The 72089-nt window shown below is 42.5% G+C and overlaps 1 protein-coding gene across 2 annotated transcripts; it reads left to right on the forward strand.

Moving 5' to 3' along the window:
- The first annotated feature begins 10344 nt into the window (after positions 1 to 10344).
- On the forward strand, positions 10345 to 48535 carry LOC308291913 (dystroglycan 1-like). Of its 2 annotated transcripts, none has more exons than XM_080734058.1 (12): positions 10345 to 10485; positions 23856 to 24037; positions 27589 to 27820; positions 29182 to 29469; positions 35601 to 35895; positions 36963 to 37126; positions 38151 to 38528; positions 38998 to 39372; positions 40071 to 40295; positions 42993 to 43265; positions 46379 to 46681; positions 48170 to 48535. In XM_080734058.1, exons 3-12 carry the CDS (start codon positions 27641 to 27643, stop codon positions 48506 to 48508), a joined length of 2820 nt encoding a protein of 939 aa, XP_080590184.1. In that variant the 5' UTR covers positions 10345 to 10485; positions 23856 to 24037; positions 27589 to 27640; the 3' UTR covers positions 48509 to 48535. The 2 variants fall into 2 exon arrangements, with proteins under 2 accessions (XP_080590184.1, XP_080590185.1); XM_080734059.1 differs by having other exon boundaries at positions 23856 to 24029.
- The last annotated feature ends 23554 nt before the right edge of the window (positions 48536 to 72089 follow it).

Genomic DNA, 72089 nt, shown 5'->3' on the forward strand with positions numbered 1-72089 from the left:
CATACGACTTCCTTTCATTCCAGATTAAAATACTGTGTGATGTCTGGTGGTGTAAATACATGTGTTGGGATGGGAGTTTTGTCTGGCATATTGTACAATAATTCTACCTGTATGGTTAAGTGGACTGAGGCGTTTTTTTTTTTGTTCTTGTAAGTGTCCTGTGTTTCATTTGGGGGGGGAGAAATACATAAGTAAGATGTATATTGTGATATGAGGCATTACAAGAATATTGTGTGTGGCTCCCATTATTGCTTTAAAAGGAAAAAATGTATATATATATTCTTGACTTATTTGCACTGACTTTGGTCACTTTTTTGCTGGCCCTGCACTATTGGGTTGTGTTAGTTGTACTGTGTATTATTGCGGTGTTGATATGGCGGTGTGATACTTGTGTTGCATGATTGCATTGACTAGCAGTGACTGTTATGTGCACTCTTTTGTTTGGCACTGTTTGTTAAGTTATGCTTGAGTATAGCTTTTTTGTGTGTGTGACGTGTCACTTATGAGCGTTGAATGTTTCGTGGTCACTTTATGTATATATTCTTCTTTTTTTTTTGCAATAGCTTTCGACACTTTATGTTTTATTTATCTTTTTTTGTGCTTGCTCTTTGGACTGTATACTACAGTATTCTTTTTCTTTTTCTTACTTCCCTGTAACTTGTAACCTTAACTGATGTGCTGCCTCTGGGCAACTGAATTTCCCCCGTGGGATAATAAAGGTATCTATCTATCTACATACAATGAATGCCCGTATCCCTTTATTGCCAGTGATGGTCAATAAGTGGCTGTTGCCAACTTCGTTGAAGACCTGGGAGCGAATCCTATCATACAACAACAACACAACGCACAAACGCAGGCAAAGTTCACACCGCTACAATTGGTGTGCTGTGACCCGGATCAGGTTTCTGTGGGAGGAGGTCAAAAGGGGTTGTGAGTGTAGCAGAGTGACTCACTGCCTCAACCTGATGGCCTCAAAACATTAGTATCTCCCCCACCCCAGCCTATAGGGATGACTGTTTGGTCTAGTATAGGGGTCTTCAACATTTTCAGGCCAAGGACCCCTTAGTTGAGAAAGAGATGAAGCAGGGACCCCCCACAACCTGTTCATAGATTCCATATAGTTTCATCGTTTGACAGCACAATCATCAGTGTATTTTGGATTCAAGTAAATGTGTGTTTTCAGATATTTAACCAGTTGAAGCGTCAATACTTGAATAAACTTGACCTTTCACTCTGTACTTAGAATACTGTATACTACAGTATTCTTTTTCTTTTTCTTACTTCCCTGTAACTTGTAACCTTAACTGATGTGCTGCCTCTGGGCAACTGAATTTCCCCTGTGGGATAATAAAGGTATCTATCTATCTACATACAATGAATGCCCGTATCCCTTTATTGCCAGTGATGGTCAATAAGTGGCTGTTGCCAACTTCGTTGAAGACCTGGGAGCGAATCCTATCATACAACAACAACACAACGCACAAACGCAGGCAAAGTTCACACCGCTACAATTGGTGTGCTGTGACCCGGATCAGGTTTCTGTGGGAGGAGGTCAAAAGGGGTTGTGAGTGTAGCAGAGTGACTCACTGCCTCAACCTGATGGCCTCAAAACATTAGTATCTCCCCCACCCCAGCCTATAGGGATGACTGTTTGGTCTAGTATAGGGGTCTTCAACATTTTCAGGCCAAGGACCCCTTAGTTGAGAAAGAGATGAAGCAGGGACCCCCCACAACCTGTTCATAGATTCCATATAGTTTCATCGTTTGACAGCACAATCATCAGTGTATTTTGGATTCAAGTAAATGTGTGTTTTCAGATATTTAACCAGTTGAAGCGTCAATACTTGAATAAACTTGACCTTTCACTCTGTACTTAGTCTGCTCTTTTCCCCCCTCTACACCAAACCTCTTTGCCAAAAATAGCCGATCTAGAAGCTCTGCGAGGCGTTGTGAGCCTGTAGATCTGCTATTTTTGGTAAAAAATTAAGATACTTTCCCGCGGGAAGAAGCACAAGAATCACTAATTCTTTAATCATAAATCAATACACAGATAATGCGTCCTCGGTCCAAACAGTGCTTGTCTACTGCTTACAGTAACTAGTTAGGTTTGCTCTACATGGGCTATTTACTGCTTGTACACATGGAGTATGGTCCAGGAAGTTAGGATTTGTTCAGAATTTATTGAGAGGATCGCCCCTGAGATGCAGCATCTCATTTTAGAGGGGGTCCTAGACACATAAGTGAACACATATATACAGTACAAAAGCACATAAGTGAACACATATATACAGTACAAAATCACATAAGTGAACACATATGTACAGTACAAAAGCACATAAGTGAACACATTTGTACAGTACAAAAGCACATAAGTGAACACATGTACAGTACAAAAACACATAAGTGAACACATGTACAGTACAAAAACACATAAGTGAACACATATGTACAGTACAAAAGCACATAAGTGAACACATGTACAGTACAAAAACACATAAGTGAACACATATGTACAGTACAAAAGCACATAAGTGAACACATGTACAGTACAAAATCACATAAGTGAACACATATGTACAGTACAAAAGCACATAAGTGAACACATTTGTACAGTACAAAAGCACATAAGTGAACACATGTACAGTACAAAAACACATAAGTGAACACATGTACAGTACAAAAACACATAAGTGAACACATATGTACAGTACAAAAACACATAAGTGAACACATGTACAGTACAAAATCACATAAGTGAACACATATGTACAGTACAAAAACACATAAGTGAACACATGTACAGTACAAAAACACATAAGTGAACACATATGTACAGTACAAAAACACATAAGTGAACACATGTACAGTACAAAAACACATAAGTGAACACATATATACAGTACAAAAACACATAAGTGAACACATATGTACAGTACAAAAGCACATAAGTGAACACATGTACAGTACAAAATCACATAAGTGAACACATATGTACAGTACAAAAACACATAAGTGAACACATATGTACAGTACAAAAACACATAAGTGAACACATATGTACAGTACAAAAACACATAAGTGAACACATATGTACAGTACAAAAACACAAGAGTAGGACATCTTTACTACCATATGAAGAACGACCAAAACCAATTCCAGCGTCCTATTCCAGCACAACCATATGGCAGGCAACCGCACATTATGCAGAAATACATAGTGCATGCTATGCTGAACGTAATCCACTTAGTGTCATCTTTTCAAAATGCATATTTACCGTACAGTTTGTGTTTATATGCTTATTTCGCAATACCTATTGCGCAATCCTCTGTAGAGCAATTTGTCATTATCATCACCAGAGTCTCAGGTTACAAGAGGGAAGGGGTGGGGGGTCAGCTGCACAGGGGGGAGAGAGAGAGAGAGAGAGAGAGAGAGAGAGAGAGAGAGAGAGAGAGAGAGAGATACAGTAGAGTAGAGTAGAGTAGAGTAGAGTAGAGTAGAGTAGAGTACAGTAAGATACAGTAGAGTACAGTACAGTAAGATACAGTAGAGTACAGTACAGTAAGATACAGTACAGTACAGTAAGATACAGTACAGCAAGGTACAGCAAGGTACAGCAAAGTACAGTACAATACGGTACAGTCAGTACAGTAAGATACAGTAGAGTACAGTACAGTAAGATACAGTAGATTTACAGTACAGTAAGATACAGTACAGCAAGGTACAGTAGAGTACAGCAAAGTACAGTACAATACAGTACAGTCAGGTACAGTAGAGTACAACAAAGTACAGTACAATACGGTACAGACAGGTACAGTAGAGTACAGCAAAGTACAGTAAGGTAAAGTAGAGTACAGTAGAGTACATTAAAGTACAGTACAGTAAGGTTTAGTAAGGTACAGTAGAGTACATTAAAGTACAGTACAGTAAGGTATAGTAAGGTACAGTAGAGTACATTAAAGTACAGTACAGTAAGGTATAGTCAGGTACTGTAGAGTACATTAAAGTACAGTACAGTAAGGTACAGTAGAGTACATTAAAGTACAGTACAGTAAGGTACAGTAGAGTACAGTAAAGTACAGTACAGTAAGTGGATGGATGGATGGATGGATGGATGGATGGATGGATGGATGGATGGATGTGGATGGATGCATGGATGGATGGATGGATGCATGGATGCATGGATGTGGATGGATGGATGGATGGATGGATGTGAATGGATGGATGGATGTGAATGGATGGATGGATGGATGGATGTGGATGGATGGATGGATGGATGGATGGATGTGTGGATGGATGTGGATGGATGGATGGATGTGGATGGATGGATATGGATGGATGGATGTGGATGGATGGATGGATGTGGATGGATGTGGATGGATGGATGTGGATGGATGGATGGATGTGGATGGATGGATGGATGTGGATGGATGGATGGATGGATGTGGATAGATGCATGTATGTGGATGGATGGATGGATGTGGATGGATGGATGGATGGATGTGGATGGATGCATGTATGTGGATGGATGCATGGATGGATGGATGGATGGATGTGGATGGATGGATGGATGTGGATGGATGGATGGATGGATGGATGGATGGATGGATGGATGGATGTGGATGGATGGATGGATGGATGGATGGATGGATGTATGTGGATGGATGGATGTGGATGGACGGATGTGGATGGATGGATGGATGCGTGGATGGATGGATGTGGATGGATGGATGGATGTGGATGGATGGATGCGTGGATGGATGGATGTGGATGGATGGATGGATGGATGGATGGATGGATGGATGGATGTGGATGGATGGATGGATGGATGGATGTGGATGGATGGATGGATGGATGTGGGTGGATCGCTGCTGCAACGTAGCTGTGAGCGCCTGCAAAGCAGGCGCGATCTCTAGATGTGAGCGAACCTCTAGTTACATACAATGCAGACACACTTGCTCACCATCTCCCAGTCCCACCCATACCCCAACCCCCAACTCATTTGCACAAAAAATAAAACTACACAAATAATGGAGAATACAGCACTTTAACTTGAATAGAAAAAAATAAAATAAAGTAAAAAATAGACTAGAAATACAGTAAATAGTAAATACAATCAGTATTGGAAGCATGAACAGGTTCTTTCAAGATGTGAGTACAAAGAAGTCCTGAAGCGGCCAAAGGATGTAATAGATCTGAGTGAAAGAGGAGATTGTTCCAGTCAGATGTAGCTTTGTAGTGGAATGCTCTGCGTCCACATTCAGTAGTTTACCTTTTAACCTTTTAAGCAGTATTTGAGATCTACATGTATACCTTGGACCCCGTTTTGATCAATAGGTCTTTAAGTGATACATGTTTCTGAGTGACTAGATAATAGCATAGTGGGTTGTAGAGAGGTCGTCTGACAACCAGGAGGTCACCGGTTCGCCTCCTGACCCTGGGCTATGGGTCAAAGTGTTTCTGAGCAGGACACTTAAGTTGACATAACCCTGACTGCTCCTTCCAAGCACTCAGCTCATTATAGCCAGCAGCTGGATGAAGCTGAAACAGAATTTCGCCCGCAGGATAACAAAATAACCCAAATAAAGTAGCCTATACAGAAAATATATATGTCGTTGTTGAGGGGAAACCCTGTATGGCCAAACCTGTTCGTTTTGTGTTATCATTTTAAAAATGATTTAAAATAGTGAAAATAGCTGATCTGCAAGCATGTGGGCTTATAGATCAGCTATTTTCTCTGGTTTTGTGCGGCAATCTTGTATGATGAAGCAGGGCTTTAAAACTGTGAAACTTGGAGATACGAGGTTTCCGCCCTACGAGACGATAATATTGTAGCCTATATTATGTGAAGCATGTGTCATACTTTTCTGCAAAGACTCTGCAACGTCTGCTTTTTCTAAAGTTAGATTTTAACCTGATTAGCAGGAAAAAATCAATACTATAATGGGAAAGCAAAAGCGTCTGGCAACGAAAGGGGCACATGGCGCAGTCGGTAGCACTGTCTCCTCACAGCTAGAAGGTCCTGGGTTTGATTCCCGCCGGGGGGGCGCTGTGGGTACTCGGAGCGTGTTCTCTCCTCCGCGTCATCATGTGGAGTTTGCATGTTCTCCCTGTATCCCCTAGGGTAGGTACCCTTGCAAAAACATGCAGTAATCCTGGTCTCTATGCCAGCCGGGGCGCCTGATGGAGGGGAAAGAGACTGGTTGGAATAACGCGTGCCTTCCACGCGCTACGTCCAACCGGGGAAGCTCCCCCTGTCAGGTGATAAGAAGCGGTGTGCTCATTCGTCATGCACTGAAGGAATTAGAGTTTACAGCTATTTGGCACTAGTTAAAAATGGGTTAGACAATTGTGGGATTCAAAATAAATAAAAATAAATAAGTGTCTGGCAATGCCAATAATCGTATTTATTCACAGATAACAACGGTCTGTTGAAGAAATTCTTGGGCCAGTGCACACTTTTTCTAAACGTGCCATTCTGACCTACCGTCTTTGCATAAAGAATCGCATTCCTGTGACAAATCTTTCAACCCAATAATCAAATACAACCTTTGGACTTGACGGTCATGAACTTACCTATAGACTGAACTGTCTTCAATCAAGCTATAGTATTATGAGCAGCTATCAACTCATTGACCTGTAACTAACTGTTATTAGACTAATATAAAACATTGTGCACTTTCACCACAATATAACTTTAAGATCAAAATATGTCAGGGGCAGTGCTGTAAATAAAGTAACTAACTACATTTGCTCAAGTGTACTTGCCTGAGTATATCCATGTATTGATACTTTACACTAGCTCCACTACATCTCAGAGGCAGATACTCCATTACATTTGTTTGACATCTTTAGTTGGCCTACTAGTTACTTTGCAGATTTAGATAATAAACAAATCAAATTATTAATCAAAGATCTTGATCTATAAGCTGGCAATGCATTGTGATACTTACAAAGCATTGCGAGCTTGTGTTGCTATTTTCACATAATGGAGTATAAAATGGGGCTTAAACGGTTAATGATCAATAGTCTACACAGAAATATCCTGATAGATATGATTCTAAAACGGGCATTCTGGTTATTGCGTTGTGAGATTGTGGATCTGCTATTTTTGATGTTTCCACCAGAGTGTATGGATGCTGAATCTTGAATATCAGGATCTTTACTTGTAACAATAAGTTTACACTGTGGTATTGCAACTTAAACTTAAGTTCAAAATCTGACCAAATCTTCCACCGCTGCTGTTATTAAAGAAATACTTCTTACACTGTTCAATATACTGTAATTTTGAGCCATTAATATCAAGAATGTGTCAGAGGGGGAACCAAACCAGTTTCACCAGGGGAATTTCTTATGACTGTGTACTTGTGTACAATGGAAGTGAAATAATTGTGTGTGTTTGTGTGTGTGTGCGTGTGTGTGAGGGAGTGTGTGTGTGTGTGTGTGTGTGTGTGTGTGTGTGTGTGTGTGTGTGTGTGTGTGTGTGTGTGTGTGTGTGTGCATGTGCGCGCTGAATCCATCCCTGCGGCGATGTTGGAGTACTGTATCAAGAGGACAGCCACTCGAGACTGCACTCTGAGCATGTTATTTCTACGTTAATTAAGAACATCCAGACTCCAGGAAGGAGTGAGCATGCTAAGCAGCATGATGCCGTAATTATAACATTATTATATGCTGTAATACCATCAGCAAGTTGTTTGAACAGCTGCCTACTGGGGTGACAGTACTAGAGCTTAAAAAAAAAGATATTTTTTGAAAATCTGTGGTTATTAATGCATTATGTCCCAGTCTTAAAATGCTGTAATGATGACCTCTTCTCTTACTTCCATGTACCTTGTTCTCTCATTGACATATATGCACTTTCTTTCATATTAAATCGTTTGCCTCTTGCTTTGCTTATTTCAATTCCTACTCATGGTTCTAAACCTTTTGAATTTTAGGGGTCCAAATCTCAGGCCACAGACCTCCGTTTGATACAATTGTGAAATCCTCATGTCATGTGCTAATTTAACTCTGAGACTGTACAAACATTTCGTACATTCTCAGTTACAGAGCCGTAAGGGTCCATCATGCATTTGTACATTCTTTAAGTTAAATCAAAGCTGAAATCGGTTAAACCATTATGTTAACAAATCCAATGTATTTCGAATGTATCTTGATTTGTACTTAACTTATTTAACCTTTATGTACAGTATACAGGTAATCTCATTGAGACCTGAGGTCCTGACCTGATAAGCACTTGGAATTGTAGGCGTTAGGCCTACACGTTCCGCAGTTCCACAGGTAAATATTGTGAAATAGCTTGTAAATCGGCTATTTTCACAATGATTGCCTCTTTCTTTCATAATGTAAGGCTGTAAGTCATTCAATGGTAACTTGAGGTATGTTGGTCTGTTTACTGTTGAGTGAGCAAACAATGTTGCACATTAAGCTAATCAACTGGGGACCCCCAAAATAATTTTGGGGACCCCCAGTTTGGAAACCACTGTGGTATAACCTACTGGTTGACAGGTAGTTCTGCCTGAATCTCACAAGCACAATGTCTCGATTGTCTCCACTGGATAGCTATGGGGTTTCCCAATCCCTCTTGCGTGAGCGGTAAAGCTTTGGTCTCCTATTATGGGAAGTTACTGGGTTCAAATCCCAAAGGGGACATGCTACGTTTAACATGGAGGCTTGAGTACTGTGTGCTTTAGGTTCTCACATTGGGGTCTGGCCGCCCGGGGACCCCCCAGGGGTCTTGAGGGGGTTTCCAGGTGGTCCCTGGCAAAATGAGGAACATGTTCAACCACTTTAACCCTATTTTTGAAGCGGTGAAAACCGCTTCCAATGAGTGGCTTTGTGTGTCCCACGCCCATATATGGTCATTTCAGTCCAGAATGAACAGGTTTTTTCAAAAACAAAATGTGTGTTTAATGTCCATATATGGTCATCTCAGTCCAGAATGAACAGGCTTTTTCAAAAACACAATGTATGTCACCTCATGTCCATATATGGTCACTCCAGTCCAGAATGAACAGGTTTTTTCTGTCCCGTACATCCAGAATATCAGTCCAGAATGAATAGACTTTTTCAAAAAGCAAAATGTGTGTTCCATGTCCATATATGGCCATTTCAGTTCAGAATGAATAGGTTTTATCTGTCCTGTACGTCCAGAATATGTGTGTAGTGTCCCTCCCGGTCTGATGAATGGATACTTTGAGGATTGGTCAAGCTTCACATGATAATTTGGCCCTCCATTCTTTATATTTATTCAGAATATAAAGAATATTATATAAAGAATGAATAGATCACAGAGTCCATAACTGTATAGATGTATAGATCACAGAGTTCATAACTCTAGAACACATAGAATAAAAGTTCACCGATTCACTTCGAACCGAGGTTTGATTTTTACACTTCGGCTAGTTGATAATTCTAAACAAAATAAAATAAAATCTTGAAATATTTAGACATATTTTGAATTATTTTCCAATGGCACAACACCTTTTCAGGTGGCAGGTCCGCAGTCAAATACATAAACATTTGTGGGCCCTTGACATGAACATGTAATGTTTGAGAACCTGGCTGTATGCATGCACTATATCAAGGGTCTTCAACAGGGGGTCCAGGACCCCTAGGGGGTCCTCAGAGTTACTACAGGAGGTCCTCCGAAACTTTGTGTGATAGAAACTTTTTTTCTCCTTTTTTTTATGAACCACTTGAACCATAGCGTCCATATCCATATTCTGAGAACTTTTGCCAAAAATAGCAGATCTAGATTGGCTATTTTTGGCAGAGGTTTGGTGTAGAGGGTAAAAAGAGCAGACTAAGTACAGTGAGTGAAAGCTCATGTTTATTATGTATTGACGGTTCAAGTGGTTAAATATCTGAAAACACAAACTGACATGAATCCAAAATACAGGGATGATGACTGTGCTGTCAAACAATGAAACTATATGGAATCTATGAACAGGTCGTGTGGGGGTCCCTGCTTCATCTCTCTCTCAACTAAGGGGTCCTCCTTGGCCTGAAAACGTTGAAGCCCCCTGCACTATGACAACAAGCTGTTCATGTCACCTGCATATTATGTTTCCAGAGATGGGGGAGGAGCCTCAACCTGTAGACCTGTGCAGGGAAGCAGTCAGAGCAGACAGACAGAGAGAGGGAGAGGAGGGAGGAGTAGGAGAGAGAGATATTCTAATCACAGCACAAGAAGAGCTAACACATCTAACCAAATAAAAAAAGGACTGGAGTCTGTTTGAATGGACTCAACAACATTGGCCCGATAGATTCACCCCCTGCTGGGTGAGTGCTATAGCTGGTGGGCGTTGGGACGGGAGGGAGAGGCTCATTCATGGTGAATGGGATTCAAGGAGAGGAAGGAGAAGGAGTCATCATCGCTGCTTTCTTCTTTTCTTCGTGGGGAGAGAGGAGACTCAGGAGGAGACATTAGGAGGGCTGCTGTGCGGGGGAGCTAGCCTGATACAAGCTACAACAGCTAACAAGGTCAGTTTGAGTTTGTTTTCTCCGCGTCTTCTTGGATTTGCAGGCTTTGGTTTTTAAACGGCGACCCGTGGAAACTCGGATCATTCGGCTTTTTAACGGTCAAAGCTGGGGTCAATAATATGGCTCCTTTGGACAGGTAAACCCACATTATTATAGGCTAAAAATACATCATCTTTTTTGTCGGTCAGTTTGCTTTATTAGCGTTATAACGCAGGGTGGCTCGATCTCTCTCAGATGATGTCCGATCGAGAGGTTTTCGTGTTCGACATTTTGAGCTATAATGGGATTTCTTTTTTTAGGAGACGTTTATTGTTGTCCAGGGATTTTATGATGATGATGATCTAGAAATATTGGCCATCAATCGTCATTTAGTTGTTTTTTTCTCAGTCTAAAAAGCCATCCCTGTCGGAGGAGCTAACCTAACTGTTTACCCAGAGCTATGCAGTTGTTAGGCAGCGTCAAGGCAGCTGAAATGAGCTGACACGAGGTACAGTTAGACCGGGGATGGACAGATTCTGCTTTCACAATAAAGTGTGGCATTTTTCACTGCCTCGTTCTGATGACAGGACTGGTTTTTAATTAACCTCTTAAGATAATTTATGCACATTGACTTTTATACAGTGGTGGTTAATTAAAGTAATTAAGTGCAAGTCAAGTACTGTACTTTAGTACCATTTTGATGTAGACTACTTTTAGTTACCTTTGTTCAGCGCTTTATACTTCTATGTTGCTACATCTCGAAGGCAACTGTTGTACTTTTTACTCCACTACAATTATTGGAAATCTTTTAATTACAATTAACTTTGCAGATCATTTAGATTATTGTTACAACACATTCATTTGCATTAAGCCCTGATGTATACGTTGGCTGTACGAAAAAGGTTTGGACAATCTTAGTAGACTAATATTGCCATGCCAATACTTTTACTTACTTACTATTGAATATAGGCTTTAGTTTTGTCGTATTGCTATACTTTTACTTTATATACAAAAAAGGGGAAAAAAGATAATAAAAAAACATGTAACCAACGTGTGTCTACTTTTAGAGCCGAGTTTAATTCATTTCGGCTCTTTCTAAACTACAATATGACGCTATTGATTGAAGTATTTATTATAAGTTTGCCTAGGGAAAAGTACAATTTCACAACAGTACAGTTCACTGGTACAATGTCAACTAAAAGGAAACTCGGGTAAGCCAAGCTGGTTTATTCAGAGGTTACTTCGTGGGGACGGGTACCGTCATTAAAGCCGGCTGTTCAGTGCTGCCGAGATTTGTGTGAAGGCCTGTCCATAGTATCTCCGAAATGTTCGGTGCGTTGGACTTTCCGACATACACATTTCCGAACTCTCATTCGGTCTAATGCTTTTTCAGAAGTCGCGAGTGACGTCATTTTGTAGTCGAACCGTACCTTTTGATCGAAAGGGCGGTTTCGGTCTAAGTATGGACAGGCCTCGACTCCCCGAACCGAAACGAAATAAATTCGGCTCTAAAAGTGTAGTATAATGCAATGTCCCTTTACTTTGAAGTCCGCCTAGCGGAAGTCACGGCCATATTAGGTGCATATTGACGCATGCCCAGGCAGCAGCAGCAGCCTTGCAGCCTGTAGTGTGTGTGTGTGTGTGTGTGTGTGTGTGGTGCTACTAGAAATAGAACAGGTGCATCTCTATAGCTGCCTACATGGATGCACTGTCCTCCCGACGCAACGACGGTCTGTTTATTTGGCCTTTTTTTCTTTACACTTGCATGCATTGTATCTTAGCTTAGGCTTCGAACAGCAGGCCCTTTGGGGATTCCGAATTTAACATGAAAACGGAGGGGGCTTAATGTGTGTGTCAAACGGGTTTTGTTAAGAGAAAGTATTCGTTTTGTAAAGGCCTCGGGCCCTGACTGAGCAGTGCTATGGTTTAGTTAGCTAGCTAAAGGGATAAGTGGCTGCTGCTGGCTGGGGGTTTAGTTTAGTGTGCAGCCCGGCCACCATCATCGCGGGGCTGCTGTGGAATGTCTTGAAAATGTAAATTTCGCCGACTGTTGTTTTCTCCTCGTATTGATTTGTTGTCACCCTCGGGGGTGGGGGTTCGTCATTGTTAAACGCTCTGTAATTGATGGAGCTTTTTGGCTGGCTAACAACACACTGTTAATGTAACGTTATTCCTCCCCCCCCCCCCCCAACAGCAGAGCAAGCAGCAAGCCCCAATCCCAATGCAATGCAGCTCTGATTGTGGAATAATAACTTACTAGTTTTTGGTGGTTTTATTGTCAATGCTTTGTGAAGTGTCTGGGACACATACAGTGGGACTATACATAGAATATAGTATGATGTAGAGGGAGCTATATATGTGTAATAAGACATTAAGAAAGTAAATATAGTTCAGATGACTGACCCATATAGCAAAGGCATGCTGGCTTTTCTTCTAAATTCTATGCTTATTTAATTTTGGGAGTATACAAATGGAATCTTATTATTGTGGGTCCATGTGGTTACATTTGAAGCTATTCTCTCAGTCACACATGGATACTCAAGATTTTACTTTGCAGTTGCTTTGGCATATTTTCCACATACAGCAACGTTAATTTCACCAGAGATCCACATAAAGTTGAATGCAGGCAAGGAAGGCTGGTACATAAATCAATTTGTCTTTCTCCCCTCCTCAACATGTTTTGCTATTACCTTTTTTTTCCCTTACTCCTCCTCCTTTTCATGGCACAATGTTTTGGGAACATCCAATTCTCAAGGCAAAGCTTGTGGGATAGTGGATAATGTTTGTTATTCAGCTCATGTGCTTATCCAGACTAGAGACTGCTGCTGCTGGAGTGTGTGGTATATACCGGTGTGTATATATACGTCAGTTCAATTGGCCCGGAATACCACTGTTCTTTTGAGTCCTAATTATTTTCGATGCTTTTCCGACATTGTTTTTCTTCTCTCTCCTCCCCTCGTTTAAAAGTGCAGACACATACATTGTTACAGGCAGGGGCGTCACACCAAATTCTGGGCCCTGGGTACAAGGATTCACTGCGGGCCCCCCATGAATGTTAACTATTGAAAAATAGCAGATATACAAGCTCACATCGCGGCACCGAGTGCCGCGCTGCGAGCTTGTATATCTGCTATTTTTGAAAAATCGTGAAATTGTGTGCAAGAAACCCATGTCAAGGACCCCCAAGATGATATGTATTTGGCCACGGACCACGATCTCAAAATATTTAGTTCCAGGGACCGCCAGAAGCAAAATTTGAGTTAGAAATGTTCGCTTAAAAAATACATAATATATTCAAAGATTTTCACACATTTTCAAAACTTTTCAAAAATAGCAGATCTACAAGCTCGCAGCGCGGCACTCGGTGCCGCGCTGTGAGCTTGTATATCTGCTATTTTTCAATAGATAAAGTTGTTAGGGCCCCTCCACCTTGGGCCCCAGCCGCGCTGTGAGCTTGTATATCTGCTATTTTCCAATAGATAAAGTTGTTAGGGCCCCTCCACCTTGGGCCCCAGCCGCGCTGTGAGCTTGTATATCTGCTATTTTTCAATAGATAAAGTTGTTAGGGCCCCTCCACCTTGGGCCCCAGCCGCGCTGTGAGCTTGTATATCTGCTATTTTTCAATAGATAAAGTTGTTAGGGCCCCTCCACCTTGGGCCCCAGCCGCGCTGTGAGCTTGTATATCTGCTATTTTTCAATAGATAAAGTTGTTAGGGCCCCTCCACCTTGGGCCCCAGCCGCGCTGTGAGCTTGTATATCTGCTATTTTTCAATAGATAAAGTTGTTAGGGCCCCTCCACCTTGGGCCCCAGCCGCGCTGTGAGCTTGTATATCTGCTATTTTTCAATAGATAAAGTTGTTAGGGCCCCTCCACCTTGGGCCCCAGCCGCGCTGTGAGCTTATATATCTGCTATTTTTCAATAGATAAAGTTGTTAGGGCCCCTCCACCTTGGGCCCCAGCCGCGCTGTGAGCTTGTATATCTGCTATTTTTCAATAGATAAAGTTGTTAGGGCCCCTCCACCTTGGGCCCCAGTAACTCAGTCCCACTTTCCTACCCCTTGTGACGCCCCTGGTTACAGGACCTCAGCGGCTACGTGTGAACACCCTCCACCTCCTCCGGTAGGGTGAGATGGGGTGGGCGAGCAGCAGAAACAAAGTCACGCTCTGCTGCTGTGGAGCTGTTGTGTTTACCCCCTCACAACACTGGTTATCATACAAACAGAACAGTGAAGGTGTTATTGTCCACAGCACTACACTGTTAACCCGTTAAGGCTAAGCCCTGGGGCCCCATTCTACAAATACCTTCTAATTAATTAATCAGTAGTTCTCTCAAACTCTCAATTGTCAAGAAGAATAGCAGATGTACACAGGGGTGTCGCACCACGTTCTGGGTCCTGGGTACAAGGATTCACTGCGGGCCCCCATGAATGTTCTTCGTAGGAGGGGGGGGTTAACCCATTTAGACTGGGAATGCGTTATTTTGTGTCTTTAACTCTTGAAAAATAGCAGATATACAAGCTTGTAGATCTGCTATTCTTTTTTCTTTTTTTTATCGTGAACATTTTTGCAAGTCTTTGAATATTTCAAATCCTTCGAAGGTTTTTTCGAAAAACCTATGTTTCTATGTCAGTGGTTCTCAAGCCTTTTCATGTCGAGGACCCCCTAGAATTATATGTATTTGACCACGGACCCCCATCTGAAAAAAAGTTTGTTCCAGGGACAAAGAGAAAGGAGGATTTGATTCAAATGTCTGCTTTAAAAAACATATACCTGTATATATTCAAAGATTTGCAAACATTTTCACAATTTTCGGTGCCGCGCTGTGAGCATGTATATCTGCTATTCTTTTTTTTTTTAAATCTGCTATTGTTGAATAGCCAAGGGTAAAATCTAAAATGATACAGATGCCTACTGTACCTGGTTTTAACAGGGTTAGAATGTTAAAGCCAGCAACACAATGCAGTATTCACATCACCAATAAGGCTGTTACCTTTTATAATTTTAGTGGTCCAGTCTAAAATAAATGGCATATAAAAATGCTCTTGGCGGTAGAAATAACACTGTACATAATAGCGCTGGGGTTACAAGTAGCAAGGCTCACTGCTTTGTGAAAGGTGATCGAGACTGTTTTGCTTTTCACAATATAAACACTTACAGCATGCTGCCATAGTTTTGCCAAAACTAATTTTCGGCAACGCTGTGCATGCCGAAAATCTTTTGGCCGCCGAAAGTCTTTACTTTCACGCGGAGAAGACAAAATACAACCGTGACGATCCGTGAGTACGTTATGGTCCATAGTCCATTGACCAAACAGGCGATATGGGAAAAGATATATCCATGTTTCTGCAGCCAGGATGTATACAATTCAGTGGCTATAGTATTCTATAGTATTCCACGAGGAATCATGGGAAAGTGTTTTTTTTCCGCTCACTCCCGGCATTGGTTACCATGGTAACGAGTTAACACATCCTTGGACGTGATAACGGGCCGGGCCGCGGCACTCCACGCCACAGGGGGGAATCATTATCACGCGTGTGGACGTGGATTTTATGCTTGCCCCAAAACACACTTGTCTTGCACCCATTTTCTTTCCTGCAGATTCTTTTCAGGTTAGGTTTGGGCTTAGCTTTACGGAGAGGTTTACGAATGCTGGTGGCAAGCGTTCCGTGGGCGCAGGATTTGACTTGTGTTACTGTTTTGGGGCGAGAGTTCTTGTATTCATTGACACACAGCTCTAGTAAGTGAAGTAACTATCATGCCTTTGTTATTTTGCCTGTGCCCAAGACTTTAAAAAATGTTTATCATTCATTTTAGGATATTATTCTTTGAAATAGAATTTCTGCTTGTAGTTTTTAAGACTATGTCATTGTGGAATCTTGGCTACATGGGGGGGAAAGCTTTTGAAGCACCAAACCTCTTGTTTTTCGAGGTTTTTAATGTACCGTAGTCTTCTGTTTTAATTGAATCATGCTTATGAGCTAACAGGCTGCCTTGAGTTTTACATTTTAAAACCTAGTACACACACACAGATATGGGTGGATTTTTGCCAGTTGAGTCTTTTGTTTGCCCGTCTTATTCATCAGCAAACATATTATTTGTGAGGTCTCTCAAGTCCCTTGCATGGCCTTGTGCCTCGGAAAACAGGCAACTTTTAGAGAAATGTGACGGTGCAGTGGATTCCATTCACACAATCATCTTGCGTCAGAGGAGCGCTGTACGGAGCGGGAGGGAGGGAGTCAGGGGTGTCACAAGGGGTAGGAAAGTGGGACTGAGTTACCAGGGCCCAAGGTGGTGGAGGGGTCCTAGTAACTTTATCTATTGAAAAATAGCAGATCTACAAGCTCACAGCGCGGCACCGAGTGCCGCGCTGCGAGCTTGTAGATCTGCTATTTTTGAAAAGTCGTGAAAATATGTGCAAATCTTTGAATAATGTATTTTTTAAGCGAACATTTTGTAACTCAAATTTAGCTTCTTGGGGGGGTCCCTGGAACTAAATATTTTGAGATGGGGGGGTCCGTGGCCAAATTCATATCATTTTGGGGGTCCTTCACATGAAAAAGTTTGAGCATCACTGACATGGAAACATGGGTTTCTTGCACACATTTTCACAATTTCACAAAAATAGCAGATCTACAAGCTCACAGCGCGGCACTCGGTGCCGCGCTGTGAGCTTGTACATCTGCTATTTTTCAATAGTTAACATTCATGGGGGGCCCGCAGTGAATCCTTGTACCCAGGGGCCCAGAACTTGGTGTGACGCCCCTGGAGGGAGGGGAAACTTGAGAATGTGGCCCACAGAATGCCTTTGTCTGTTTATGCCTGAGATCTCAGATGCTTGCTGCATGTCTCGACATGGTTACTGGCGCACAACGTCATTCCATTCAGGGATCCTGTATGTAGGTGGATGCATGGAGAGGGCTGGGGGCTGGCGGGCGATGGCTGATTCATAAAAAACACATTGCCGTTGGCAGGCAGGCAGGCAGGCAGGCAGGCAGGTTGACCCAAAAGGATGTAGTGAAATTGCACTGATTTTTAAATGCTGTTCCAGTGCTTTTTACGATGACAAAGTTACGTGTTTCCAAACTAGCCACGTGACCGTTCTCGGTTCTCACAGCTGCTCTAGTACAGTGGTTTTCAACCGTTTCAGGCAGCGACCCCCAAAATAATCATATTTTAACTGGGGACCCCCCACCCTGACGAGCACTAAGAACCCTGACGAGCACTAAGAGTTGAGGCATTACATTTTGTATTGTGCGGTTCTATTGTTGCGAGGCATTGTGAGCATGTAGATCGGCTATTTTCACAATTTCTGGCTCTAATGTTTGACAGTTTGGCCTATGTTTAATTTGTCATTTTAGATGTATTAAAAAGTCCTCAAATTGTCACTTTAGAAATGTGCTGATACCCTCTATACACTTAAACGTTATGTTGGTTGTTTGGGGACTCCCAAACATAATTTGGGGACCCGACCCACAGGTTGAGAACCACTGCTCTTGTACAGGGGTTCCCAATTATTTTGTATGACAGTGTAGTGAATATTTAAGGACTTTTAACTAAGACCTTTTTGAATACGCAAAAAATAAAGAAAGAAAAGAAAAAAAGACCACTACTGCATCAAAAGTCAAAGTATACCAAATTGTCAAATAATATAAGAAAGAGGCATACATACATACACTGTGAAAATACCCGATCTACAAGCGCACAACACCTCACATTGCAAGGTGTTTGTGAGCTTGTAGATCTGCTATTTTCACAATATATATCTGGTGTACAAAGTCAAACGAAATGTAATGCCTCAACCCTACAATTCCAAGCGCTTATCAGGTTTGGGTTCAAACATGATTATTTTGGGTGGTCGCTGCCTGAAAAGGTTGAGAACCACTGCTCTAGTACACTGGTATAAATGCCTTGCGTTTGAAATGAGCTATGCATACATTTAGCGTTGCTTAGCGTGGCTTAACTGAACATTTCATTTTGCCCGGCTAGTGACGTGGTTCTTCACTGCAATCCAAGTTAGAAATGTCACTTCACTTTTGGCAATGAGTCATTTCCGTTTATCTCGTCATTTCCCCCGGTAAGTGGTGGCTATATGTATACCTGCTGTTTGAATAATAATCACAAAGGTTTGATTCACATGGGTCATTTTATTTATTTCAAGGAAATATCACCTGTCCTCAGAGAACACACTGGATTACTCTATAGCATGGCTTTGGCTACTCAACTTAAGATGGCTCAGGGGCCACTCTCAGCTCAGGGGCCACTCTCAGCCAAATACAAAAAGTCCAAGGGCCGCAAGCTAAAAATGACAGTCCTATTTTGGACTTTAACATAATGATTTTGTAACACACTACACGCGTAGCCTAAAAAATAAGGAAACACACAGAAAACAGACACATTTCCATCTGTAAGGCCAAACCTCATTGAACAAAAAGATTCTCATGGAATCATTAGTGATGAAAAGGCAATGTTTCTTCTTTTGGAACAAACAAAATGGCCAAAACATCAGAAACGAGACAAACTAGTTTCCTAGTGATCTTTAAGAGAAACTGAAATATGACATTAGAAATTGTTTATCCAGGCTGAAAGTAGACACAATGTTTGTATTGGTACAACCATGACTGGCCGCACAGACATGCCGCAGGGGCCGCATGCGGCCCACAGGCTGCAGGTTGAATAGCGCTGCTCTATAGATTGTTTGATGTATTTCTAAGCCTTTATTTGATAGTGATGGTGATGGTGATGGTGATAGTGGAGAGAGACAGGAAATGGCAGGAGAGCAGACATGGGGGACGGACGCGCAGCAAAAAGGACATCGGGTCGGATTCGAACCCGGTTTGGCTGTGCTGAGGACTGAGCCTTAAGGCCACTTTTAACCAAACAGATTCGTGGCCGAATCGGCGGTGGATAGCGGCGGAAAGCGTCTGTTGCCGAACGGGAGCTCATCGGTAGGTTTTCGGCAGCGGGTCGGGAACGCTATCGACCAGTATCGACGGAAAACTGGAAGACTGGACTTGCTCAGTTTTGTAGAGTCGCCCCTGGACGTCTGTGAATTGTAGCGAGTTGTAATGGACCATTAGTTTGCTACTGCTGCAGCAAAACCAAGCCTAAATAAGCCAGAGACATTTTCCCGTTGCACATTTTAACTACATAGCATATTCACAATCTCAACTCTCAATTTCCTATACTAATCAACTCCAAGGCAACGGTAGTAATAGTGATGTGTGTTGTTTTGGTGTGAGGAGAAGTAAACACCGGACAGGAAGCATCTCCTCTTCTGCTCCCCGGTTGCCAGATTCTGAGTTAAACAAGCGACCAGGTCTATGAAAACAAGGCCTAAAGAAGCATCCAGTTTCACCTATTGAGCTTTATTACATTAGCTAATTTCTAAAAGAATGTTGAAAGCAAGGCCAAATAAGCAACTACAATTCAGAAACATGCCCAAACAAAAGTAACCCACAACTAGCAACATTATAGGAAAACTGGATCAAAGTCGCTTGTAACGAGCCGATATGGCAACACAGTGCGCATGCGCAAAACTGTACAGTAATTACAGTCGGCATACAGTCGGCTGGAAAATTCAATGTGCTTAGTTTTTTGCAGTTCTTTGCAGTTCTTTGCAGTCTGTGAACAGTTTGAACAAGTCTCCTGTAGTATTTTCGGTGTGGAGGCACCTTTAATGGTATGCGCTTCCCTAGGTGAGCCACCTGGGTGCCCCGTTCTCTTCTAGACTAGAATGTCTAACCAAACGCTTAGCTGTGAAGACCAGGCAGCAGATCATTTGAAATGCTAGAAATTCTTGTGAAAAGAACGCAGTACCCTATGTGATAAATTTGGACTGTGAACTTGGGAGAGTTCACACATACAATAAATGTTATATTGTCTCTGTTGGCTGGCCAAAACCGACTTTTCATTTGTGCAGGGGTCTTCAACAGGGGGTCCTCAGAGGTACTACAGGGAAGGGAGGCCTCCAAATCTTTGTGTGAAAGGATCCTTCTTTTTTTTGTGTGCTTTTTATGCCTTTATTGATAGTACAGTAGGTTGACAGGAACTGGGATGATAGATACAGTAGCTGTCCAGGCCGCTACGCCAGCGGTCCATGCCGTGTGATAGGATCCTTTTCTTTCTTTACATTAACCACTCGAAGCCATAGCATCCTTATTGATTCAGTCTATATTAGTATAATGACTTAGCACTGTCTTTTCTATGTCCTTTGTATTTAAGTTCATAAAGTCAACATATAAATGCCTTTGAAATTCAATAAAGGATTAAAAAATGGCTAAAAAGTATTCTGGAGCTCGCAGTGTGACGCGTTTTGAGCTTATAGATCTGCTATTTTTGACTGTATATGCATTGAGGCCCTCTGGAGTGGATGTGAAAATATAGTGGCCCTCTCCATCATCAAAGTTGCCCACCCTTGCTTTAGACCCACCCGGGATCATCATATCATCATCAAAATACATAAATAAGTAGAAAGGCTTCCAGAGAGCATTGCCAATTTAGCTGGGTTTTAGTGCATGGTTTTAAGACATTTACAATGCACATTTATTGGCCAGTTAGAGTTTATAGCGTATGTACAACTAGCTACAAACACCACTCATCATAGTTCTTCATTCCTGGACACAGCTGCTTTTTCAGCACTTCACTGAGAACTTTACTCCCTTTGAAGCCATTTCCATTTCACGTAAAATATATTGTTAGAAATCGGCAGAAAGTACCTCTTATATTCTAACTTTATCGAGTTATTTGGTAAATGAAAGCCATACTACAGCGTCAAACAAAGTAGCAGGAGATAATATCTACGACCTTTGCTATTTTTGAAATTGAAACCTGAAAAGATGGAGACGATGTACCGGTATTTTAAAGCATGTGATATTGATATCGTTATGGCCTCTGTAAGCTGTTGTGTTGGCTCAGGCCAGGCTCTCTGACTCTGAGGTCATTATTGTGAAGATCCTGACTCCTCCTTACAGGAGCGATTCTCAATCCATTTTTCATATCAAGGACCAGGACAAATGTACTAAATAAATGTTTTCAGAAACATTCTTGAAGCAATGTCTAGCTGTAAATGACATTGTGTGTTTGTTTACGTGGCTGGCATGTTGGACACGAGTCACGACACAACTTCAAGCAGCACAGATTGATATGGGCCAGGTGCTCTGAGCCTTTGATTAGACATCGGCCCTTTTTATTGAGTTCATCTGTTTATTATTCAATAATAACACACTGCTGAATTCAGTGATTCACCAATCAAAATCAAGCATTCAGCTAAGCCGTGTAATGAGTATCAACAACAGTTAGGCGTTATTGGCGATCTCCAAATGCGTCCTTCAAATAAAATAAGATAAATCGCTGCGGCGCATTCTGTTCATGAGGAAAACTCATTAGTAGTGTTGGGAATTGGGATCCTTTAGGATTTTAATGATTCTGACACAAAAACAGACAGACAGACAGACAGACAGACAGACAGACAGAGAAAGAGAGACAGAAACAGTTTACAGTTTAGGCATTTAGCAGACACTTTTAATCCAAAGCGACTTACAATAAGCAGGTAATAGGCCTACATCAATATAATAAGCAAGATAATATGTCAGTACATCAACAACAATACAACAAATGCATAGGAATATCAATCTAGTGAGTCTTCAGGCCACGGCGGAAGCTAGGGAGTGAGTCTCTAGTTCTAAGTGCGACAGGGAGTTTATTCCACAGTTTGGGGGCCAGGAGGGCAAATTGTCTAGGACGAGTGGATTTTTGTCCTGGAGTTTTTAGCGAGGGGCACAGTCAGATCCTTGTCTTCAGGAGGGCCCTGTACCTTAGAAATGTGAAAACCGCTACGCTACTGCTAAGGAAAGTATAGATTTAACTGGTTTTCACACTTTCTGTTCTGTCTTTTTTCATTCAATGTCATCTACAGTTACGTAATGGACAGAAAGAAGAGAACTTCTTAGAAAATCCAGTACTGAAGGTGACAGGAGTTACGTATAGGCTACATGTTGTGTCCTTTGTACAAATATTGACCCCCCAGCACGTTCTACTTTTCCAAGTAAACGAAGCTCGGAATCTGATCAAGTCTCCCACTTCTCCACTAATCTGTTGGGGGGGGGGGAAAATCCATGGAAAGAAATAAAGGTGTTTTTAAAGAGCTGCTGTATTGGTCACAACAACACCAGTCCTTGGGTAAAGCCTGATTTATGCTTGTTTACAGTTTACGTGCTGGTGTCGCGCGGCACGAATAGCAGATGTACAAGCTCGCAACGTGTGAGGTTTGTGACGCGTTGTGAGCTTGTCGATCTGCTGTTTACCGGGTCACAGACACTGGCACACGACTTGGTATAACTGTGAGGCTTTAGCGGCGGCGACGTCACCGCCTGCCTCTGCTTGGTATTAAGAATTCCGGGCAATTGTTCCGACCCTGGCTCAGGTGCTACAGGATTGGGGTTGGCTGGGTCAGCACCATGGAGATTCAGAGTCCCCCGCCCCCAGGGCACCTCATTAAAACCTACAACCAAGACCAATGACCTTTGACGGTTCCTGCCATCTCATGAGACCTGGCGCTACGTTGGAAGGGAGGGGGAAAAAAGAGGCCTGGGACATGTAAAAGTGTTAGGATCGGTGGTGGAGGATCAACGTGTACTTTTTTTTCTTTTCCTTATTGCCTTGGACATGTTGAAATGATTATTATCTAGTCTATTCGTGTTTCTATGGATTTCCGTCAGAATTACTATTTATTTGTCTAATCCAGGGGTCTTCAACGTTTTCAGGCCAAGGACCCCTTAGTTGAGAAATAGATGAAGCAGGGACCCCTTTTCATTAGATTTCATATAGTTTCATTGTTTGACAACACAATTATCAGTGTATGTTGGATTCATGTCAATTTGTGTTTTCAAATATTTAACCACTTGAACCGTCAATACTTACTAAACTTGACCGGTCCCTCTGTACTTAGTCTGCTCTTTTTCCCCAAAGCACCAAAGCTCTTTGTGCTTGGCTTGGAACCACTTAAAACAGCACTATGTACAGTAGCATATTTATGGCCCACAGAATTACAAAGTTACATGTTTAAGCAAGCAGGCTGACAGTGTTTAGATGGCTGGTTCTTTTTGGTAGAATCAAATATTTAAACGGTGCATTAGGCTGCACACAGTACTCTACTCTGACAGTTAAAACAGAACCCCTTTTTCTTTTCTTTTCCTTTATTTTGTTCTTGTTGGCAGAAATGTGGAACAATGTGATAACGCAGGCAGAAATATATTTTCCAGCATAATTCTCAACCGCGTACAGATACTGTAGCTCTTACTGTTGTCCGCAGCACTCGTGTTTTGATCAAACGGAAGAAATGACACAAAATGATGATTATTTCTCTCTTTTCTTCTTCCCCCAACATCTGACAGACATGGCTGCCTAACCGTCTGCCAAAGATCTCTTCATGGATAACGGAGGAGGACGACAACAGCGAAGAGAGAAGAGCAGGCCCGACGCAGCCGCCACGTTTCTGAGCACGAGCCTGTAAAACAAAACAACAGAGGGATCGTCGTCTGACCCACCGAGGACCCCCTTCATCAAACGTCAGTCGGTAAGGCCTGTTACAATTATTACATGACCGTCTAATAGGGGTGGCCGATATTGTGATAAATAACTGTTGAAACGATACAATGTCTCCACAATACGCCTTTTGAGAGATATCGTATATATATCGGGATACAACTGACGGGTCCATTTGGTTTCATTTGTATACTGTCAGAGTTACATATTTATATCATTTTAGACCCCCCAAAAGGAACCCAGAGAGTCCCTGGACTCCACTTTGAGGACCGCTTTTTCTTTTAGTTTTGTTACCTTGTAGGTAGTAAGTAACTTGAAAAAATAACCATGAAAAAGAATCATGATACGATCGTGTCATTATTTATTTTACATTAACTTCTTCGGTGCCATATTTAAAGTGGGACCTCTTATATTGCCGGTTCGCCAACAAAGGGTTAAAAAAATAGTGTGCACGCTGGTGCACACATTCGTGCACAGATCATGCACTATGCATGTGCTTTTCACAGCTTTCAAACAAAAGAATCCGCTTGGAAATCCGTTCAGGCATTCAGGAGAAGGCAGCCCTTATGTTTTCTTCAAATGTAAACAAACATGGCTGCCATCTTTGAAAGATGGGGTTGGTATGGGGGTTAAACATGCAATTTCGCGATCGCGATCATGGCTAGTACACTGTTGGAGGTCCAATTTTTTTTTTTCAAAACATTTTTTTTTTTCAAAAAAAAAAAAAAGGACGTCCAGAAGACGTCTGGCAGGGAGATCCATAGTTAAAAAGACGTTTTTATTATAGAAAACGTCTTTTTTGGCAGGGTATGAGTTAAGCACTTGAACCTTCGCATCCCAAATCTGGGCCCAAAAGTATAGCAGATCTGCAAGCTCAGGACATGTCTGCGGCTGATAGATAACTAACATGAATAAAAATATCCATTTTAAATCTCAAATGTTATTCCCATGAAATACAGAATAATTCCACAAAGAATAAGACTTTGTATTTGGTAAAGATCTTTGTATTCAGAGAGAGAGACGGGGTTGACAGTACAGGGTAAATATGGTGGTGTCTCTCCCTAGATACAGAATACCATGTGTGACACAATTTGTTATTACATTAACCCATTTAGAACGGGTACACATTATTGTGTATCATTATTTTATGCTTTAACTATTGAAACATAGCAGATATACAAGCTCACAGCGCGGCACCGAGTGCCGCGTTGCGAGCTTGTAGATCTGATATTTTTGAAAAATCTTGAAAATTTTAATTTTGACCCGATTCTATAAGTGTCTTTTGCATCCTTCTAAGATTTTTGGAAAAACCTACGTTTCTATGTCAGCAATCTGGCTATAGCCATCGTCAAAGAAAAGGTCCCTTTCACTTAAATGGAGCTCAGTTAGTCTGTTCTTGAGAGACTATACTATGTCAGTGGTTCTCAAACCTTTTCATGTGAAGGACCTCCAAAATGATATGTATTTGGCCACGGACCCCTATCTCAAAATATCTAGTTCCAGGGACCACCCAGAAGCAAAATTTGAGTTACAAACGTTCACTTAAAAAATATATATATTCAAAGATTTGCACACATTTTCACGACTTTTTCAAAAATAGCAGATCTACAAGCTCGCAGCGCGGCACTCGGTGCCGCGCTGTGAGCTTGTATATCTGCTATTTTTCACTGGTTAAAGCATTCAATAATTCTAGGCGTTGATGACGATTATGACAGGTCTCATCGGCTAAGATGAGAGGAAGGCAGGATGGTGTTTATCTTGTGGTCCAGAGTCATTCCGAACGTCATACTGACCCTGACGGCGTCCGCTATCTTTCTAAGGCAAAGCTAGTTATTTGACATGGGAAATGTCAGCTTCAATCTCCTGTTGATAGTAAACATATGCTTTTAGCGAGCGTCACATCCAGTATGACATTTTGATAACACTTCCAAAGAGGAGAAAACACACCGTACCAAAATGCAATGACTTGGTAAGCAGACCTTGACAAGCAGGCCTGGAATTTCGTCATTTTACCACTTCTTGGCATTTTGTGTTGTCTAGTTTTTGAGGGCACAAAAGGCCAAATGCCAGGGCAGGAAGGCCATCAAATAAAACAACATTTTAGTCACATTGTAATAACTAATTGAATTGAAAGATTAGGGATTATATGACAATAAAGAGACACTGGTGTGTCTACATATTGACAAGAAAGAGACAGAGGAGGAAGTGGTTCAGTCAGCTGGGACATTAGCCCCTTTTCCACAGGCCCAACACCACACCACACCACACCGCCCACTTGTGCCAGGTTTTCCACTACAAGGACCTGGGTAGAATGGTGTGAAAGTGTTACTAAATGTGGTACTAAAAAGTATCCAATCTAGAGTAAGTTTGAGCAAGGCCAAATTATTTCTGTACGTGTTCAGATGCTGGATTCTGATTCGCTTAAAACAGTGGTAAATCAGTCAACAACCTTGAGTTGGCTCATGGACCCCGCCCACTGTTGTGTTGCAGTCGTATAACTAAATAACCTTGCAAGTTACAACTCTGTTTTCTTTCATTTATATGGTAGAAGTGGTAGAAAAGCAATTTACCATTCGAGGGTTATGGGTTGTTGGCTGATTTACCACTGTTGTTTGGCACTCGGCTTCGCCTCGTGCCACAACCCTGAAACAGTGAAATCAGCCAACAACCCACTCCCTCGCATGGTAAATGGCTTACTTCTAAATGGGTTAATCGTCATCTAACTTGTTGTACTGGTGTACATCTCAGCTGTAGGTGGCGGGTGGCTGGTGAGCAGCTCTAGAGGCCAGGCTTTAACTATTGAAAAATAGCAGATATACAAGCTCACAGCGCGGCACCGAGTGCCGCGCTGCGAGCTTGTAGATCTGCTATTTTTGAAAAATCGTGAAAATTAGAATTTTGACCCGATTCTATACGTTTCTTTTGAATCCTTCTAAGATTTTTTTTGAAAAACCTATGTTTCTATGTCAGCAATCTGGCCAGCCATCGTCAAAGAAAAGGTCCTTTTCACTTAAATGAAGCTCAGTTAGTCTGTTCTTGAGAGACTACTATGTCAGTGGTTCTCAAACCTTTTCATGTGAAGGACGCCCAAAATGATATTCTTTTGGCCACGGACCCCCATCTCAAAATATGCAGTTCCAGGGACCCCCCCAGAAGCAAAATTTGAGTAACAAACGTTCGCTTTGAAAATACATATATTCAAAGATTTGCACACATTTTCATGACTTTTTCAAAAATGGCAGATCTACAAGCTCTTGTATATCTGCTATTTTTCACTGGTTAAAGCATGCAATAATTCTAGGCCTAAATGGTTTTTAACCGTCACCTAACTTGTTGTACTGTGTGATCATCTCAGCTGTAGGTGGCGGGTGGCTGGTGAGCAGCTCTAGAGGCCAGGCTTTAACTATTGAAAAATAGCAGATATACAAGCTCACAGCGCGGCACCGAGTGCCGCGCTGCGAGCTTGTAGATCTGCTATTTTTGAAAAATCGTGAAATTTTGAATTTTGACCCGATTCTATACGTTTTACTTCTAAATGGTTTTAACCGTCACCTAACTTGTTGTACTGTGTGATCATCTCAGCTGTAGGTGGCGGGTGGCTGGTGAGCAGCTCTAGAGGGCCAGGCCTGTCACGATGCACTGTGAGCACAGAGAGCCCTGGAGCTGTGCTGTGGACCCCCCCAGGAGGAGGAGGAGCTGCTGCCGGACCCTCCCCGCTGCCGCGCCCCTGCTGCGGGGGCTGTTCCTGGGGCTGCTCCTAGCCCTGGCCCGGGGCGCCCACGCCCTGCCACCACCAGGGGGCCAACAGCAGCAGGTGGGTGTTGTTTGTGACCCTGGGAATAGGCTCTATGCACAGTAGCCATATTGAAAAGAAATTAGCTCTATTCACGGCCCGCCCACTCAGCAAATTTCTCAGCAACTTCCTGGTGCTGATCAAGGAAGGTTAGGCAGGAACAGACAACACCCGGAATTTGGCACACCATGGGACGCCGCCATGACACTTTTGGGTGGCGGAAGTGACGAAGTGCTCATAGACGCTAATGTTATTTTGGGTGGCCACCGGACGTGGCCACCCGCCACCCATGGAGCCTAGATGACGTTGGTGACTGTTCTTGCTGAGACCTTCTTTGGTGCTGATGTCAGTTTAGAAGGGGAAACTATAACAGAAATAGCTGGACTTAAAGCCAACAAATCATTATTTCGAACGGTAAAGTAAATTAGAATGCTTTGTGCCTTTTACTATCTTGTGTTCTTGATCATGCTAGCCGTATTTTATACTTTACTATTCGGAAATTGCATTAAATTTGCGATTTCTGTGTTAACTCTATTGGCTTTTAGCAGGGTTTTACCCTTCAAAACGTGACTTCAGCACCAGGGGGATGCTGAGTGGGTGGGGCGTGAATAGGGCTAATTGGGCCCCTTCCTTGCTTCCTTCACAGGTGTTACCAATGACACTAACTAAAGGCTCTGTTCCATTCTGGTCAAACAGAGCCTGTGTGCTGACATTGTACATGTTGTACATGTTCACTGTCCTTGAAATCAGAACATGTGAGAACCACTGTGATACAATAAACGGAACAGAGCCTTCATTGGAATCATCGGTAACACCTGTGAAGGAAGTTCTTTGTTTGTTCACTTCCACTATATGATGTTTTGTAGAAATTATTTATTTGTAATTATTTTAATTGAATCCAGATTTGTTTTGGATGTCTGAATGTTGGACGTGAAGTTGGCTGTTCACTAAGAAAATGTTTTGTTTTAGGGAGAATTCATAGAGAAGGCTAGGCATTTGCTTTGGAGAACGATTGATTATTTTATTAGACAAAAATGGAGAACAGTACAAGTATAGTCAATACAATAAAAAAAAAAGGTAGTACAGTTAAACAACCCCAAATAAGTCCTTTTATGTTGGAAGTCCTTGGTGTTCAACTCATGGACATAACAAATGGCGAGCAAAAAAAACAAAAACCCCAAAAAAACATTCAAAAATCATCGTTATCGTCACAGTTATAAAAACACTATGTGTCGATTTATCCGTATAACTCGCAGCCTGGACTATCAATGTATTCTTTTTGTGGTGCATTTTGATTTATGTTAATCTTGTGAGCCTTGTGAGCCCGTCCGGGCTGGGCATCATGTTAATATTAATAAAAACAATTCTATCTTATCTATCAGGAGACCCTGCTCCCCCTGGTGGTGGAGCTGGAGGCCTCCATGCACTCCTCGGTCCTCACCGAGCTGCGCGCTGCAGCGGCCACCATCGCCGAGGGGCCGCGGCCGCCCGCCGCCGCACCGCCCGTACCAGACTCCTCCTCCTCCTCCTCTGCGGCGGCGACGACGGCGCTGCTCGGAGCCCCAGGCGCCGGCGGCATCCCCGACTCGTCGGCCGCGGTAGTGGGACAGGTTTTCCAGCTGAGGGTTCCGCTCTCCATGTCTGCCAACGGAAGCTGTAACGACCTCCACGTGAGTAACCTGGGATCCCTTCACTTCTCTGGGTTTGATCCGTTCGGGAGCGGAAACCACTATACGTCATTGTTGTAGTCCTCAAAGGTCTACAATTTGTCCGGAATTATTTCCCGTTTTCTTATATTATTTGGCCTATGCTTGACCCGTTTATAGTATGGTTTGTTGATGACCTTTGATGCAGTAACATTGTTTTTGGCAGGTTTTGAACCATTCATCTATATCAGGGCTACTCAACTTAGGAAGGCTCAGGGGCCACTCAGCAAAATACCAAAAGTCCAAAGGGCCGCAACCTAAAAATGACGGTCCTATTTTGGACGTTTACAATGATTTTGTAACAGGCTTCATGACAAGCTTAATAATTAAGGAAACACACAGAAAATAGCCACATTTCCATCTATTTAAGCCAGGCCAAACCTCATTGAACCAAAAGATTATGGATGGAATGAAGAAATTATCGAATTTGATCAAATTAGGCTTTATTCACAAAATGTGAAGTGAAAATTAACAAAACTGGTTCAATCGTTTTGTAACCGCCCCTGTGTCTGGGTATGCAAGGCTAGTGAACTTTGGCAATGTAAAGGTATGTTTTCTCATGCCAATAACACTCCTTTTCATTAACACATTGACCGCCATTTTAACATACCTCCGTACTCCCACCTGCCATTCGTCTCCATAGACTTCCATGTAATTGGGTGTGCACGGATCATGCACACCCATGCCTAGATAATGCACCACGTGTGTCCACATTGCTCACAGCTTTCAAACAAAAAAATCCGAATGGAAATCCGTTCAGGCATTCATGAGATAACAGCCACTATGTTTAACAAAGATGGCTGCCAAAATGGCTGCCATGCTTGAAAGATGGGGTTGCTATGGGGGTTAAACATGCAATTTCGCGATTGCTATGATGCCTACTCCATTTTTGGGGGTCAAAAAAATTTTTTTTTTTTTTTTTTTTTTAATTCTCGGGACTATCGGGCCTGGCGGGGAAAGACATTGGAATAATCTCGGGACTATCGGGCCTGGCAGGGAATGAGTTAATAGGACGGATTTAAAATAAATAGACGTTTATACTTATTATTCAATCACTCAAACCCCAGCATCCCTATTCTTGGGGGACATTCACCAAAAATAGCCGATCTACAAGCTCACCACAAGATGCATTGGAGCTTGTAGATCGGCTATTTTTGGTCAATCTCCTTCAATGAGCAGTTAGTTGTGTTTAAATTACAAAGCTCAAAGCATCAAACTGTTTTACAAGTACAGTACAACTGGCTGAGTTGAACTTTACTTGAGTTATTTTTCCATAAAACAAACAACTCTTAACCAAAAATAGCCGATCTACAAGCTCACAATGCATCTTGTGGTGAGCTTGTAGATCGGCTATTTTTGGTGAATGTCTCCCAAGAATAGGGATGCTGGGGTTTGAGTGATTGAATAATAAGTATAAACGTCTATTTATTTTAAATCCGTCCTATTAATGAAAAGGAGCGTTATTGGCATGAGAAAACTTCCCCATTTGGGGTACAAGCATAGTTCCCTGGCTGCTACGATCTGTTGGAATGTGTGCACTGTCTGTCGATGCTGACTGGCCGAGTCGCGGAAGCAGAGACAAGCACAGACAAGGACTACGTCTTCACTAGCCTAAAACATGACGGTCGCGAGCGTTCATATCGCACGGCCGTCATGCGTCTCCACTCCAGTGAGCCCGACTGTGGTTGTCTGCTGCAAAATCTCCGCAGATTTGTCTGTCTGACCGTCTCGTTGTACAATAGATCTAGTGTAGCCGCCAGCATCTCCGCACTGCTGTCTGTGCTCTGTGCATTGACTGTATTCGCTTCCTGACTACGGAGTCCACCGAGGCTCAAACATCACCGCATTTTGCGTTGCGCGTTAACTTTGACAGGCTTAGAAAAATCATATTTTTATTGGTATGGTCATGACGGGCCGCATGCGGGCCGCGGGTTGAGTAGCGCTGATCTATATACTGTATAAGGTGTCTTCCCAGACACAACAAACCATTGGTCCATTACCTCTGCATGTTTAGCTGACTGCGTCTGCTTCCATGTGTGGTCACATGAGATGAGGTCACACAAGGTGCTGCGTTGCTCAGCCAGCCACCATAATCTTAATAAAATCCTGTAAAGTGCCATTAGTTTAAACATCTTAACTGCTTAAAACCCTAAATAAACACTATGAATGCAAATCTCTTTGCAGAAAATAAATGGCTGATCTGCGATCTTGCATCGCATCGCGACGGGGACACGTTTTCAACTTGTAGATCTGCCATTTTTTTGGAAAAGTTTTTTTAAAGGTAATGAGTCAAACATTTTTATGTTATTTTTTACTTTGGCCAGCAGCACCACAACAGAATGGATCGTTTAGAGATCTTAAGCCGAAGATTAGACAGTCACTGTGAGTTCTACAGTCTCGCTGCACCGTGGAAGTACTTTTTGGAACAATAGCGTTTATTGTTGAACTGTAAAATATCCTTGCCTCCGCGACGGCGCTGCATATCTTTTGTTACAGAGTGTCTGATAACCACATTTTGAGGGATCGTTTGCGAGGAGAAAAAAAATAAAATAAAAAAATGATCCCGTTTGGGTTTCTTATGTTCCATTCCTACACTTTTCACTTTGGCAGCCACTGCAAGTTTTCATTAAGGCAGGAACTTCTACTGCATGTAAGATCATTATTGGGATTTGAATGAGCTTGGTTTTGCAAAACACAAAACAAGGAAGGAATGCAGTATGACATTTTCCAAATCCAATGCAATTGGGAGTGAACAAGGCTGGGTTTCTTGCAAGCATGTTGTCTCCTGCTCGGGCGAGAGTCTTTTTGTTTTGTTTTACCATTTCCTTTATTCTGGACATCCGGTACAAGGTGACCTGACAATAACGATATCCATATTTATGTCCATCTGCCTGACAATCATGGCATTTCTTAAACTCTGTTAGGAATGTGGATTTATTTTTCACCAGAGAACAGAAATGGCCTTCAGTACAATCAGTGTTGCCAAGTAAGCGACGTTGGCCTTGCACATGTTGTATTGGCGGCTGTGGTTTCTTTGGGGCTTGTTTTTAAAGGTGTTATTTGGGCTTAAATGTTGTTTACTCTAGTGGTTCTCAAACATTCTCAACCCAAGGTCCACCAAATGAATATCTATTTGTCCTGGAAACGCTTTATGCCAGGGCACAGAGTGCCGCACTAAAAATCTTGAACATTTGTGCAAGTCTTTGAATATTTTTTACCCGATTCTATGAATGTCTTCTAAATCCTTCTAAGGTTTTTTGAAAAACGCTTGTTTCTACGTCAGTGGTTCTCAAACCTTTTCATGTCAAGGACCCCTAGAATTATATGTATTTGGCTGCTGATGAAAATATGATGTGTCAGTGAACATTTGTAACTGAAATATTTGCTTCTGGAAGCAAATATTTCAGTTACAAATGTTCACTGAGTGCACAAATTTTCATGATTTTTCAAAAATAGTAGATCTACAAGCTCACAGCGCGGCATACAAGCTCGCAGCGCTGTGAGCTTGTATATCTGCTATTTTTTTCTCAGTTGAGCAGACAAGTTATCCATATATATATAAATATATATAAATTAAATCCATTTGGAGACAGAATTCCCCCCTGCCTGACACTAATGCTAACCCCAATTGGGGCTGATAAACTCCCACCCCATTTGACACGCATGGTCTGGCGGGCGCACCAGTAGGCCAGACAATATATCCATTATCCAGGCACCAGTGTTGTTTTTGACAGCAAATTTAGATTTAGTTTTAGTCATAGTCTTTTGAATAAAATGTACAGTATTTTCCGGACTATAAGGCGCACTTAAAAGCCTTTAATTTTCTCAAAAAACTACAGTGCGCCTTATAGTCCAGTGCGCCTTATATATGGATCATTCATTGACATTGACATTCCCTTTAGCACAGCTCCATCTGTTGGATGCATAACGCAACGGTAGCGTCTATTATGTGCGCCTTATAGTCAGGTGTGCCTTATATATGAAAACAGTTTGAAAATAGACCATTCATTGACAGTGCGCCTTATAGTCAGGTGCGCCTTATAGTCCAGAAAATACTGTAATTTAGTTTTAGTCATAATTTAGTCACCTGAAAAGTTTTAGTCTTAGTCTAATTTTGGTCGACTAAATATCATAAGATTTTCGGCGACTAAATCTACAGTTGATTTAGTTGACTAAAATGTATTTTGGCAGGTCTTGATGGCATGACTGATTTTACACTTGGTTGTGTGCTGAAAATAGCAGATCTACAAGCTCACAACGCGTCGCAGCGAGACGCGTTGTGAGCTTGTAGATCGGCTATTTTCAGCACGCAACACATGAGAGCAACCAAACATAAAATGACTCTCTTCTCCACTAGTCCCTCCCTAACGTTTTAGTCTAGTTTTTATTTTGTTGACGAAATTGTCAATATATTTAGTATTAGTTTTAGTCATCACAGCTTAATTTTTATTTCGTTTTTATTTAGTTTTCGTCAGTGAAAAAAACCCAGTCGACAAACATTTTTCGTCATAGTTTTAGTCGACGAAATCAACACTGCCATGCACACCTCTTTGCTTCGTTTTTATAAAAAGCTCTTTGTAAAAATATGTGTCCACCCACACACTGTGTGTGGGTGGATGGATGGATGAATGAATGAAACAAACAAACAAACCATTTTCAGTCACCTTTAGTTGTCTACAGGCTTAGATTTGTGTAAGCAATACATTTTGTCAGCTCTTTTTTCTTTTCTTTTTTGCTGTGGCTGTTGGTGTACAGTAGAAATGTTTAGACTAATGCAGGGGTCCTTTTCAGGCCAAGGACCCCTTAGCTGAGAGGGAGATAAAGCAGGGACCCCCCACTATTTATTGTATAAAATTGTGTTGGAGATTTTCATCGATTGCATAGATAGATTCATAGACGTGTTTGACAGCATTGTCATTTGTCTATGTTGGATTCGTGTTAATGTTTTCTTTGTTTTTTTAAGGCTTTTAACAACCTAAATCGTCAATACTTTTCTTTTTTTTACCTCTACACCAAACCTCTAGATCAGCTATTTTTGTCAAATAATTATCCTATGACACAAAGATTTGGGGCCTTCCTGTAGTAACTCCGAGGACCCCCCTAGGGGTCCCGGACCCCATGTTGAAGACCCCTGGCCTGTACTGATTCATAGTATTTTAGCATTCAGGTTCTCACCACAGCCGACTGGTAGGGCAATTTGTTCCCAATGAAATGAGATTATTATTGTCCCGTAGTGTGATGATGCATGCAATCATATCCTGTCATATGGTAATAACTCAATAGTGTGTGTGTGTGTGTGTGTGTGTGTGTGTGTGTGTGTGTGTGTGTGTGTGTGTGTGTGTGTGTGTGTGTGTGTGTGTGTGTGTGTGTGTGTGTGTGTGTGTGTGTGTGTGTGTGTGTGTGTGTGTGTGTGTGTGTGTGTGTCTCACCGTTATCAGTGTGTGAATAGGAGCTTGCACCCATGTTCTTCCTGTTCGTACATTTAACCAGCCGTATGGAATGTAGGTCTACAACCATTGATTAAATTTCTTTGCGATTATTTTAGCAATTACATTCAATAATCCAAAAGAATAATTGTTATTTTTATCCCTGCCAAAGGCGAGGGATTACTTTGTTTTTTTGTCCCGTGAATCTTGGGCATCACTGGACCGTTTACATGAAAGGAAGAGCCTCTGTCTGCCCTGAATTGCTCAAATTGGGCTGTTGTAGCGCCACCATATTTTTGAGATCATGAACATTTTTGCAAATCTTTGAATATTTTTATATATATATATATTTTTTTTTTAAAGCGAACACATACAAATACATAGAATTCTTGTGTGTTGTGAGCTTGTAGATTTGCTATTTTTGGCTAAAGTTCTCAGAATTTGGACACTAGGGTTCAAGTGTTTAAGAGTGGAGAAAAAGACTTTCTATACTCAGGGATTGGGAGGACCCCCTGTAGTTACTCTGAGGACCCCCTAGGGGTCCCGGACATCCCAAACTATAGTCTTATATTGTCCTTCTCCTCTCCCCCTGCAGCTCACGGGGCTGGGGAAGCAGAGCCTGAGAGTTAAACTATTGTCTTATATTGTCCTTCTCTTGTCCCCCTGCAGCTCACGGGGCTGGGGAAGCAGGCCCTCCCCTCCTGGCTGTCCTGGGACGGGGAGCGCTGCCTCCTGCGGGGCGTGGCCCTGGAGCAGGACAAGGGCGTGCACCACCTCTCCGCGTCCTCCGGGGGGCAGCAGAGGACGGTCTTCTCCCTGGAGGTGTACCCGGAGGAGCGGGCCGACGCCGAGCCCGCCCTGCTGGCTCTGCAGGCCGACCTGGGAGGAGGAGGAGGAGGAGGAGGCCTACCGCCGTTCACCTGCACCGCCGAGGAGCCTGTCACCGTGCTCACCGTCATCCTGGGTACAGTAATCTTTTTTTTGAGTAATTTTAAATTAACACATTTCGTGCCATGGACGTCTCAGTCATAGACATAGAAAGGTAGACGCCTCCTTCGGCTCTGGTGCATATGCATACCAAGGGAATCCGTGTGCATCGCTTCCACGTGTGTCACACAAACGGAAGTTGCTAGGCCAATCAGAGGCAAGTGGGGGCGGGTCTTTACGTACGCAGCCTGTAAGAACAGCTGAGCCGCGCAACATCAGGAAATGGATGGATTGATAAGTCCCGGAAAAAAGACGTGCTGGGATTTGCCAATAGTCACTTGACTGGCAGCAGTCCCTTCGTTTTTCCAGGAAGTCCGGACTACAATAATGTTGCATCTAGCTTTTTATATCTGTGGTCAGTTTTAAGACGAATGCATACAGAATTAACCCAGACACAAAACAGCTAGTCTGTTTTGTTTCTGGGTTATTTCTGTATGTACTCCATCCGGTTCAATTCTTCTTCTGCAAAAAAAAAAACGAGATTTCCTCTAGTTCTAGCTCTCCACAGCGCCATGTGCTCCTTTCCACACAGTGTATAGTGGTGCCTGGGCGGAGCTTCAACAACAGGGAGCAAAATGTTTTTGAGAGAGCACAGCCACCCTGTGCTTCAGAACAGAGCAGGGAGCACAAGTCGCCGTTGGAAAACACGCTAAAAACAATGAAAGTGAACAATGGCACTAAACCATTGGATTAATTCAAAAAAGCTGGCACGAAATGTGTTAACGTTTGATGAATTATTATTTCAAAACCTTTTCTGTTCCCCAAAAAGCTAAGATTTTCTAAGTAATTTCATTAATAAATAAATTAAAAATCGAAGAAATTCCATAAATTAGAAAACAAATATTTAAGTAGAAGTGTAAATAGCCGATCTACAAGCTCACAACGCGGCGCAACGCGTTCTGAGCTTGTAGATCTGCTGTTTAACTGCTGTTTAAACGTCTAATTTCTCTGTTGGGTCTTGAGCTAAAACCACTGTCGATATCTGTTATTGCCAAGAAGAATCACATTTCCTCATCGGCGGATGTACTGTTTTCTATCCACCAGACGCTGACCTGACCAAGATGGCTGCCGAGGAGCGTGTGGGCCTGCTAGCGGCCATGAGGCGCTACGCCCGCGTGCCCCTGGAGCACATGCGCGCCGCGCCCGTCGTCAACAACCGGCTGTTCGACATGTCCGCCTTCATGGCCGGGCCCGGCAACGCCAAGAAGGTGAGAAACATACTGATTTTAACAATCACATGCCATAAGACCTTGTTGAATACAAAACTGCACTGATTATGTTTAGAGCAAGAAACAGGCTATTACCAGGTAATATACAAAAGATGTTCGGTGATAAAGATTAGAGGTTACAATATTAGAGATGCTCCGATTGCGATCTCTGGGGCCGATACCGATCACCAATCAACAGGAATCAGTATCTGCCGATACCGATATTCCCGATCACAGCTTCAAATCCATAAATTCTTCTATTTATTGTGTTACTGTAGCAGCATTTATATATTTAATGATTCTTCTTACAAAACATTGACATGGTATATTAACTCATTCGTAGTTAACGGCCGAGGAGCCCGAAGTTTTTTCTATGTCTTTCACTGCTGGCTTCTCCTACCTGTTAAAGCGGCCGCTAATCCAGTTCCCATCGTGCGTGATCGAACACTGCTATGCATGGTGTGTTCGCGTATTCCATCAGCTTCTCAAATCCTTTTATTTTTTTTTCAATTGATCCATAAGTTCTCCGTCTGTAAGCTGCCGTGTTTACACAGAAAGCCAACGAATAGAGGATAGAGGACGGACAGCCGCTTCCGGTTTACGGTCTCAATGTTAACTGGTCCGCTCAATAATGTGTCCGTGTAGAAACCGATCACAGAGCATTAGTTCCGGCCTATTTTAGTTCCACCTCGATAATTTTTTTTTTAAATGAAAGCTTATTAAATCTTCGGGTTTCTCGGGCATGGGTACAAAGGGGTATTTTTTTGGCAGAGGTTGAGTTAAGTACAAACATTAGGAGATTGCAGGCTGAGATCCTTTAGTATGAAATTCAACTTGTAGGAGTTGAAGCTGAGATTTTCTTTTATTATGCTGTGAAAATTTCATTGACAGAAGGGGGGTAGGAGCTTAATACATTTTTCACTTCATCCTACTGCTTTTCGGACATTGTTAATGTTGTTTTTTCTTCTGTTTTGTATTTTATTCTTTAATGTTCTTAACAAACTCATTGATTGATTGATTCCAGGTGGTGGAGAACGGTGCTCTGCTGTCATGGAAGGTGGGCTGCTCCCTGGACCAGAGCAGCATCCCAGACATCAGCAGCGTCCAGTCGCCTGCTAAGGATGGCTCCATGTCTGCCCAGCTGGGTTACCCGGTGGTGGGCTGGCACATTGTCAACAAGAAGCCCCCCACGGGGCCTGCCAAGCGGGTCAGGAGACAGCTGTACAACACCCCGACCCCGGTCCCCTCCCTGCTGCCCCCCACCACCCACCCCGAGCCCCCCGTGCGCGTGGTCCCCACGCCGACCTCCCCCGCCATCGCCCCGGCCACGGACAGCTCGGCCACGCCCGTCCGCGGGCCCCTGCCCCTCCCGGTGAAGCCCACCATACGGCTGCGGGATCAGGTATAAAAAAATAAAAAAAACATTAGAGTATACATATATGGTGTATATTATCAGTTGTTTTGGATTTTTGCTTTTTTGCTTTTGAGAAATATATAAAAACTCATGAGTTTATATAAATTCATACCATTTTGGTATATGAGATACAAACATCAAAGCATGACACTGTAAACACTGTAAACACTGTATACTTGTACTGTTCTCCATTTTTGTCTAATAAAATAATCAATCAATAAAAAAAAAAGTAAGATGGAGTAGGATTAAATAAGTTTTATACTTCTTCCTACTACTTTTTGAACATGAAAAATGTGTTTTCTTTTTCTCATTGCCAGTGAGGTTTTGACTTGTTTTTTATTATTTTTTTATTTTTTTATTTAATTGTATCTATTATTATATATTTTTTGACATTGTCAAATTTTTTAACATGTTCAAAATAAAGACTTTCATTAATTCATTAATTCATTTCATTCAGATGGCGGGCCACACGCCAGCTCTGGGGCCCCCCCAGCCCACCCGGGTGCTGAGTGGGGGGACCACCAGCTCCGTGCCCGGCGGGGGCGTCCAGCCCACGGCCACGCGGCCCACCTTCGTGGAGGCCACGGCCGTGCCCACGCCGCCCAGCACCACGCGCAAGCCCAAGACCGCCTCCACCAAGAAGCCCACCAAGAGGCCGCGGGTCAAGAGCACCACGGCCAAGCCGGCGGCGCCACGCTCCACCACCACCACCACCACCACCGCCGCCGCTGCCCTGACCCCGGCCGCACCCGCGCCTGACAACCAGCAGCCCTCCATCTCCAACGCCATCGACTACGTGGACGCCTGGGTCGGCACCTACTTCGAGGTCAAGGTACTAAAAGACGCCCACACATTAGCCCTGTCCTTGCCTCCCTTCACTGGCTCCCTGTTCATTTTAGAGTTTATTTTAAAGGACAACTTTGTTTTTATACAACAAGGATTCATATTTTAGATAGAAAAGATGAGTGTTAAAATGTTTTCATTTGCTTTGTTCTATTGTTTTATCGCGTTTACCGTGCTAAAATGTAGGGCATGGGGGCATGCGTACAAGTGGCTAAATATGTCTTTTTAGACACAATAAGCCAGCAGTTTCTTTATTGCTATTTACAGTAACACTACTAGCCCCCAAGTCACATCCAACCATGAAAGGTTGCGTTGTATCTTGGGAATGGGCTTATTCTATGTAAAATGACATATTTAGCCACTTGTACGCATGCCCCCAACCACTGAAATAAGAATCTCTAAAACAATAGAAAGAAGTAATGAAATCAATTTAACACTCATCTTTTATATTCTTTAATTACAATCTAAAATATGAACCCTTGTTGTAAAAAACTAAAGTTGTCCTTTAACTGCATTTTAGAGTAAATCTTTTTTTTTTTTCTTGCATGTTTTGTTTCTGTTGTCCCTTATTTGTTTTGATGATTTGTATTGCCTGCGTTTTTAATGTTGTACAGTCACTTTGTTTCAGCTTGACTGTTTGTAAACGTGCTATATAAATAAAGCTTGATTTGATTTGATCATTTGAAGATCCCCCCGGACACCTTCTTCGACCGGGAGGACGGCACTGCCGACAACCTGCGCCTCACGCTGAAGCGGACCCCCAAGGAGGCGGTGAGCGAGGGGTCCTGGATCCAGTTCAACAGCACCATCCAGCTGCTCTACGGCCTGCCCGACGAGGCCCACCAGGGCAAGCACGAGTACTTCCTGTTGGCCACCGACAAGGGGGGCCGCAGCATCATGGACGCCTTTGAGGTGAGTGTAGTCCAGGGGTTTTCAAAGTGGGTGACGTGACACCCTGGGGTGCCGTGACGGCAGTCCAGGGGTGCCGCGAGATAATTTGATATTTGGAATTTATTTGGACACTTCAAAATATATTTAGTATCATTTTAAACTTGTTATTTTCAGACAGTTCTAACTTCTAACCAAAATGGCTATTATGTCAATGTTTTCCCCACAACATAATCGCTACAATATGCTATAAATATAAGGTGTTGGGAGTGAAACTTATGAACATAATGTAGGGGTGCCTCGAATGAAAATAATATGTATAGGGGTGCCCTGAGCCAAAAAATGTGGGAACCCCTGGTGTAGGGGTGGGGGATATTGTGATAAATAGAGATATTTGAGGCCTAGAATTTCGTCATTTTAGGGGAAAGGTCACTTGGCCTTTGGTGTTGTCCATTTGTTGAGGGCACAAAGGCCAAATGCCAGGGCAGGAAGGCCATCAAATAAAACAAGATTTCAGTCCATTGAAAGAATGAATTGATGATGTAAAATGTAATATGTACTATATGCAGTGAAATAATTAATGGTGTTTGCAATCTGATCAAGTAACTTTGATTGGTGCAGGGCTGAGCCCATGCTCAGCCCTGCACCAATCAAATTTACTTGATTGGTTTAAATTTGGGGTATCAGGGGAGTCTTCAGAATCTCAACAAAAGACACTGGTGTCTATGACAAGACAGACAGAGATAGTGGTACAGTCAGCTGGGGCATTAAGGTCACTGAGGCCAGGGGATACCATATTTTTGAGGGGCACAAGGCCAAACTGAGGGGCAATGATGGCCATGGCCTTCGTGGCCTCCCTGAAATTCCTGCCCTGGGACGATACAATGTCTCCACGTTATACCTTCTTCTAGGGGTGGGCGATATGGCGATAATTATCGTCTCGGCGATACAGCTTTGCCACGATAGGCCATTTCAGAATATCGTTTCTCTCGTGATACAAACAGTCATTTAGAAAAGGCTCTGGATATACAGCGAGTGCACGTTCCATGAGTCGCAGCTCTATTGCTTAATTTATACTTCTATAGTACGGTGGTGTAATTCGCCAAAAAGAACAGATCTACAAGCTATAACGTGTCGCGGCTCAACGTGTCATATAGTTTGAGGATCTGTCCCCTGCTTTCACAGCCCCTCCCCCGGGCAGCACGCAGACAGGCTACAGAGTGTCTACAGCACTGACTGAGTTGTGATACTGTGTGTGCAGGAGCACGGCACAGTGGTCCACGATTTAGTTTCACTTTAACGGGACTTAAAAGCAGTGATGCAGCTTGGCCTGCATTCTTTGAAGCATATTTTTCACAATGGATGCATTAAACTAACAGGACGCAAACTACTTATCCGTCCTGCTATCGCTATCAGCCATCTCACTGCTTGCAAAGCTGAACTGTGCTGGAGTCTCATCCATAGCTGTGTGTTCTGGCAGTATTGATGAGATGATTTAGATCACCTTGTAAATCCATGCTTCTGTTTTTATTAACTATAAACAAGTAGCTATTTGCTGCTATTTGTAAAGTGCTTATGTTTTCACCATTGATGCATGCGTGTGTCGTCGCGAATCGCGGTGAAATCGTCGCGTCTATTTTGCGTCTATTACATAATTGGCTTAGTTATAAAAACCATGCCATTATTGTTAGTAGAAAAGCGAAAAGCTAGGATGATAATGAGTGAGTAATTCTCTAAACATAAAGCTTGTATCATAACAAACCTCCTGACTTTGGTTGGTCATAAGGTAATTTGTTTTCCCTCAAGTTTCAATGGTAAGGCATGGGTTGTTGTCAACCTGTGGGTCGAGACCCCCAGAGAGGTCCCGCCAAATTGTTTTGAATATAGCCGATCTACAAGCTCACAAAACTCAAAAAACATTTTAAGGGAACCCATAAAACATTTCTGGGACCCATTTGAATGACCTGAACCATCATCACACCAACTAGTAAATATTTTGAGGTAAAAAAATGATAATTGTTAATCAAAAATCTGAATGTTATCATTAAAAAATCATAGATTAGGCTATATATCTTTCTATCTGCAGCATACAAATGAATAGATTATCTATAGAATATATGTGTGGGTCTAATAATCATAATAAACCTAAAAACTCGCATAAAACAGTATCGTGATAATATTGTGTATCGTGATACTGCATGAAGCATATCGTGATAATGCTTTTCTCCAGTATCGCCCACCCCTACCTTCTTCAGAGATATCTTATAATCGTGATACAATGAGGGAGCCTTATAAAAGATATCCTGTTGAATTGTTAATAAAGCGATTCATTGCAGATTGCATTTAAACCTGCATTTTGGTCTAAATCGGTAGTTCTCAAACTTTAAAATATCATGGTCTCCCCTTAACTCTGACACGGGTCCATTTGGTTTCATTTGTATACTGTCAGAATTACATACTTGTAAGGGTCAAATTTACACCTCTCAAAAGGATCCCAGAGACTCCCTGGACCCCACTTTGAGGACCACTGGTCTAAATGGTCTGTTACTCCTTTTCCTTTTAGTTTTTGTTACCATGTAGGTGGTTGTACTGTTAAGTAACTTGAAAAATAACCATAAAAACCAACATGAAAAAGAATCGTGATAAGATCGTGTATCGTGATAACGGCTTTGAAAACGATCATGATATTGTATTAATTTTCTTCATATCGCTCCACCCCAGGTGCGCGTCAACCGCTGGCCGGCCGCCGACAAGCCCGCCGCCGTGTTCGTGGCCCGCTTCCACGGAGACCCCAAGTCGCTGGACGTCCACAGGAAGATCCTGCTGGCCAAGAAGCTGTCGTACGCCCTGGGCGACCGCAACACCAGCACCGTCACACTGCGCAGCATCAAGAAGGGCTCCATCGTGGTGGAGTGGACCAACAACAGCCTGCCGCAGAGCCCCTGCCCCAAGGAGCAGATCACTGCGCTCAGCAACCGCATCTCAGACCCCACGGTAGGGATGTTAACGAAGAATCGGGTACACATTAGAACGGGTACACATTATTGTGTATCATTATTTTATGCTTTAACTATTGAAAAATAGCAGATATACAAGCTCACCGCGCTGCGAGCTTGTAGATCTGCTATTTTTGAAAAATCGTGAAAATTAGAATTTTGACCCGATTGAAGTGTCTTTTGAATCCTTCTAAGGTTTTTTGAAAAAAGCTATATTTCTATGTCAGCAATCTGGCCAGCCATCGTCAAAGAAAAGGTCCTTTTCACTTAACTGGAGCTCAGTTAGTCTGTTCTTGAGAGACTACTATGTAATTGGTTCTCAAACCTTTTCATCTGAACGACCCCCAAAATTATATGTATTTGGCCCCGGACCCCCATCTCAAAATATTTAGTTCCAGGGACCACCCAGAAGCTAAATTTGAGTTACAAACGTTCGCTTTGAAAATACATATATTCAAAGATTTGCACACATTTTCACGACTTTAAAAAAAATAGCAGATCTACAAGCGCGCTGCGAGCTTGTATATCTGCTATTTTTCACTGGTTAAAGCATTCAATAGTTCTAGGCCTAAATGGGTTAAGAAATTATCCTATTAAATTAAATTAGTCCTGTGCCCGGGGGTGTGCGATGAGGGATTGAATGTAGAGTCTCAGAAGTAATGTTGGAGAACCCAGACTGGTGCCCGTTGGGCAGAATAGTCACCATCCATGTCCAGTTGTGCAATGCCCGGTGTATCCGTCTGGCTGGCTGGCACTCTTTTATATATGGTGTTCCGTGTCCAAGCTAGTCTGTGATGTCAGTCAGTGATGTCAGTAGGGCTTTGTTGATGTCAGTTGGGCATTATTAACTCACTGAACGCCATAAACGTCTTATACGTCTTTGGACCTCGGTGCCATAAACGTCTTTTACGTCTTTTTAATTAATCAAAAGTTTTATCATTTTTTCATAATTGTAATTTCAAAAAAATCGCTCTAGAAGTTGGCCATATGCCTCCGTGACCTGAGCGATACGGCCGATTTGACTGTAGCACCAGTGTAACACAGTCCGGCGGAAAATCGGTATAGCCGAAGATTGGTTCCGGCCGTTTAAATGTTATCTAAAACGTTCGTTTATACACTTTCCCGTGCATCCCTGACGAACTATAAGTACTCAAAAAACGCAGAAAATTCTCAGGATTCCAGCGGTGCCATCCATTCTTCTCTACCTATCCTTGATCGCGATCGCCAGGGTTCCGAAGTGTGTTAGCATGCTAGCTAAAAGGCCTGGCCAAAATGTAAACAACAGGCCCAAACCAAAAAAAAGATGGACGTCTTCTTCCTTCTTCTGTTAGTTGATCAGATAGTAGGAGACCACCCTCTGGTGGTTTTCAAATGGTATTGCACTCCAGATTGCACACAGGGCCCATCACAGCACACACATATGATGATGATCAAGACATCTTACACATGTTCTATTGAAGCCCAAATCTAATGATAGGATATATATATATAAATATACATGTTTTCCTTTGTAAGAGGGGTAGTGTGGCTTTCGATAGAAGCATAGATTTATATATGTAATTTAAGTACAAAATATGATTTTGGCCCCCATAAAAAGGCAAAATTAAGCAAAATGGCTGGCACCAGTTTTGTAGATTTTGAATAAAGAGTGGCATTCACTGAGTTAAGGCCACTTGGCCTTTGGTGTTGTCCATTTTTTTTGAGGGCACAAAGGCCAAATGCCAGGGCAAGAATGCCATCAAATAAAACATGATTTTAGTCCATTGAAATAATTTGTTGAATTTAAGGGTTAGGGACCTAATCTGCAGTGAAATAGATAAATGATGGTATTTACAATCTGATACATGCTCAGTCCTGCACCATTCAAAGTCACTGGATTGGTTTAAAGATGGGGACTCAGGGAAGTAAACAATCTCAACAAAAGACATGTGTCTACATGACAAGTAAGAGACACAGGTGTGTCTACTATCTACATATTGACAAGAGAAAGACAAAGACAATGGTACAGGGGCATTAAGGCCACTGTGGCCTCAAGTCATGCCATTGGTTTGAGGGGCACAAGGCCAAATTGAGGGGCAACGGCGGCCATGGCCTTCATGGCCGCCATGAAATTCCTGCCATGGTGGCGACACTGTTTAGTATCAGTGATGTCAGCATGCAGACAGACGGTCAGACGGCGGACGGACATTCGGTAAATCAATAGTTAGATGATTATAATTAATGTTTAATTAAATGAAAAGGTTACAGACATGGTGTTGGTGATTATCAAATGTGAGCTTACCAAAATTACAGTAATCCTTAATCACATTCCATCACATTCAAGGTCTTTTGGAGAGAAATTAAACTTAGCTTAGAGAACTGCAGAGGTCAGATGTGTCTGTAACCAGCTGATGTTCGTTGATGCTCGTTATTGTTATATACATCAAGGCAATTATTTGTCAAGAATTTTCCTTTTGGTCCTAAAAAAGAAAAACGCTGCTTATCAATGAATCGATTGATATGAGTTATCAACTTTCAATGAATTAATTAATCAATCTATAATATGTAGGGGTGTAACGATATAGTAACTGTATTGAAATATAGTTTTTAACTTAAAAAATCGAAGTATATCAAAATGAAAACAGCTAAAATTGAATCGTATTGTTTTATTTTGTATCGTATCGAATCAGAAGTGCAAAGAATCGATTGTATCGATACTACCTACTTGTGAATTGTATTTAGCATTTTTAAGGAAAGGAGGTGTTTAATTACTTTTCCTTTCCATATCTATCGATAAATGTGTGTAATCTCTGGGTTCATGTCAAGGTGCAGGTTTGTCAATATACAATGTCCATCTATTTGGCAGATAATCACTGTGTTTACTTATTTATATCCATAATAATACATGTTTCCCTTAAAAACCTGCACTATCCACACCTTTCATACAGATTTACTTTCTTTGCTTAATAGTTACTATATAGATTTTAAATAATTGAATCGAATCGTATCGTATCGCCATGAATGAACCAATATCGTCCATGTATCATATCGTCAACCATGTATCGTGATATGTATCGAATCGCTATTAAAATGTATCGTTACACCCCTAATAATTTGCTTCCCTCCCCCCAGGGCAAGCCCAAGCCGGCCTTCGCCAAGGCCATGGAGCCTGAGTTCAAGGCCATCAACATCTCGGTGCGCGGCACCAACCGCTGCCAGAGCTACACCTTCGTGCCGCCGGGCGAGGTGCCCGTGGTGCCCGCCGTGCCCCCCACGCCCACCACCATCCCCGTGCACGACCCGCGCACGGACGACGTCTACCTGCACACCGTCATCCCCGCCGTGGTGGTGGCCGCCCTGCTGCTGGTGGCCGGTGTCACCGCCATGGTCTGCTACCGCAAGAAACGCCGCGGCAAGATGACCGTCGAGGAGCAGGTGAGAAGGACATTTTATTTTGTTATTATGATGTGATGATTGGTTATATGTCACTTTATTTTCACTACATTATGTTGTTCGTCTCTGTGCCCTGTGATACATTATAGATTACATCGAGGGCTTGGAGTGCAAAGGGCGTATGTGACATTTTCACAGTTTTACAGGAGAGCTATAAAATGTTGTTTTGTTGTTAAATGTCAAATGTTGTTAAAACTATTTTGATTGACTAACTATTTGATTAGAAACAACATGTTTAAGCAGTCTGTACTTTTATACAGAATAATACAGAATTTATATTTTAATAGTTATATACATAAAAAGGTACAAAACTATAAAAAAAAAAAAAAAAAAAACATACAACATTTTCACCAAAAATGTCTCTTACGAACTTTGCACTCCAAGCCCTCGACATGCTGTAAGAGCAAAACTTAAATTACTTAAAGTACCAAAAGTAAAGGCACTCATTAAGCAGACTGTCCCATTTAAAGCTTTTCACAGATACACATTCTTTTGAAAATGGCAGATCTACAAGCTCACAATGTGTCCCATCGTGATGCATTGTGAGCTTGTAGATCGGCTATTTTCAAATGGCCGAAATGTAATGTATATAGGGCTGATGTGGGTAATATATGTTTTGTAATAAGAACCAAAATCAACAAAGTAATTAGTAATGATGTACCAATGGTGGAGCAACTGAAACTACTTTTTTCTCCTCCCAGGGGATAAGGCTGAAGTCCAAATATGGACCAAACACTCTATAGTAACTATCAGAACATAGACCCATTTTGTTATTATTTGATTTAAATGAAATCACTTACCCTACCTTAACCCATTTAGAACGGGTACACATTTTGTGTTTCATTATTTTATGCTTTAACTATTTAAAAATAGCAGATATACAAGCTCACAGAGTGCCGCGCTGCAAGCTTGTAGATCTGCTATTTTTGAAAAATCTTGAAAATTTGAATTTTGACCCGATTCTATAAGTGTCTTTTGAATCCTTCTAAAGTTTTTTGGAAAAAAACATGTTTCTATGTCAGCAATCTGGCTAGTCATCGTCAAAGAAAAGGTCCTTTTCACTTAAATGGAGCTCAGTTAGTCTGTTCTTGAGAGACTACTATGTCAGTGGTTCTCAAACCTTTTCATGTGAAGGACCCCCAAAATGATATTTATTTGTCCACGGACCCCCATCTCAAAATATCTAGTTCCAGGGACCACCCAGAAGCAAAATTTGAGTTACAAACGTTTGCTTTGAAAATACAGATATTCAAAGATTTGCACACATTTTCACGACTTTTTCAAAAATAGCAGATCTACAAGCTCGCAGCGCGGCACTCGGTGCCGCGCTGTGAGCTTGTATATCTGCTATTTTTTAATAGTTAAAGCATCCACTAATGTTAGGCCTAAATGGGTTAAGTATATGTATTTAGTCACTTTCCACCACTTGTTACTGACCGATGGTGTATTCTCTCCACCGCCCACACACAGGCCACCTTCATCAAGAAGGGCGTGCCCATCATCTTCGCCGACGAGCTGGACGACTCCAAGTCGCCGCCCTCGTCCAGCATCCCGCTCATCCTGCAGGAGGAGAAGCCGCCGCTGCCGCCGCCCGAGTACCCCAACCTGGGGGGCCACGGCCCCCACAGCACGCTGCTCAACGCCCAGGACCACCTGTTGCTGGAGGACTACGGCGTCTACCAGGACGACGACCCCAACGCGCCGCCCTACCAGCCCCCGCCGCCCTTCACCGTGCCCATCGAGGGCAAGGGCTCCCGGCCCAAGAACATGACCTCGTACCGGTCACCTCCTCCCTACGTGCCTCCCTAACGCCCCCTCCCCAATTAGTTTCTTTTTTCGGAGGGGTGGGGAGGGGGAAGCTGCGGGGGGGTGGGAGCACTTAAACCCATTTAGAACGGGTACACATTATTGTGTATCATTATTTTATGCTTTAACTATTGAAAAATAGCAGATCTGCGAGCTTGTAGATCTGCTATTTTTGAAAAATCGTGAAAAGTGTCTTGAATCCTTCTAAGGTTTTTTGAAAAACCCTATGTTTCTATGTCAGCAATCTGGCCAGCCATCGTCATAGAAAAGGTCCTTTTCAGTTAGTCTGTTCTTGAGAGAATACTATGTCAGTGGTTATGTCAAGCTCGCAGCGCGGCTCTCGGTGCCGCGCTGTGAGCTTTGTATATCTGCTATTTTTCAATAGTTAAAGCATTCAATAATTCTATTTGGGGCAGGGGAGGGGCGGGCGGGGGGAGAGGGGGTGCTTGTTTGTACGAAAAAGAAGAGAAAAACCGAAAAACTATTCCACAACAAGAGTAATTTTACATTAACGTTCGACGAGACGGCTTTGACTTTCTTTGTAGAGGAGCAGGCAACAATAAATACCATTACTCATACACGTGACTGACCATCATAAAGATACTCGTATTGTACAATTCTTAACTACTGGCGCGCGCAGCCGCGCACACAAACACACACTGAGGACAAAGCAGCGGACAAGGAAAAAGCGGTTGGTTACGCCACTAGTGCTTTCTTTCTCTTTCTTTTCTTTTTCTTTTTTATCTTTCAGTTCTCGCTTTCCAGTTCTTTGCATACATCTTTTGTTTGTTTGTTTTTTTCCCTTTCTCTTTTTTTTTTATCTGTTATTGCCAAGAAGAATCACATTCTCCTCATCGATGATGTACTGTTTCTATTGTATAGAAAACTAATAAAAGGAAGCAGAGAAAGGACTGCAGGCTGCGTGCGGACAGACAGGAGGGCCTTGGAGCGATCATCACCATGACGACCAGCCAGACTGCGAAGGCTACTTTCCTCTTCGACAACGTTACTCTTTTTACACCCAGTTCAGCATCACTCTCTTAGGCTTGATTTATTATAGTCCTCGGGTTGGGTGGTGTCTGCGTTTTCCCCTCAATGTTGGTTGGTTCCCCCCGGTTCCGGTACTAGTATCACCTTTTTGGAACTGTTTCCGGAACCGATGTTTTTATCACACTTTTGTCAGAGTTGGTACGTGGACTTCACATCCTCCGCTATACAATTACAATGCCGGTGGTTCTCGAACGTTTTAATTTCAAGGATCACCATAACTCTTGAGAAGTCTACAAATTGAACCAAATGGACGTCCATTTGGTTCAATTTGTAGACTTCTCTGAGGGGCCTTTTCCACCAAAAGAACCTTTTGGTTCAAGAACCTGTGCCGTTCAACTTTCTTGGAACGGCCGGCCATCGTCAAAGAAAAGGTTCTTTTCACTTAACTGGAGCTCAGTTAGTCTGTTCTTGAGAGACTACTATGTCAGTGGTCCTCAAACCTTTTCATGTGAAGGACCCCCAAAATTATATATATTTGGCCACGGACCCCCATGTCAAAATATTAAGTTCCAGGGACCACCCAGAAGCAAAATTTGAGTTACAAACGTTCGCTTTGAAAATACTTGTATTCAAAGATTTGCACACATTTTTACGACTTTTTCAAAAATAGCAGATCTACAAGCTCGCAGCGCGGCACTCGGTGCCGCGCTGTGAGCTTGTATATCTGCTATTTTTCAATAGTTAAAGCATTCAATAATTCTGTTTGGGGCGTTGGTTCGTTCTTGTGAACCGGCTTGCGTTTCCACCAGATTGAACCAAGGATTTTGTGGTTCCCGTTCTCGTTCTGAACCAACTTTTACGGTTCGGAAACCAACTGGGTTCTCGGTGGAAAAGCTCACCTCTGAGGGTTCATCCCATAGGCGGTAGAAAGAACCCCAACCGGTTCTTTGCCGGGTCGAAAAGAGCGCCCTGAGTTACAGATCTGTAAGGGTCCTTTTGGTTCTACACAGCGTACGCAAACTCTTGCTCAACCTCGCGCATTAAAGTGTAGTTAGTGTCTTGGGAGAAAGTTAACTGGTACTCAAATAGGGAGAAGGAGAATAAGAAGAATATCATTGTTATTTTTACGTTGGTTTCTTTTTAACATGACTCAACTTTACAGGTTTCCTCTTTTAATCGATCAAAACGAAGAAAAAGCGGAAAAGTTCCACTGATCATGCCAGTTGTAGATGTAGTCTAATTGAGTTACAAAGCGGATAATAACCACTCATTATTTTATGTGTGAGTGCGTGCGTGTGTATGTGTGCGTGTGTACCCACTGATCCTGCCTTTGAAACGACATGACTGGCCGCGGCGTTACCATGGTGATAGTCTGCGTTGGAGACGCACACACCGACACACACACCGGCCATAAAGAGAGAGAGAGAGAGAGGGGGGGTCGATGGCTCGGCCGTGGTTTTAACACAGCAGGGGACACACAATGGAAGCCTTTTCACGACAGCCACTTTGAAAGGTAAAAAGGATTCGAGGTGTTTCCGTGTGCCGGCTTATAAATTAAATGCGTGTATCAAAACAGCACCTGGGTTATTGAGGCAGGTTCTTGTAAAGGAGCGCTTGTTTTCGGTGGAGACGACGGAGGCGCACCGTCACAAGCAGACTTGAGGAGCCATGTCGCCATGTCGAGCGCTTCGAAGTCCACTAGAGCCGACTCGGCGCCGTTCGAGTTGTAAACCACGGGGCCAGAATAGTAAATCTTCGTCCGTCCCCGACTTTCGCCACCTCTGCGCGGTCCAAGTGAACACAGCGGAGCGCACCCTACCTCCTGTTAAGCCAATCACAAGCTCCCGTGGGCGGGTCTTGCTTTAATCCAGGCGCTTTCTTTGATACAAGCAAATTAAACACTTAAACGCTGTAGTCTTGGAGAATAGGAGGCTTCACTGTCTGCACCAAATCTCTTAACCAGAAATAGCCCGATCTACAAGCTCTACAAGTCGTAAATGCAACACGTTTTAAGCTTGTAGATCAGGCTATTTTTGCCGAATATGGCTGCTTTGGGCTCAAGTGATTAACTTGTACAGGTACTGTCCATACGGCTAAACAACACATCGATTTGGGAGTCCTTGACGTGAAAACGTTTGAGAACCGCTGCCCTAAATGAAAACGCTCTCCACAATAATTAACGCCAACGGCCTCGGGGCTGTGATTGCCTGTCCAAATGTCTGCTGTGAAAAGGCCGCCAACGATGAAACCAATCAACCTAACATTAAATTGTGTTGATGTGGGGGCTGGGGGGGGGGGGGGGGGGTACAGTATAGAACCAGAGCGATATCGATGCCATCGATTTTTTTTTCTTTCCTTTTTTAACATCGATATGGGCAATTATGCGGCCCTTGTTGTCCTGTTTTTTAACCACTTTCAACCTGGCAGGCGTCCCTATTTATTTTGTTTTCCAAACATGATCGATTCATTAACGTGCACTTAATTAACATTAACCCATTTAGACCTGAGGCTGATTCTTAAAAACATAGTCTTCTAAAACCTAACCTAAGGTTTCTGAAAACCTTCAAATTCGTAGTAAAAATGATGTTGCTATATCTATAGCAAATACTAATACGAGACACAGAGGTGGCATCCGGTTTCAAAGGTAAAACAAATAGATGGCACCAGGTCTAAATGGGGTTTACAGGCAGGTAGTAAAGCAGATGATAGCAAAGGTTTTTTGCCAAAAAGGATTATGCAAAACGATAACCTGGATTTGATTACATTTTGTATTTGAGAACATTTAACTTGATAAAATGTAACTGGATGGATTTGATAGCTAGTAAATGAAGATAATAAACACATTAGACCAGCGGTTCTCAAAATGGATTCCAGGGACTTTGTAGGTTCCTTTACGGGGGTCTAAATTGATCCATACAAGTCTGTAGGGTCCATTTGGTTCCATTTGTACACTTGTCAGAGTTAAGGGGAGACCTTGAAATGTAAAACAAGTTTGAGAAACACTGCATTAGACACATTTACCCTTAAATCCTATTCAAAAGGTTTGCCTTTAACACTATTCACCAAGGGACACCAGCCAGGGTGAAAGTGGTTGAAAATATGGGTGGGGCTGCATTACCACTGCTCTGCCTCCAGATGGCGTAGTTGTACTGTATGAGGTAATGGGGACCAGTGTGTGTACATGTAATGGCTGTGCCTGAGGAACCCGAGGATCTCATCTTCATAAAGTTTAGTGTTCTACCACTTATAGTTAGGTGGATAAAGAGGGGGGTTGGGGAAATCATTTTATTTTTTAAATTGTCTGTCTAGATTTATTGATATCAGTCATTTGGGGGGAGGGGGGACAACAACTTTATATAGTTTGTCGGGTGGGTATTCAAATAAATACAAATAAATCGTTTACTTGCCCGTCACTGAAAACAATGCATAAGAATATGATGGGATTGAGAGGAGGGGGGAGGGTCACAATAATGGACGTGAATAATGTGCGTTTCATATCTGATAATATCAACATGAGAAGAAGAAGAAATGGTTAAAAAAAAATCTAATGTTTTTACTGAGTTTTTGATACAGTCTTAAATTGTTTTATGAAAATATATTAATAAAGATGTACTACTATTTGTAAAGCCTCAAATTGCTTACACATTTCTTCGTGTGCGTTGTGTGTGTGTGTGTGTGTGTGTGTACGAAAAATACTTTTCAAGGAATTTTCTCTTTGGTACAGATACGCCCAAATTAATTTCTACTTGCAAAGGGGAAAAAAACCTACAACTCTACAACCTGTTCTAGTCATTCTAATGATCACCAAGTTCATTACAGGCATTTTACTTATGTTTTGTGAGGAATAGCTCCAGTATCATGGCCATTATCACAGACCCCAGGGTTGCCAACAGAGGACTGTCAGAATCCAGGAGATTTCTATTTTTTGTAAATAATCATCTACATATTATTTATTAAATATGTCACAGCCCCTTTGACCTGGCCTGTAGGGCCTGTGGTGTCCATATGGTGTTCTCCCTGTATGTGTGCTTCTCCCACAGAGCCTATGGGTGTCGGCCAATGAGCTTGATGATTAGGTGCATTGGGAGCACCTGGCCAGTACTCCCTGGAGCCCTACATAAGACTGGGTGGCAAGTCAGTCTTTCTCTCCCTGTCCAGATGACGGCACCCATTTGCTTTCCCTTATGTTTGAGTTTGCACACTCTACAACACCCCACACTACACCTACCACACATCCATGCATTGCTGACACTACTGATTACTGAACTACACTTCTGTTATGTGCCTGTACATATGCACACCTCACATATTTGTTCACTAATGATTATTTGTCCTCTGGTTTAGTGTCCACCCTGACTGGCTGGCTCTGATCTGCTCTGCTGCTGTTTCTATGCATGGCTATTGGCTAGACCAGGGGTGCCCAAAAGGTAGATTGTGATCTACCAGTAGATCACCAAGGCTGTGCAGGTAGACCACATGACATGCCCCTAAAGATATATAATTAAAATATGAAAAAAAGACAATATGACTTATGACATCAAGAAGGGCCTGTCAGCTCCCTTCATGGCTTCTAAAGTAGGCAAACCTCCAATGCAATACTTTGTCCAGGAGTCAGTAGCATTACAAAGAATCCCAAAACCTGCCACTTCCATACAGAATGGCATGAAGACATTCCCCCCGGTATTTCCCATTTATTTCCCCCTTACAGTAAGTGTGTTTGTCTAAAATGTAACGCCAGTGCTGCTATTCCAAAGCCAAACATTTTGGATGGGTAGGTAGATCATGTTGAGCTTGTCATTGTTAAAGTAGATCTCACGTCAAAAAAGTGTAGGCACCACTGGGCTAGACATTCAACCTGCAACTCAACTGATGATTGGCTTGGTTTCTCCACCCTGTCAGCTGCTCTCCATCTGTGATTAGGGCCTAGGCTAGAGTGTTTGTCAGCTCCCATGAGTCCCCCAGCACCCCAACAGCGAACACCCAACATGTGGTTCCTTAAGTTTTCCTGCATTTGTTAAGTTCTGATGTGTTGGTCGTAAGTATTATTTGGTGGTTTTTTGTGATCGTAGTTTAGCTTTTTACTTTGGTAGTTTATGGGAGCTGTGGTGGGTCGATGGCCACATAGTGGCTGGCCTGTCCTTTTCTTTTGTTTGGTTAGGATTAGGTCTTACAGTAGTTTGTTATACTTGTGTTTCTTTGCAACATATTCCACTATTTGGTGTGTAACTATAAAAGCACTTGAATTATGCACCAGCTTTTATGTAAAATAAAAATTCAATGCTTTTTGAGACCTGACTTTGTCCGTTTATTATGTTATAGCCCTTGGTATTTGAGCCATATTTAAAGGGTCGTAACAGCCCAAACTCTTGAAAGTATTACTTAAACATTTTGTTAATACATTATTTTTACATTTAAAACCACTACCACGTGTCCTCCTCAATTTGTCATGGCCCCACAGGCTGGGCTGTGACACTACACATTTAATTATATATTTAATAATTCAGTATAATTCAGTTAATTGAGAAACTTTATAAACTTTAAAGTTTCTAAATGTTTTTTAATAGTGTGATGATACTTGCCTACGCTATTGTAGCACTTTGAGATTGTCACGAATGTGAAGTGCATTATAAATATAAATATTGCTAGCCTTTTTTAATGTAACTGTCTAAAGTGAGAGGCAAAACGAGAAAAACTTGTGGCTGAAACTGCTATAGTTTTGATCATCTGAAACTAAGAAATCCATATGACAAAAAGGGTATGAATTTTAATGACATTACTTGGGCTAAAATGAAGAAAAAAAAACTGTTTGCTTTAAAGTGCTTTCAAGTGTAAATGCAGGTGCAGACTCAGTAAAAGTACAAATGTTCAAACAGATGGTTTTAAACAATAACCTCAGTTGTGTCAAAATGAACCCTGATCATCAGGGGGTGATCTAGTAGATTCAGTCATTCTATCAGGGGTAGAGGTGTTTGCAGTGGGTTTTGATCTTTTGACCTGTCATCTCTCCTTTCAACTTTAAATATAACCTCCAAAATCTTAATAGTGTGAAAGGCCTGGTGGTGCAAGAGTAAAGCAGATGCCTCACAACCTGAAGGTTGAGGGTTTGAATCTTGGTCAGGGAACGTCTTCATTTTTCTTGTTTTTAAGGCGATGAGGGCGGAGAGAGCCCAGCTCCCTCCTCACGCCCTCTTTTAGCCCCGGTGGAAGAGGGAGGAGTTTGCAGCTGCCACACCTCCAGGGGGAGGAGCTTTAGAAATTTACATATTAAGTTAAATTATTTTTATTAAACATTTTATTCAACATTGTATTTAATTTATTGTTTTTATTCAACGGTTTATTGAATTTATTGTTTTTTTCCCCCTTTATGTTAGTGATTTTTCCCAAGTACTTTTATTTTTTATTGGTGATCTGGCCCATGAGCAACTTTATTGTTTCGCTTGTTGTTGTGATATTTGAGTTCATTGTGGTGCACTTTTGATATTATTTTGAGTTTTGAGATTTTTCAGTTTTGTTTGGGGTTTGAACCTGGGACCTTTGACTTATAAACCTTGGTTTTAACTATTGAGCCATGCTGGCATGGATGATACAATGGCGGAGGTAATATTTAACCCAACTTTTAGAATTTAGATGGACAGTGAAAATAACCAGTGAGGAATTGAACCCCTCACCCTTGGTTTGTTAAACCTGTGTTCATCTCTTGAGCCACACTGGCATGGATGATTTAATGGCGGAGGTAATATTTAACCCAACTTTAGATGGACAGTGAAAATAACCAGTGAGGAATTGAACCCCTCACCCTTGGTTTGTTAAACCTGTGTTCATCTCTTGAGCCACACTGGCATGGATGATTTAATGGCGGAGGTAATATTTAACCCAACTTTTAGAATTTAGATGGACAGTGAAAATATCCAGTGGGAAATTGAACACCTCACCCTTTGTTTGTTAAACCTGTGATTATCTCTTGAGCCACACTGGCATGGATGATAAAATGGCGGAGGTAATATTTAACCCATCTTTTAGAATTTAGATGGACAGTGAAAATATCCAGTGGGGAATTGAACACCTCACCCTTGGTTTGTTAAACCTGTGTTCATCTCTTGAGCCACATTGACATGAAAACCTACTTCAGAAAACGTAATACTCAACCCACACTGGGTTCTTCAGGCTTCAGTATTATGTTGATCATGGCCAGTAATAATGTCAGTATCATCTCAGTAATAATTATGGTCAGTATCATTTAAGTTATTCTATCAGGGGTAGAGGTGTTTGCAGTGGATTTAAAATTTCTGACCTGTCACCTCTCATTTCAACTTTAAGTATAACCTCCAAGATTGCATTGGTGTGCATGGCTTGGTGGTGCATGAGTGTGGTAGATGTCTCACTACCTGAAGATTGAGGGTTTGAGTCTTGATCAGGATATGTCTTCATTTTCTGTGTTTTTAAGGCAACAGGGGCGGAGAGAGCCCAGCTCCCTCCTCACACCCTCTTTTAGGCCCGGTCGTCTTTTAGGCCCGGTCGGTGGAAGAGGGAGAAGTTTTAGAAATGTACATATTAAGTTAAACAATTTTATTCAACATTGTCTTTTATGGGCTTTTTATATTATTATGTTATTATTTTACCCAGCAGCTTTGTGGTATTTTTCAGTTTATATGTGACTGTCATTGATTTTTCCCATTACCATTTTATTTGATAATTGTTTTGTTGAGACATTTGAGTTTCATTGTAGTGCACTTTCAGTTTGATTTACCAGCTATCTTAATTGTTTGGTGGGTTGAGATATTTTAGTTTTATTTGAGGTTTGAACCTGGAACCTTTGAGTTGTAAACCTTTGATTTAACCTTTGAGCCACGCTGGCACAGATTGCTCAATGGCGAACGTAATATTTAACCCAACTATTAGAATTTAGATGGACAGCAACAATATCCTGTGGGAGATTTGAACTCCCTGCTTCAGTGAAAAAGTGAAAGATGATATTCATCCAGATGTTGGACTCCAGAGATCTTAAAGTTGTGTGTTTGTCAACCTCTGTGATTGTCCGACACAACACACTGTCAAGGGCTGGGACTTGAACCTCTGACTTCTCGACCTCAAGGCAATTACTCTATTAATTGAGCTGCCATGACACAGATATTTATATGCCATTGTCAAGAAAATCTGATCAATACACATTTGGCCGCAGACCTATTAGGCCTATCTGAAAATATGAAGTGCCAGGAGCTCCTATAAGAAAGATTTGTATTAAAAGATAAAAAATGTAAGATGTTGGAGACAAATTAATCAAGCTGGGGAATCAAACCTGTGACTCCCAATACGCCCAACACCATGCAATGACCCTCAAGCACCACTAGAGATCACTAGACACCAGACTATATCACCAAATCTCCCGTAATCATGATGCGCTTTGTGTTGAGTCAGGCAGAGTTAATCTGGCACAACATATGCCGAGCCCCCTTTAAAGCTGATAGAAATAAAAAACATAAAACACTGAAAATGTAGGTAGGCCTACAGATCGGGTCAGGGGAGGGTAAGGCTGGGCGAGGTTTGTTTTGTGTTTTCCCGGGGGGAAGCGAATGTCGCTTCTCTCCTCCGACCCTCCGAGCGGCGGTCACACCTGTAGAAGTTGAACAAAAATGCACAACTTCTACATGTGTGACCGCCGCTCGGAGGGTCGGAGGAGAGAAGCGACATTCGCTTCCCCCGGCTCCACCCATTACGTCCTGACAGCCAATCAGCGCTGCTCAGACACAGAAATGTTTGGGACTCACTTTTTTTCCTGCTAAAAACGTCTCGATTCCCATTGAAAAAACATTGGCAGAATTCTGGATTTTTACTTGTAACAGAGTTTTTATTGCAGTATTGATAGCCTACTTTTACTTCATTGGAGTATTTTACATGTTTGGAGTTTGTAGGATAATAGTATATAATCTAGTGATAGCAGTCACAGACACATAGTGTGGTACGATGTGTACTTCCGTAGGATTTTTGTGCTAAAATTGATTTTTTTGCAGATCCTGGTTCTATAGAGTCCAAACTATGAGAAAATGATGGGTGCCAACTTTTCCGGACCCCCGTCCCCTTTCTGGGGGTCATCTAGTTTGGGACCTCCCAGAACAGTACGCCAGCCAGTTAATGTCCAATTTTCTTTATATTAGGGTTGTTTTGTAGGTTTTAAAACATTCTGAGTTCATTTATTACACTTTTGAAGCGGCCAGAATAAGCTTTCTAACTTTTGGTTGGGGTCTTTCCTCACCTGGGACCCCCCAGACGTACCCCTGTGCCTATCTCAGTAATCGCTCTGCTCCTGCTCCAGAAAAATGTCATATTAGATCATAGTTGAATAAATGTTTTTGTAGCTGGGCTCTGAAAACAAAAATGAGTAGTGGGCAAATACCAGGGGTCTTCCACAGGGGCTTCGGGACCCCTAGGGGGTCCTCACAGTTACTACATAGTGTACTTCTAATGATTTTTTAGCTGAACTTTATTTTTTTATTGCTTTGCTTTTTTAGGGACCAAACTGTCAGAAAATGATGGGTGTCAGATTTTCCCAACCCCTGCCCCTTTTCTGGGGGGTCATCTATTTTAGGACCTCACAGAACAGTATGCCAGCCAGTTAATGTCCAATTGTCATAATATTAGAGCTGTTTTGAAGGTTTTAAAACATTCTAAGTTCATATATTGCACTTTTGAAGCAGCCAGAAAAACCTTTCTGACTTTTGGTGGGGGTCTTTCCTCACCTGGGACCTGGGACATTACAGTCCTTGCTCTGCTCCTGCTCCAGAACAGTGTCAAATTAGATCATAATTGAAGCATAATTGAAGCATAAAAGCTTTTGTAGCTGGGCTCTGACAACAAAAATGAGTATAGCTAATACCAGGGGTCTTCCACAGGGGGTCTGGGAGGTGTCCTCAGAGTTATTACAGGGGCCAGCCAAATCTTTGGTCACCCCAACCTCCCAGTCAGCCAAGACATCTGACTGGAAAATACCCTCCACTCTCTGAATTCCATCCATTTTCTTCCATTGGTGGAAGCTCAGGGCAATTTGTCAGGTATCATTTATACTGCATTGTGACGTAATTGGCATGGAGGATATGTGGTAGCAGTGCAGCTCCAAGTTCTTTGACTGAAATCCCATCCCATTACCCTGCATTATCACAGATGCGGGGTTGTTGGACCAAAGTGCTCCAATGACTCCAATGTTGATGGAAATAAGTAAGCCTTGCCCAGCCCTGAGACTCATAGGGCAGGAGTCTATGTCCTGTTTCTGTGAGGCAGCTTGATGTACAAGTACCCCTGGACAGTGGACATGATAATAGTTTGTCATACCCCAATCCAGCCTTTGATGCTGAGGTCATACATTCAAGATGTGTGTGTGTGTGTGTGTGTGTGTGTGTGTGTGTGTGTGTGTGTGTGTGTGTGTGTGTGTGTGTGTGTGTGTGGTAAATGGACATGTTGTTCTGCGTGCCCACTCTGACATCACACTCTGGCTTCACTGTGATGGCACACTAACAGAATCCCTTTTATGACCATATATGGAGTTCCTTGATGTCTTCAATATTAAGCCCATATCTAACATGACTTCATATGGGAATGCCCATATATTGAGGCCACATCGGCCACATGCCACACTAACAGAATTCAAGACAACCCATATCTGTGTGGCTGGTTCTATAGACAGGGATCTCCCCGTATGGGCATAAAAGGGTATGATGTCAGTTGTCAAATCATAGGACTTTCACATAACAAATAACTGAGTTAGCATGTTTGGGCTCTCACAGCATATCTCCATATACAGTACATGGATCTCCATGGGTAGCAGGGGTCTCCATATATGGGTAACTGGTCCGATATACATCACTGACCAGATTGGCGCCCTGAGGCATCTTACTAGTAAATAATACTGAGAATACTAATAAACCATCAAGTACACTACATAAACCCAGGATGCATAAAACTAACAGTTTCTAATATTATTCAAAAATAGATAGCAAATTGCAGAACTGGTTGCAAGAATTGGTAGGGCCCCCTGTAATAACTCTGAGGACAGCTAGGGGTCCCGGACCCCCTTTGGAAGACCCCTGGTATTAGCTACTACAGGTACAAAAGCTTTTATGCTTCAATTATGATCTAATTTGACACTGTTCTGGAGCAGGAGCAGAGCAAGGACTGTATTGAGTACTGAGATTAGACACAGGGGTCAATACGGGGTCCCAGGTGAGGAAAGACCCCCACCAAAAGTCAGAAAGGTTATTCTGGCTGCTTCAAAAGTGCAATATATGAACTGTCTTGTTTAAGAACCTTCAAAACAACTCTAATATTATGAAAATTGGACATTAACTGGCTGGCATACTGCTCTGCGAGGTCCTAAAATAGATGACCCCCCAGAAAGGGGGCAGGGGTCAGGAAAATCTGACACCCATCATTTTCTGACAGTTTGGTCCCTAAAAAAAAAATACATTTTAGCAAAGAAATCCTTAGAAGTACACTTCGTATCACACTATGTAGTAACTTTGAGGACCCCCAGGGGTCCCGAGGTCCTTGTGGAAGACCCCTGGTATTTGTTACTACTTATTTTTGTTTTCAGAAAAAAACCTTTATGCTTCAATTATGATCTAATATGACATTGTTCTGGAGCAGGAGCAGAGCAAGTACTGAGATAGGCACAGGGGTCCGTCTGGGGGGTCCCAGGTGAAGAAAGACCCCAACCAAAAGTTAGAAAGCTTATTCTGGCTGCTTCAAAAGTGTAATAAATGAACCCAGAATGTTTTAAAACCTACAAAACAACCCTAATATAAAGAAAATTGGACATTAACTGGCTGGTGTACTGTTCTGGGAGGTCCCAAACTAGATGACCCCCAGAAAGGGGGTGGGGGTCCGGAAAAGTTGGCACCCATCATTTTCTCATAGTTTGGACTCTATAGAACCAGGATCTGCAAAAAAAATTTAGCACAAAAATCCTACGGGAGCTGTTTTTTGGACGCATCGTACCACACTAACAGCCTTACAATGCTTTCTGTGCTGCTATTGAAGTTATTCTGCTGGAAATCAGTCTTTAAATTAAAGAATAAAGTGGGAATTGAACCTACGACTTCTGGTTCATTAGTTCAGCATCTTAACTCATTGAGCCACTTTATGCTCAAGCCATGATATACTTTTTCTTATTACACGAACAACAAACAACGTTACAAAAGAAAGAAAAAAAATCGCACCCGTGCGAAGTGAGCGGTGCAAACGAATTCCTGCAAGGGCACCTGCGCGAATCAGTGTTGATAGGCATGCATGGCAATATTATTTTTGTTGTGTATGATGTCAGTCTGGAGGTCTGCTCAGACTATATAAGGTTTTCGTGCGTCCTGACCTTTACACTAGCTCAAAACGAACACCAACCAGGATTCGAAACAGCAACCATAGACTACAGGGTTTAATGTAGCGTGGTCGCTGTCTTGAATCTTGAGTGGTCGTAGATTTGCGCCAGAAAGTTCCAGGATATGTGGTTGGTCAGACTTTTTATGTCGGTTACACCATCAGGAGTATATTATGCGCAACATACCAGCCAGGTTTGTTAGTATCCTTGACCAGACCAAATAACAATTTATCGTGTACATTCATGTGCACATTTATGTGTCACCAGAAACTCCATTTGGAGTAGCCGAGATGCAGGAGAAACTCTTAAATGTCGCTGGCTGAAAACAGATAGAGACAAATAGAGCTTCTTGTGGGTTATAAAGCAAGAGGGAAACAGAGGGAGAACAGACAGGAGGTCAGACAAACAGCCTGGCCATTAACAGCTTGGTGGCAGTCAAAGAGTGAATAGAAGAGAAAAATAATATGCAGTCCAGACCAGAAGCTCAAACAAAACAGACAGAGGGCAGAACGGAGAGGGGATCAGACAGACAGAAAGATGGAAGGACCTTTCCTGAACTTGAACCTGCCACAAATCTTTCCTAAACTTTAAACTGGCAGATTGAACAACACACAGGATTCAAAACAGTAATCATAGCCTGCAAGGGCAATGTAGCGTGGTTGCTGTTTTGAATCCTGTGTGGTGTTCAATCTGTTAGTTTAAGATTTAGGAGAGGTCCAGGATATGAAACAACTTGGCCATTACGCCTGGACCTTTCATGAACTTTAAACCGGTCTCAAGTGCAAGTGTAATGGCCAAGACAGATCTAAATTAACATGAACAACACAGCATTTGATTGGTCTGTTCTGTTTGGCTAACACATGTCGTCATGAGTAGAACGGTTTCTGATTGGTCGATTCTAATGTTTAGTTACTCAACTAGCCAATCGATGAAGAAAGAAAGAATCGTCCCGTGCTAATATGTTTTAACTAGATAAACCGAAAGTGAAATATAGGAGCGGTTTGCACCGCTCAATAAGCCATTTAACAGCATGTTTGTCTATGGTTTGTTGTTGCTGTTGCTTGTCTGGATGTTTGAATGTCATGATTATATTCTACGCTGAATGAATTGGTGCTTTTCTCATCAGCCGGGCAGCAACCTGCGAGCTGCCTTGGAGACTTTAAACCGACATCACAGTGACGTCAGAACATCATATCAGAGCGACAAACCCATAGTGTCAGGCGTGACAGAGATACGTACATACATATGGACAAGCTGTCACCGTTCTCATACTAATCTGTGCAACCTACGGTCGCAACAATCACAACCTTCCTTTCCTTTCTTTCTCCACATGCCCTAAGTTACAACACACGTTTTGGCTATCCTGCCTTTTTCCAGCAGGCTGCAGCGGTTTCTACTTGCCTTTCTTTGGGGCCGCGTGCCACACACCGACTAATGAGGCTGGAGGGCCGAAACGCTTGTTGTAACTTGAGGCATTATGGAGAAATTTCAAAATAAATGTTGATCTTGTCATTCTGAGTGCACACTTCACCTGTCATTGTTTGTTACCGTTTACCCCGTATTGAGGGCCAGAGGGACTGACTTGATGTTACCAATGATGTTAAAGCGATCCTGATAAAAGTATCAAACTCACAAAATTCACACGAGCCCAGGAAATTGCATCTACATTCTACAAACAAATGCCAGAAACCCAGTTGATGATGCTTCATTATATACAGACAATTCACATGCAGAGATTCAACTTTCTAATGGTCACATGGTTGTCTGGTAGGCTATTAATAAAGATCAACTGGTCCTATATCTATTCTGGCACAAAATATGCTTTAATAGCCCAGTATGTAGTCAAACAGCGCCCTCTGGTGTAAATCTCTTAACATGACCAATTTACCAATGACATCATCTCCATAGTTTTTCTGTGTAGAAACTCCCTCCAAAACATGAAACCCAATTTTGTCTTGTTTTTATTTGTATGGAAAACTTTATTTGATAATAAAAATAGCATTCACAGACTTCTTTCGATAGCTACATATACATTGTGATTCCATCTCAAGGAAAAGAAGCTTTTTTACCAGATAAAGTCCACAACTACTTGTACTTAGACTAAATGTTATGTATAGCTTCATGGGTCAAATAAAGCTATGAACAATGTAGTATTTATATATGCATAGTTTTATAAAACAAAAATAAAAAGATTGGCCCATAATATACACGTACTGCTTGTTGTTCAACACATAGAAGACAGCATTATGTCTGGAGCACATTTTTGCGAGAGAAATAATGCTTTTTAAAGAACACACACTGCATACAAGTGCTTTATAATACAAAGGCAGGCTAACCATCGAAGAGAGAGTTTTCAAAACCATCAAACAGCTTCTTGATTTTATACCAAATACACTCATTTACATAATCTGATTCAGAGACGGATTATAACGTTATTCCCCCATGAATCAAAACAGGTCCATTTCAGAAATATATAAACACAATATCATCATCATCATCATCATCATCACATTCCCCCAAACAGCTTGAGGTTTCTCATAAATTTCTCTTTTGTACAAGAAAAAAGGCAACATTTTTTAATTTTCCTCGACAAGGTAAATCCCATTAGTTACATAGTTAAAATTCTTTACAGGTTTCATGGCCAACGCAGGTTTTCATTAAAGATGGATTTTTTCTTCTCTTTTCTCTCTCCCTCCTCCTCTTCTTTTCCATACAGTACCATGACGACAACGACAGTGATAAAACTATAGGTAAAAGATTGTGTTGTGTTTTTCTTCCCCCCATATCTCTCTCTCTCTCTTTTTGTTGTTGGTTAGTGAAACATAAAAACAGAGAATTATTACTCACATAAACACGTGGTAAAAGCAGCAGTCAGATTCTCCAGTGACGTGACAGCATTAACCTGACTCGGCCAAACGGTGGCGGTATCGAGTCAGGTCGTGACAGCATGGCTCAGGATGGCAGATATCGCTCGACTTCTGTACCACAAAGAACTGTTAACTAACTGACACAGTGGTTCTCAACCTCTTCAAGCGGCGGACCCCCAATTTGAACTGGGGACCCTCCCAAAATAATATATTTGAACTGGGGACCCCTCAAAATAATATATTTGAACTGCATCCACTTGGAGTTGGGAGTTTGTAAGAGCTGAGGAATAAGCTGATCTAAACGACGAGCTTGTAGATCAGATATTTTCACAATTGTTGCCTCTTTCTTATTTCATTTGGCAATATTTGAGGTATAAAGAAAAGTAAGTTAAAAGGTCCTTAAATTGTCACTTCACTTCATGTGGGGACCGCCTGGGGGTCCCAGCCCACAGGTTGAGAAGCACTGATCTAATAAACAGTAACCCTAGCATCCCTATTTCGAAAATCCACTACCTTGTGACTAAGTGAGCTTGTAGACTGGCTATTTCGTTTAGTTTTTTGTTACTTTGTCGTATACGGTAAAGTAGCCTAAGTAGGCTATATATATCTAGGGCTTATTTAAAGGTGTTGTTAGTGATAAACACCACATTCAACATTGGCTCATCATTATCTTGTGATCTGAGATGTGGTTGGTGCGCAAACATACTGTATATGAACAGGTGACGGTTTTACAACGACAACGGGATCAGAGTATACGAGTTGTTGATTCAGACAACACAGGCTATCAGACGAGTCCATATACACACTTGTCTTTTTCCTCTATCTTTTCTTTTGGCATATCTCTTAAATCAGGCCAAGGACCCCTTAGCTGAGAGGGATATAAAGCAGGGACCCCCCATTACATATTGTATAGAATTGTGTTGCATATTTTCATTGACTTGTTTGACATATGTTGGATTCATGTTAATGTGTTTTTTCAGACATTTAACCACTTGAATCGTCGATACTAAATAAAATTTGACCTTTTTCTCTGTACTTGGTCTGCCAAAAATAGACGATCTACAAGCTCTCAACGAGCTTGTAGATTGTCTAAAGTTCTCCTCGGAATAGGGACGCGAGGGTTCAAGTTGATTTAAAAGATTGATCCTATCACACAGAGATTTGGCGGTCCCCCCTGTAGTAACTCTGAGGACCCCCTAGGGGCCCCGGACCCTTTGTTTCTCTGAGCGAGTGTGCGACACGTCGCCATGTTTGAGCCCATATAATCCCCCGGATGTTAGTTAGTTCTACACACGTGATCTCTGGTTGAAGATACGAGTGGATGGGGTTCTTTCACGGCCACACCGCCAACGGGCCGCTCACACAGAGAACAATGACCACAGATTTACGTACGCCAGTGGTTCTCAAAATGGGGTCCGGGGATTCCAGGGGGGTCCCCAGCTAAATTGATTAATGAAGCATATAAATCTGTTTAACCACTTTGACCCCAATTTATACTGATCTAGGACGTGTTTTGAGCTTGAAGATTGATTGCTTCTGAGGAAAAATGTGGAATAACAGTGAATATTTTTTAACCACACAAATATCTTCCCTGGTGTTGTCTCTAATAGTTTGGATCACTTTCAGTGAAAAACCTGAAAAAAAAAGAAAGATTATTGGGAAAAGGTTGAATAATCTTCTCTCCTGTGGGGTCCCTGCCTCGAACCAATTTGGAGACGCGGGTCCTAGAAGTGAGAACGTTTGAAAACCACTGGTCTGCAACAATCAAACAAAAATGAATAATAACGCTTTTACAGTCGCACACCTTGTTTGGGGGCATGAATGGTTGCATTTGGACAATAAAACGCTTATGTAAATCATAAAGCGTGGATGGGCGTCGCTTGGACGGGCATTACGGTAAAATCGGATTGATCTGTGATACTTAAATCAAATTGTTTCAATGCGACTTCGTTATTGTCTGATCAACCGGAACTAAATATTTTGAGATGGGGTTCCACGATCAAATACATAATTCTAGTGGTCCTTTGATGTTAAAAAACTTTGAGCACCACAAATGAAGAAACAAAGAAACCATTAGGATTTAGAACAGTGGTTCTCAACCTGTGGGTCGGGACCCCCAAGGGGGTCCCCAGATGATGAGCTAATGTGCAACATTGTTTGCTCACTCAACAGTAATCAAACCAACATGAAGTTTAAGTGTATATAGAGGGTATCTGCACATTTCTACAGTGACAATTTAAGGACTTTTTAATACCTCTAAAATAAAAAAATTAAACATTGGTCAAATTGTCCAATATTATTAAGAGGCAGAAATTGTGAAAATAGCTGATCTACATGCTTGTAGATCGGCTATTTTCACAATAGAACTAACTGTGTTATACAAAATGCAATGCCTCAACTCTTAAGCCCGTATCAGAGTGTACGGTGGAGAGCTATCCACCGCAAATTTGAGGTGGAAAGCTTTCCACCTCAAGTCAGAAAATAAGTGCAGGCCATCATAGTACGCCACGGTGGAGACCTATTCACCGTGATTGACTAGTCTAGATTGACCAATCAGTGAACGGGGTGTAGAGCCTGTCTGTCTGATAGTAAAAACAGAGAGATGTGTTGGGACTCACGGTGTAAAGCTCTCCACCGCGAGGAATGATGTAACGTTGTAGTTTCATGACTCAAAAAGACTCGAAAAGACTACACCGCGGTGTAAAGCCTTCCACCGCCCAGGCGACTATGATGCCAGCTTCAGTGCTCGTCAGGGTGGGGGGGTCCCCAGTTAAAATATGGTTATTTTAGGGTTTCGCGGCCTGAAAAGGTTGAGAACCACTGATATAGAAGACATTTTTCAGTATGTTTCTGATCTTAACAATGGGTCAAAAGGAATGGTTTTAGACATGCGTGTAGAAGATGGTTTCAGCGCGACCGTGACAAAATCAAGTAGGATATTCTGACATGCTTTTCCCCCGGTACAGTATATGTCACGTACCTCTGTGTCCTCAACAGCTCTCACCAAGCTCTTTCCAGATATGTCTCAATTACAAAATAAATAGTGAGCAAATAAAAAAATTATATATATTATATTATTATTATTATATATATATATATATTATATTTATATGCGTCGGTCTAGATTTACCATCTGATCTTTAAAATTTAGATTTTTGTGTCTTCAGTCCAGTAATAATATTCACACTACTTGTGAAACCCATGGGTATCTTGTGCTATAGTTTTGTTCAATAAAAAGCAATTCTGGGGTAAAACAAAACAAAACAAAAACAGAAAAAGACATCTAAAAAAAGCTTAAAACAAGCCGACTAGTTTTTTTTTCTTTCAAGAAGTACTAGTTTTACCACAGTTTGGAAGCATTGTTTCAAACTCTTCGGGGAGGGGAAACACATATTTTTTAGAAATGCCTACGATAAAAAAAAGCAATATCACTGTATTTAGGTTTTTTTTTCTCTCTTTTTTATATGCAGGCACATACAATACCTTTTTACTATATAGTACAACAACTTTGTGTTTATGTTCCAAAAGAATTAACCAACGATAACAAAACGACCAGCATGGGACTCAAAATTTAAAAAAAAGAAAAATAACAGAAAAGAAAAAAAAGAAAGGAGAAATAAAAAGGATTGTACTCCTGCTGTTTTTAGGAATCTGTGGCTGGGGGAGGGGGGCGGGGCAGGGGGAGGAGTCAGTCAAAATCAGTCGGGCCGATCAATTAACCAATCGACCAATCGATTGATTCACAAAACCAATTGATCAAATAAAATCACAAGAGTCAGTAATCCTCTCATTAGAAGTTCCGATAATTCCAGTGTAATATACATCGTTTTCCACAACAGTAGTAGTAGTAGTAGGAGGAGTTGGGTGGGAGCGGTACGATGGGTGGGTCTGTCTCGGCTTTTCTCAAAGTCGGGGGTCCGACTACGAGCCCACCTCAGGGGTCCGTGGTGGGAGAGTTCTTCCGGGTGAATTATTGATAGTTAGGAAACCAAAACGGACACCTTTTAGTGGTTCGTAACTCCAAGAGCGTTACAGAACGGATCCCAAATGGACCCGTTACGGGTCCATTTGGGATCCGTTTTGTAAAGCTCTCTGAGTTTTATAGGGGGGGGGGGGGGGGGGTGGAAGTCTTTGTAAAGGACAACTATTTTTTTTTTTACAACAAGGGTTCATATTTTAGATAGTCATTAGAGAAAAGAAAAGGTGAGTGTTAAAATGTTTTCATTTACTGCTTTCTATTGTTTTAGTGATTTTAATGATTTTGATTTCAGTGGCTGGGGGCATGCATACAAAAAAGAACTTCTGGGGACTCAGATTTAGCATACAAGTGGCTAAATATGTATTTTTAGACACAATAAGCCTGTTCCCAAGATGCACTGCAATCTTTCATGGGCAGATGTGACTAGTAGTGTTACTGTAAATAGAATAAAAGAAATCGCTGGCTTATTGTGTCTAAAAATACATATTTAGCCACTTGTACGCATGCCCCCACACACTTAAATAAAAATCATTAAAATGGCTAAAATGAGAGAAAGCAGTAAATGAAAACATTTTAACACTCATCTTTTCTTTTCTCTAATTACAATCTAAAATATGAACCCTTGCTGTAAAAAACAAACTAAGTTGTCCTTTTTAAAGTGGGTAAAAAAGGGGGTTTGAGGTCCACTTGGCTCTTCAGATGCTGAGGTCCTTGGTGCTCTCTTTGTACGGGCGTCTCTTGGGCTCGGGGACGAGGAGTTGCGGGGGGTTAGGCGGGCTGCGGCCCACGGCCGCGTTGTTGTTAAGCGGGGCGGCGACGGCGGCGTTGTTGTTGTTGAATGTGGCGTTGGCGGCACCGTTGTTCGCGTGAGCATTGTTCTTCAACATGCCGTAGTAGTCCTTGTTGAGCCTAGGGGGTGCCGCGGTGGCCGCGGCCGCCGTTACGTAGCTCAGCTCCTCGCGGCTGTAGGCGGTGGTGGAGTTGGTGGAGGAGGAGTCGGGGGAAGAGTCCCGCTCGCTCCGGTTGTACCGCCTCTCCGGCGTGGCGCCGTTGGTCCTGTTGCTGCCGCCGTACAACCGATCCGGGGAGGAGTCGCGAAACGACATCAGGCTGCCGTTGTTCAGGGGGAGCCGCTCGGACACGGAGCGCCCCCTGGAGGACAGAGACGAGGCGTCGCCGTTGTTGTAGTTGTTGATGTTGATGCGCTCGGGTGCGGCGGCGACCAAAACCGCGCCGCCGACCCGGGCGGGCGTCATGGTGGCCGCCACAAACGGCTCCTTCAGGAGTTGCCGCCGCTCGTAGAACTTCCGCTCGGGCGTGGCGACGGCGGCGAGGAACCCGCCGTCGTCCTCCTCCTCCCGCTCGGGCGTACGGTCCCGGGGCTCGCGGTGGTCCCGGTGCGCCGAGCGGCGGTCCATGGACTTGGCGCGCCGCCGGTCCGGCGGGGACGAGTTGCGCTTCTCGCTGGTCGCCGCCGCGCGGTCCAGGGAGCCGCGGCGCGTCGCCGCCCCCCGGGCGAACCGCCGGTCCAGCGTGGAGCTGCTCGCCGAGAGCGAGAGCTGCCGCCCGCGCTCGCCGCGCTCTTTCTCCGCGGCAGCCGCGGCCGCTGCCGCCTTCTTCCCCGAGCTGTCCTTCCTGAGCGTCTTCAGCAGCTTGGAGATGCCGCTCTCCGACTCAGACTTCTTGACTTTATTGCGGCCCCGGCTCTTGGTGTTGTTGTTATTGGCGGTGTTGTCCAGGGACGGCTGCTGTAGTAGCTGTTGTTGTTGTTGTTGTTGTTGTTGTTGTTGTAGTCTGGGGGTGGTGTGGCTGTTGTTCCATGTGTGGTGCAGGTGGTGGTGTTGGGGGTGGGGGGGAACGTTGAACGGACGGCCCTGGTATTCCGCCGTCGGCTCGGCGGCGAAGCGGACGTCCCTCATGGACGTGTCCCTGCGCACGGCGGTGCCCTCCTCCTGGTTGTGGCGCGATGGTGGGTGGTGGTGTTGGTGTTGGTGAAGTAGTTCTGGTGGGTAACTGGTGCCGGACTCCGGTGACGACGCGACGTGGTGGTGGTGGTATTGGCTGTTGAGCGGCAGCGGTCTCCCTACTTCCGGAGTGTCTTGTGCCCCGGGTGGGGGAGGGTGCCCGTCATTGCTGCCGTCTGTTTGGGGAAGGGAAGGACGGAGAGAGAGTCAGACCATGAATAAATTCACGATAATAAGACACACAACGAGGCTGTGGAATGGCGTTATTTCATTTAGTATATCGTCTCTGTCGGGTGGAAACCTTGAACTTTCAAGAATCTGAAAAAATAAATAGCAGATGTTCAAGACTGCAATGTGACACAAGTGTCCCATCTTGACGCAGAAATAGCAGATCTACAAGCTCTCGACGTGTCACATCGCGACGTGTTGTGAGCTTGTATATTGGCTATTTTCGTTACTCTTATATGACGAAGTAGAGCATTCATCTATGAAAAAAAATATAAATAAAACATTTACTAACAAGGTTTCTGGCCGACAGTAACAATACCTTTCAAATGCTCATATAATGTTCAAAACTCAACAAAGATGGGTCCATGTGAACTCTTGCAACTGTATTGATAGACAATACAGGGGTTTTATGGATATACCCATGCATATACATGCTCTTCCATAAACAAACAAAAAAACAATGCAGTACCAAAATAGTGCAATATAAATAATGCAGCCGTAAGTGATTTCATTGTATTCTCTGTTCACTGGATAACATGGAGGTGTCAAATCACTTCATAATATACCAACATATTATGTTTTCTAGAGCCCAACCAACTGATATATCCGTTTGGTCGATATATCGGTTATTATTTGATTATTTGTTTTTGGAGGATGTCACTAGATTTTTAACCTTTATGGAGCATTGTTAGCAGTCTGGATGTAATAGAATAAAATGTAAAAATATAAATCACTGAAAGAAAAAAAAAATCAGCTTTAAATGTTCTCAATTGTGGTTTAATCTAAGATTAATATTTTCTTTTTAATCATCAGACAAAACATGGAAGACCCTCCAAATTGGGGGCCGGACCCCCGGAATGTGAATGTGTCGGGCTCTATTGTTTTGACCATGGTGACAATGGGTGTAAAATACAAAAGAAAAAGAAAAAAACAACAACACACGTTGACGTCATCGACAACAACAGCAGGTGCAACACATCAGCGGGTTGAGGGCAGCCAGTATACCATGTGACACAACAACAGGCACCTGATTGGAGAAACCATTCAGAACAAAATGGCGGAACAACTCGGTGTGCATTGTTGCATTGGGGGAGGAGCGGGAAAAAACCCCAAAGCAAAACAATAAATAAAAAGCTTTATGGCGCCGTGTGTGTGTGTGTGTGTGTGTGTACGTGCGTGCACGTGTGGTTCCAGT

The sequence above is a fragment of the Nannobrachium achirus genome, assembly GCF_963921795.1.
Source record: "Nannobrachium achirus genome assembly, chromosome: 9".
In the NCBI taxonomy this organism is placed as follows: Eukaryota; Metazoa; Chordata; class Actinopteri; order Myctophiformes; family Myctophidae; genus Nannobrachium; species Nannobrachium achirus.

Excerpts from the sequence above, each read along its gene's own strand:
- LOC308291913 (XM_080734058.1), top strand. The coding sequence starts at position 27,641 with ATGCACTGTGAGCACAGAGAGCCCTGGAGCTGTGCTGTGGACCCCCCC. Across the intron at positions 37,127-38,150 it reads GGCCCGGCAACGCCAAGAAG|GTGGTGGAGAACGGTGCTCT; the intron begins GTGAGAAACATA and ends GATTGATTCCAG. Across the intron at positions 43,266-46,378 it reads ACCGCATCTCAGACCCCACG|GGCAAGCCCAAGCCGGCCTT; the intron begins GTAGGGATGTTA and ends CCCTCCCCCCAG.